Genomic DNA, 72,089 nt, shown 5'->3' on the forward strand with positions numbered 1-72,089 from the left:
AACAGTGGTGTTAGATAGAGGTGGAAGTTGGGAAGTAGTACTGCCGTTGATTGAATTTGCCTATAATAACAGTTACCAGGCGACTATCGATATGGCACCATATGAGGCATTGTATGGAAGAAAATGTAGATCACCACTTTATTGGGATGAAGTGGGTGAGAGAAAAGTTTTAGGACCAGACATGGTAAATGAGATGGTTGAGATAGTCCGCCAAATCAGAGGGCGAATAAAGGAGGCGCAAGATAGACAGAAATCTTACGCTGATGCACGCCGAACCGAATTACAGTTTGAAATAGGAGACAAGGTCTTCCTAAAGGTATCTCCTACCAAGGGGATAACTAGGTTTGGTGTCAAGGGAAAACTTAGGCCCCGATTCGTAGGACCTTATGAGATTTTGGAAAGAATAGGCCCAGTAGCCTATAGGTTGGCATTACCGCCAAGTTTTGGAAACGTTCACAATGTTTTCCACGTATCACAACTCAGAAAATACGTTTTCGATCCAAAGCACATAATCCACCAAGAAGAGATGATCCTTTGCCCAGACTTAAGTTATGAAGAGAGACCAGAGGCCATTCTAGATCGAAAAGTACAACAACTCAGGAATAAGGCAATTACATCAGTGAAAGTCTTATGGAGACACCACGGACAAGAGGAAGCCACATGGGAGCTTGAAGACAAAATGAAGGATAAATACCCCGAACTGTTTTAGAAGAATTATGCAAATTTCGGGACGAAATTTTTGTTAAGAGGGGTAGTATGTAGTGACCCGCTCTTTTATAAATATTAAATCCAGTAATGAGTGTTTATTTATGTTCATCAGTGAATGAAAACGGTTATTATTCTGATATGAATTCAGCTTATGATCCTGAATTTATATTGTTTAAGCAGTCAATGATATTATTTCAGAGTTATAACTGACTTAGCAAAGTCACGTTATTTATTTAAGCGAGATGGAATTAGAATTTATTTTTACTCAAGTCGTGGATTATTTCCGACTCGTGAGTTAATTAAATCTGCGGATTTAATTTATATATCAAGACAACGAACAAATTAAATCTACGGATTTAATTTAGATTCATTTTACAACTTATCGATTTTAGCGAGTTATCACATGTCGAAATCGAGATTTATGTAAATATACAATATTCCAATCACATTGATACATTGATGTCCACAACTCATAATAACATACAAAGTCATCAGTATCATTACACAAACTTTCTTTTTGCTCCACCATGCTTTTCTCCCCATTCATACAACACCACCACTCAACACTCAAGTGCACTCCATCGCCCCTTTGCCTTCCTAGCCTAAAAGTTCAGCCAAAACACTTCCTTAATCACTAGCAAACCAAGGGAAGTAATTAGTCTAAGATGCTGCCAGAAACTCCAAGGTGAGATTTGGCTTTCATTCATCCGGTGCTCTGCCACTTCAAGGTAAGCTTGGCTTTACTCCTTTCATCTCCTTCCATTAACCAACTGCAATTACTAAAACAACAACATTCGATCTATTCAGTTCAGTCATTCCAGCTCATTTAACTCAGCAACAACAGCCAACCAACATTTATACATCAAGGTATTTACACTATCTCAGTCACCCTCTCAACATACGCATCTAGCATCCTCAAGCATGATTAGTTAAGCCTAGAACATCAATATGCTTCACACACAAATGGAAAAGAGAAAAACCTCAGCTCATAAATCGAATATAGACTTGCTAGCATGCTCACACACATAGAGTGCTAAGTACTAGATTCTTACTCGAGTAAATCTATACTCATATCGAAACTCAATCACGCAACGAAAAGAAAAGAGACGGAGAATTGAAACTTAGCTTTAATGTGAGGAGTGGGCGACTGCCTGCTCTGAATCGGAAGCGACGCACCTCCGCTCGGTCGGAACGGCGACGAGGCAGAACTTTGCTGCTTGTCGGAACTCGAAGGACCGAAAAGGAAGGGCCGGAGAGGCAGCGGCGCCTCAAGACAGTCCAGCGACGCGGCGAATCTCGCCGATTCCAGAGTAACAGCAGCGGCGGCATACCCATCGCCCGAATCCAGCAGCAACGGCTCGGTGCACGACGGCGGTGGCGATTTTCAGGCGGAGCAACGCCGGTTTGAGGCGACAACCTCGCCGAAAATTTCAGGAGCAGCGGCGGCGATTTCTGATTTGAGAGAATTAGGGCTCCTCACTTGGGGATTCCCCATTAAATCGAGGAAGGAGAGAGGACGAGCGAAGGCTCGGCCTCCACCGCGACTCCAGCCAGACGGACGACGGAGAAGGCGAACAGACGGCGGCCGTGCGCACCCTATGGCGGAGAGGGCAGACGCCTGTTCCAGACGAGGGGATGGAGAGGAAGCTACCCCACGCCCTTTTTCGAGCGGAGGCCGAAGGCGGAAGACCAGATAGACGGCGGCCGAGCTCCTTTACGGCGAGACGGCGGCTGCGGATTTCGGAGCGGCGACGGCAGCGCCTCGGCTGGAACGAGAGGAAGAAATAGAGAGAGAGAGCTCGACTGTTATGTTGAGAGAGAGAGAACCGAGATGTTTGGGGGAAGAAGGATTTGGGCTTCTTTCCTTATTTATGAAAATTGGGCTTAGTTTAAATGGGCTCCTATTTTAATTGAGTTGGGCCAAATTTTTGGGCTTTAATTATTTATTCATTGGGCCTTGTTGTATTTATTTTCATGTGGGCCTTTATTATTTCTCTTTGGGCCGAATTTACTAATGAAAGCCCAACTGCATTCTATTTTAATTGGGCTTTCTTGATTTTATTGTAATTGGGCCTCTGAAATTATTTATATGGGCCGATTTTAATTACTGATTGGGCCTCTGATATGGGCCGATTTTAATTACTGATTGGGCCTCTGAATTTATTTATATGGGCCTTTGATTATTCACTTATTTGGACTGCTGTATCATTTCAGTTGGGCCTTGGTTATTTTATTTCATTGGGCCGAATTTATTTAAATTGAAGCCCATTTATTTTATTTTAATTGGGCTGTTATATTATCTTTGTTGGGCCTCGTTTGAATTATTTAATTGAGCCCAGCTAATCAAATTATTTATTTATTGAGACAAGATTTATTTAATTACTTGAGCCGATGAATTATTTCAATTGGGCCTCTCATGTTAATTATTCAAGCCAATTCTATTTAATTAATTATTAGGCTGCCTTATGTTGAGCCTTTTAATTATTTAATTTTATAACATTACTTGTTCCTATTTTTTTTTTAGCCCGATTAATTATGAGGTTATAAAGCGAATAAGTTGAAGTACTTATTTATTTTCTATTGACTACGAGGAATGGGGTTTATTTAATTGACGGATTAGAACACCCCGAAGAGAACGGATTAATTTTAGTTAATTATCCGGCTTCATGAGACGAGACGTAGCTTTTGTTTAAATTCGATAGCCTGGATTAACAATAGAAATTCCCTGATTATTATCTTAGAATAATAGTTCATGCATACGAGGTTCATGCATAGTTAAATTATGCATTCTCATTTAATTGAGAATTTTCCCTCGATTTAAAGTCTTACATTATATTCTCGTAATAAAGGTCAAGCACGAGATTAATAATCGGTCAAGGAGCTACTGTATCACAAAAAGTTTCTATCAGGTGGGCATTACTTTCATATATATCAAATGAGTTTAAATGTTACGTTCAAGCAAGTTATTTCATGACTAAATTAATTGAAGTTATTTCAAATATTGTCTTGCCATAAAATATTTAAATTTCAGTATGATATCTATCTGATGTGACTTTTATTATGCAATCGAATTCGGGTCCTGAGCAGTTGATAGCTATCCTGCCAGGGCTAGTGTACACCAGTGACCGTGAGTCATCTAGCGGGTTGGCCGGTCAAGTGACCGTGAGAGGTGGCCACCTTTCCGGCACAAAGTTCCAGATATGATAGATTACAAGAGAACTTAGACTGCAGTCGAACTTTAAGAATCACAAATGAATTTAGTAAGCTTGGGCCTTTTAGCGAAAAACTCCCTTGCTGTACTGTTTAATTATGGCATGACAATTTACAGTTTTGAAGCATGTATTTTATACTTAGGCATACGTGCCCACTGAGTACTTTTGTACTCAAGCCCTGCATATATTTCTAAATGTGCAGGTTGAGCAGCTACCGATGTTGATGAAGTGACGAGCGGGATTCTTTTGTCTTATTATGTATTAATGAACTCTAGGGTTACATGTCTTCATACATGTAATCAGAACCTTATTCCGCTGCGTACTCAGAAGTTTTATGTTTATTTGGCTAAGTCAGAGATATCTGAACTTATTAGTTATTTGAGTCTATACGACTAAACTTCTGTTATATTATAAATATCCCTTTTGTGAAATGATGAAATGTGATCCTTTCTTGTTTGATTATTCCCCTTTCTACCCCGCTTCTAATCTCCCTCCATTAGTCACGGTTTCCCCGGCTTAATTATCCTTAATTAGGACCGGTCGTGACAAGGGGTGATGTAAAGTGGACATTTTTTTAATTTTTAATGTGAAGGGTATTTTGGTAACAGTGGACATTTTTTAAGTTTTTTATTTTAGTGGACATTTTTTTATCTTTACAATATGAAAGTGGCCATTTTAAAAATCCACTCTTTTTTTTATGTATTTTAATTATTTTCTAAACATTGTTACATTTGATTCATGAAAAAATAATTCAATATGCATTTTAAATTTAATATAGTATCAAAATCATGAAAAATGAATAAAAATAAATAAGATATGAAAAAGATAAAATGTAAAATATTTTATTTTCTCTCTTTATTAAAATTTTACAACTTTTTATTTATGTTTGTGTATGAAAATATTTATTTATTTATTATAACGTGTAATATTCTATAATGATAATAATGCGTAATGCTAATTTTTATTATCGAATTTTTTTAAAATTTATTTAATAACTTTAATTATAATTACGCTTTATACAAAGTTAAAAAATTATATATTCAAATTCAGGATTTCATTGAGTAATTGACATGGATTATTTTATTTTATTTTTAAAATGTAATTTATATTTATTTATATTATAATTTTATTTAATATTTAAAATTTATTTATTTAAATTATTATTTAATTTCGATGTTCGTCGTGCATCGCACGAATGGCCGTACTAGTTGTATTATTCACATTGTAGTTATGTTTTTGCAATTTTTTTAATAATTTTATACTATTTTTTTGAAAAAATAAAATAAAAACTAAAGTATAAGAAAAAAATAAGTACAATACAAATAATACAATAAAATAATTAAACTTTATTTTTATTTTAAAAATAAATTATTTTTTTTCTTATTTAATTAATCCGTGAATGGTTACAATATGATTGTATAGATTTTTTTGGATGATCTAAACTCGCAACTCATCTATATCTATATAATATATAAAAGATGAGTTTTTCCCTCCATCTTTTCCCTCTCTTTTTCTCTCTCTTCTTCCATGAATTTTTTCATTCTTTTTTCTTTTAGTTTTTCATAATTTAATTCTTTTGCAAATATTGTCAAATTTAATTCGTGATTTTTTTTTCAATATGCATCTTAAATTTAATACTATTGTATAAAAACATAAAAAGTGAATAAGTTAAGAAAATTTTAAAATATTTTATTTTCTCTCTTTTCATTAAATATTTTATTTTCTCTCTTCTCATTAAAATTTTATCACTTTTATTTAGGTTTGTATATGAAAATATTTATTATGACGTGTAACTCTATAGTAATAATGTGTAAATGCTAATTTTTGTTATTGAATAATTTTTATTACACTTTATACAAAGTTGTTAATATAATTTTTAAATTTAAGATTTTATTGAATAATTGACGTGAATTATTTTATTTTTAAAATATATTTTATATTTATTTAAATATATTGTCAATTTCGATGTTCGTCGTACATCGCACGAATGGACGTTCTAGTTAGTCATTAAATGCCACTTGAATGAAAATTACATCAACCCATGACATTCTTGTAGTTTCATCATTGTTAATCCTTCTCTAAAAAAAAAAATCATTGTTAATCCAATCATCTGCATTTATAGAATTTCGTGAAGAAAGAAAAAAAAATGGAAGGATAATGAAATCAAATGGGAGAAGAAAGGATTGGGCTAGTTGGGCCGTTATAACTATTCACTGCCTAAAGATGCGGTTGAGGATACTCTGCTACAGCACCGTGTAGTTTTTTTAACATTTTTGTCTTTCTTACATTACTCAAAATGAAAATTTATTTTTTAGGATTGATATATTTATATATATACGATTTATTATTTTTATTTTATTTTAGCATGATTTATTTTATCTTAATATAATTTGCATAATATTATATTTCGCTCGTCTAATTTTTAACTTTTTTCAATTAATCTTTTTGTTTAAGAATATACTCTCAAATTTCCACTTATAATGAGACACCTTCTTTATTAATTTGTCCTATTTATAATAATAATTTTTAAAAATAATATGTGATCCCTATTCATTCTATACATATTTAATAAGTGGATAGAGACTACCAATTTTACACTCTTAACACATTATTCTTAATCTTTATGTTCATTTCTATTGTGCCATTATAAGTGGGACGGAGTGTGCATATCATAATTACTTTTACGTATAATTTATAAATTGATTTATACTCCTCCCGTCTCATAAGAATGTACTTCCTTTATTTCTCATTTTAGTATTCATCTTTCTATTTTAGTCTGTCCCACAATATAGTATCTATTTCTATTTTTAAGTAAAAGTATTTCACACAATCATATGAAATCACTTTAATCACTTTAACACTCTCATAAAAGTGAGACCATCATTCCACTCACAACACACTAAACCATTTTATTAAAACTTGTGTCATTCTCAAATGAATACTAAAATGTAGGACGAAGCTCGCTTAGGGGATGACACAAATTTTAAGAAATATTTGGTAGATAATGTACTGAGTTGAGAAAGGACCCACTTTTTTTCATGTATGGTGTTTTCAAAGGATAAAAATGTAAAAAATCGTGTAAGGCCATGTCTCAAAATAAAAGTGATATATTTTGATGGGACAAATGAAAATGAAAAAATGATACTCCCTATGTCCCTCAAAACTTGAGCAGTATTTCTTTTTGGGTTGTCTCGCGAAGCTTGAACATTTTTCTTACATGGTAGTTTTTTTTTCTTTTTCACCTATCATAGTTAACACACAAAATGCTAACTCTTTAAAAACCTGTGCCAAAAGAAAATTGCTCAAATTTCGTAGGACGGAGGTAGTACATTTTTATGCAACGGAGGAAGTATTATTTTTATAATCAAATCTTATTTTATTTTATAATATATCCTCCAACCCTGAAAAATGTATCACTTTTTCGATTTTCGTTCATTCTTAGGTATATTTTGAGACGCGATCCATATAATTCTTTATATTTTTATTTCTGAAAAATACTACAACTAAAAAGTAGTGGCTTTTTATTTCTTAAAGATCGTAACGTTGATGGAGTGATACATTTATAATTAAAAGAAAAGGTAAAAATATAAAAAAAGGGCAAATTAGTCCAAACGGCCGAGTTTTGATTCAAAAAACTACAGAGCACAAGTTGTGGGCAGAGAATCCTCACCCCAAAAATGCATTGCCAGCGACAGCTAGGCTCGAACTGTATTCTTCTTTTCCTCTTCAGCAGTTTAGAGCTTTTACTATATTTAATGAGCTCAAGCACAACTATTTGGCAATTTATTTACGAGTTGTGATTGTATGGTGCATTGTTCAATAATACTGCAGATCCCTTTTCAGCAGCTATCCTTTTGACCCGCCTCTCTCTCTCTCGCACACACACAGTCGTCACTTGTTTCTTCTCTAACTAGTACTTGTATATTTCAGAAGAAACAAGCTCTATATATTTGGGATCTTCCTCTCTCTCTGTTATTCGCGCGCTCACACTGTGTTTTGTGAATCTTGATTGCGCTTTTGAATGCTCTGGGCTTTCAAGATTCTTGAATGTAAACTCTTCTTTCATTCTTGTTCTTTTCTTATTCTCGAATATTGGTTATAAAAGAAGAAAAAAAGTGTCCAAAGTTGACATTTTTATCGATCAAGATTCAAGAATCTTGATTGGTATTGGAAGTGCTGCCATTTGTTGATACTTGAAGGGGCACTTTTACAACCTTTATGTAAATTCTTGGGCAGAAAAAAAACTGCTTAATCTTGTTTGATCAAATCCTATGGCAATGCAGTTTCTTCCATAGCCATTTCTGAGTTTGGTTTTTCTCTGAAATTCCACTGAGCCATTCTCGAGGAAGACAATAAAATCTGGGGGTTTTCGGAAATGGAAGAATCATTTGTGCCCTTTCGTGGGATTAAGAATGATATTCATAACCGGCTGCATTGCTACAAGCAAGATTGGAGTGGTGGATTCAAGGCTGGTTTCAGGTATGCACACTCATTTTTCTTGGATTCTTACCAATATTTGTTTTGAATTTGCAGTTCTTTTGTTGTAATACTGTCCCTCCCATTGATTTCAGAATATTGGCTCCTACAACCTACATATTCTTTGCTTCTGCTATTCCAGTTATTTCATTTGGTGAACAACTGGAGAGAAGCACAGGTTAGTAGATTCATGTTCCTTAATCATCACGTACAAATTCATAATTTTGATGTTTGAGATACTTGTAGATAGGTTAGAGGTGATAAAATTTGTTGGTGATGGTTCTTGTTGATAATTGTATATGACATAGATAATTCTACTCAAAGAAATTGCTGCATCCATGATATATCATTAAGAGATCTTGCAAGACTTTTATTGTTGTTGGAGTGTGATGTATTGACAGTTGTACCTAAAAACTGCAGAGGGAGTTTTAACTGCTGTTCAGACTTTAGCATCCACTGCTGTTTGTGGAATCATACACTCAATAATTGGAGGACAGCCATTGCTGATTCTGGGAGTTGCTGAGCCTACTGTTATAATGTACACATTCATGTTCAACTTTGCTAAGCAGAGATCGGATTTGGGCCGTGAGTTGTTTCTTGCATGGACTGGATGGTAAGCTTCATTCATCTTTACATTCTTGATGGTTTTGTGGTGATTCTTGTTATTGTTGTTTGCCTAATGCCTCAACGTATTCTTTGATATGAAAAACCAAAAAACACAGGGTATGTGTTTGGACTGCGGCTTTGTTGTTCTTGTTGGCTATTCTGGGAGCTTGCTCCATCATCAACAGATTTACCCGTCTGGCCGGGGAATTGTTTGGAATGCTTATTGCGATGCTCTTCATGCAGCAAGCAATTAAAGTAAGGATAATGCACTTAGTACTATCAAGTAAGGAATTTCTTAAGGAATTTCAGCTTCTAAACTATAACATGAATTCCTCAATGGTGTGTGTTAGGGACTCGTGGATGAGTTTCGCATACCAAAAAGGGAAGATACTAGCCTGCCAGCTTTCATGTCTTCATGGCGGTTTGCGAATGGCATGTTTGCTTTGGTGCTGTCATTTGGTCTATTGCTAACTGCATTGAAAAGCCGAAAAGCTAGATCATGGCGTTATGGGTCTGGTTAGTATTATCATACAAACGAGATAATCTAGGAAGAGTAGCTTCCATCTCTGAGGTGAATTGGTAACACGGTTGCTTACTACTGTCTCCTTACAGGTTCGCTTAGGAGCCTTATAGCTGATTATGGTGTGCCATTGATGGTGTTGGTGTGGACAGCAGTTTCATACATTCCTTCTAAGAATGTTCCAGAAGGGATTCCAAGGCGTCTCTTCAGCCCAAATCCATGGTCCCCGGGTGCCTACGAGAATTGGACAGTGATAAAGGCAAGCCTTGTTGCTTAAATTAGTTAAAATTCATTCCTCAGTTCTCCAATAAAACATGAAAAAAATGGTTGATGGTGAATATTTCAGGATATGCTAAATGTGCCGATTCTTTACATCCTCGGAGCTTTTATTCCTGCAACGATGATCGCAGTCCTTTACTATTTTGACCATAGCGTTGCATCTCAGTTGGCTCAGCAAAGTGAATTCAATCTGAGAAAGCCACCTTCCTTCCATTATGATTTGCTGCTTCTTGGTTTTTTGGTTCGTAGACTGATCGACTCATAGTTGCTTCATCTTTCGCGATTAGTCTTTTTAGCTCTGATCCAATTCGTTGTGTTTCTTTTTGTCAGACATTAATGTGTGGTCTATTAGGCATCCCTCCATCAAACGGCGTAATTCCACAGTCGCCCATGCATACAAAAAGCCTAGCTACTCTGAAACACCAGGTGATTGTCTTTTGTAATATTTCCCCATCTCAATGGCTCTCTTGCAGATTTTGTAGCGTTTCGTTGCTCTCTAAAGCTTATTCTATGAATAATTCAGCTACTCAGGAATCGACTCGTTGCCACAGCACGTGAAAGTATTCAAAAGAATTCAAATCTGGCGCAACTATATGGAAACATGCAAGAAGCTTATCAGCAAATGCAGACCCCTCTTATCTACCAGGAGCCATCAAATAGAGTATGCTATTGCCCTCCCACTTTCTCTCTTGTATTTAATTGTCTTTGCTGTGTTGCTCTGCATTCAAGAATTTCTAGATTCTCGTAGAAATGCGCCAACAGGAAAGATCTATTTACTACTCATCAGGGTTTAAAGGAGCTGAAAGAGTCCACAGTTCAGTTGGCCTCTAGCATGGGAAGCTTTGATGCTCCTGTGGATGAGACAGTCTTCGACGTTGAAAAGGAGATTGATGATTTGCTCCCCATTGAGGTCAAAGAACAACGCCTCAGCAACTTGCTGCAGTCCACTATGGTTGGAGGGTGCGTTGCTGCAATGCCCGCGTTGAGAATGATTCCCACCTCCGTGCTGTGGGGATATTTTGCTTTCATGGCCATTGAGAGCTTACCCGGCAACCAGTTTTGGGAGAGGATACTACTTCTCTTCACTGCACAGGGCAGACGATACAAGTCCGTTCGTCAAATACCTCAACTTGTGCTTTCAAGAATCAGCTACTACTAAAGACTTTAAACTAACTACTGTCTTGCGTGAACTTTCTCTGATAGGGTTTTGGAGAAGTACCACGCCACTTTTGTCGAAACCGTGCCTTTCAAGACCATCGCAATGTTCACCCTATTCCAAACGACCTACTTGCTTCTCTGCTTCGGTATCACATGGGTTCCGATTGCAGGAGTCCTTTTCCCTCTCCTTATCATGCTCCTAGTCCCGGTGAGACAGTACGTGCTGCCAAAGTTCTTCAAAGGCGCTCATCTTCAAGATTTAGATGCTGCAGACTATGAAGAGGCACCGGCCGTGCCATTCAACATTCCACCGGTAGATCATCTTTCTCTCACCCCCTTCACATTCCCATCAAATTATTGCATTTTCAATGGTCTTCAATTCTTATGCAGGAGGGAGAACTTGGGTCGAGACTCTCCTTTGCAGATGGAGGAGAGATCTTAGATGGAATGATTACAAGAAGTCGTGGTGAGATCAAGCATACCTGCAGCCCAAGGGTCAGAAGCTCGTCATCAACCCCTGCAAAGGACTTGAAACTGCAGAGCCCCCGTCTCTCAGAGAAGGCATACAGCCCACGTGTGAGTGAGCTGAGAGGCGTGAGAACACCTCAGCTCCACCACGGAAGAGGACCTTACAGCCCCAAGACTGGAGAAGTTGGGGCATCTCATCTGGGGGTGAGTCCGCATAGCTCAACTTCAAACCAGTGAGAAAAACGCGAGACGCCTTTTGTCTGTACGTACGTGGGGGGAGTATGATATAGTCGCGTCCATAAGTCTTTTTAGAGCTTTGATTTGGTTATGTTGTTGTAAAATCTTGTCTGTGTTTTCCTCTTGAGGGGAGCCTCTTGTATAATTAACCTTACATCGATTCCTTAAATGGTGAAAATAGTAAGTCTTGTTGAATAGCAGATGGATTTTTTTTTTCTGTTTCTGTCTTTAAATGTACATTTCACTAAAATCTATCAGATAAAAAATTTCTGCTTAATGTGCTATTTCTCAAGTGCACTTCACTAAAAGCATGCATAAGAGCTCTCTCTCTCAACACAATATGGATCAGAAAGTTTGTAATAGAACTCCGTGGTTAGTGTCTGAGGCCAAATGTCTCAAGTTGGAGTCTACTATCACACGATCTTTAAAATTATCTATTCATTAATAAAAAATAAAAATAAAAAAGAAGTCCCTTTTGGCGTTTTCATCTTGTCAAACTATATCTTCATATACACAGAAACAGAGCAATGATTCCCAAGAGAGGCCTATAATTTTCCGAAAATCAAGAAGGATTATAACTTCAAATTTTGGAAACAGATGTAAAAATAGTAATTAAACAAGACATATACGAATTGTGTGGGCTTCATCACTGTGGATACAGACACAGACAAATGTGGGGAAAGAAAATAGGAAATTCGGATTTCACGAGAAACAATATGAGCTGTAATAAGAATGGATTAAGAGCTTAATTTGGAAATGCTGATGTTAAGCAGCAATGATGGATACAGTTGAATCCACAAAGAAAAGAAAAGCAGGGGTGAGAAATGCATGAAGAAAAGAGAATGTTGTGGTTTGGCAAGCATTGACTTAATGTTGTAATCATCATACAATCTTTGTTCTTGTTTTTAAAAACAAAAGCAGGTGCCGATTTTCCAGGATAAAAGTAGCATGGAAATGAGGTCTCAACCACTCACTAAAAGCACATATCCCTCTCAATTCATCACATTACACTAGCTCTATCTCTATGGACTTATGATTTGATTCAACATAGCTTATAATCATCAAAATCTGGAATTTTGCTCATCTCAAATACTATACCACTACACGTGTCTTTTTGTTTTTGGTCAAAATTCGAATAAATTTAGGGCGTGTTTGCTTTTTATCCCTCTAAATGGAGGAATAACAAAAATTTATGCATTTGAATGTTTGCTTTCTTATTCCACATTTTACACAAACACCATTTTTCCTTCCTTCAAGAAGATATAATATTATCCCTCCATTTTAGTGTGATAATATTATCCCTCCTTGAAGTGAAAATAAGGAAGGAAAAATGATGTTTGTGTTATTTGGTAGTGTAGAAAATAGAATGACGATAAATGTAAGGATGCAGAACCGAGGCGAGAATAAATTCTCTCTCCGTAAGGCAAAATTACTTCCGCTCTGTGCTCGCGGATCTACAGTAATTGCCCCCCAAGATACAACGGTTTCGGGATGATAGACGAGTCCTTAGCACTAGGAGTTCGCTATCCGGTCGAACGGCTTGATACTCGGGACTGAGTATGTAAACTAAACTAATATGACAAATTAATTAGCTGAATTCGTTGGTGTGTTTAATCTCATTCTGGAGGGCCCTATTTATAGTAGTCCAGGGGTTTCCTTGAACTGACGTGACTGTTTGGCCAAACAGGAGGTCCGAACAGGCGTGTCTCTTCGGTCTTGAACCGTCGCCACGTGCCCTGTTTGGACAAACAGATCCGAACCAACGTGTCTCTTCGGTCCTCAACCGCTGCCACGTCGGTTTGGGCAAACAGGTGGTCCGAACCGTCGTGTCTCTTCAGTCCTTAACCGTCACCACGTGTACTGTTTGGGCAAACAGGTGGTCCGAACCATGGATATCTTTGGGCATTAATTACTCATTCAATTCTTTACAGATTTGAACAAGTAAATATACCAAATTAATCTACTCAACATGTAGATTCCAAAAATATCATTTAATATCATTAATTACAATGTAATCATGACATTAAATAAGCTATTTATTCCAACAATCCCCCACATGAATGATGATTAATGCAAATGCAAAAAACTAAGTCCCGACGACCCATTATTGCATCAGGATAGGTAGTTGTTAGCTTTGAACCTTCCTTAGTGTAATGCCATCGGATTTACTCGTTGCTCGGTGAACGCGATGTCTTGAACCGGTCAACTTTTGTGTAAACCAAGTCAACAACATACACACAATAATAGATCTAATATCTTTCGTTCTTACGTTGTGTCCATTTTTGGCATTGGACCATTTCTTGGATTCATAAGTGTTATCGATAATTGAAGCGGCCCCACTTCTTCACTTATATAGGTGATCTCCTAAAAAGAGTATCCTGCCATACTCCACCTATTGAGGCTATAGGAATCATTAAAAGCTTTTAAAAAGGCTTACCCTTTACCACAAGCTGCAGGTTTTGCACTTGAGCAGCTATGAGAATGGATTTTGAAAGTTTCAAGTGCTCAACTTGAACTTTCATAATTTAGTTGTCTCATTGAACCATGTTCTTGGGATCTCCAGTCATCATGGTTGAGTTACCACTATGAAAGTTCTTAACGTGTGGATTTTAATCCCATTCCCCTTACTGCGTTATACAATTGATCACGATTAATACCTTTAGTAAACGGATCCACAATATTGTCTTTTGACTTTACATAGTCAATGCACATTATTCCTGTAGTGATCAATTGTCTAATGGTATTATGTCGAGATTTACCGTTATACAAACTATTCTTTGCTCTCTCTCTATGGCAGCCATGCTATCGCAATGTATCATAACCGGAGGCAAAGGTTTTTCCCAACAGGGAATATCTTCTAAGAAGTTTCTTAACCATTCGGCTTCTTCGCCGGCTTTGTCTAAAGCAATAAATTTCGATTCCATTGTAGATCGGGCTATACATGTTTGCTTAGAAGATTTTCATGATATTGCTCCTCCACCAATGGTAAATTCAAACCCACTTGTGGATTTAGAGTCTTTTGTTGTCGGAGAGTCTATTGTCCTCTTCGATTCGCAAACGAACAATCAAGTCTTCAAGTCCCATCTCCTTGCGCTTGTGCTTGAGATAGTTCTTGAAGTCCTTCCAGAGTGGTGGTAATTTCTCTATCATTGCAGCCACCTGAAAGGATTCAGACAAAACCATACCTTCGGCAAGAATGTCGTGCATGATTAGTTGAATCTCTTGCACTTGTTCAATAACAGTCTTGCTATCCACCATTTTATAGTCCAGAAAACGACCGACTATGAATTTCTTCAAGCCGGCATCTTCTGCTTTGTATTTCGTCTCCAATGAGTCCCATAACTCCTTGGACGTCTTGATGCTAGAATAAACACTATAGAGAGTGTTATCTAGCCCATTCAGAATGTAGTTGCGACACAGAAAGTCGCTGTGATGCCATGCATCATATGCGATACGCACTTCCGGATCAGTTTCGTCTTCCCCCACAGTTGGAGGAGACTCATTCAAAAAACGAGCCATATTCAAAGTAGTAAGATAGAAAAACATCTTTGATTGCCAACATTTAAATTCAGAACCTGAGAATTTTTCCGGCTTTTCGGCAGGTGCTGGAGCATTTGGAACGTTGACCGGAACAGTTGGAACGTTGTTGTTGTTGCTTCCTGTCGCCATCTTTCCACACTAATTTTGCCTTACGATTGTTATTTGGTAGTGTAGAAAATAGAATGACGATAAATGTAAGGATGCAGAACCGAGGCGAAAACAAATTCTCTCTCCGTAAGGCAAAATTACTTCCGCTCTGTGCTCGCGGATCTACAGTAATTGCCCCCCAAGATACAACGGTTTCGGGATGATAGACGAGTCCTTAGCACTAGGAGTTCGCTATCCGGTCGAACGGCTTGATACTCGGGACTGAGTATGTAAACTAAACTAATATGACAAATTAATTATCTGAATTCGTTGGTGTGTTTAATCTCATTCTGGAGGGCCCTATTTATAGTAGTCCAGGGGTTTCCTTGAACTGACGTGACTGTTTGGCCAAACAGGAGGTCCGAACAGGCGTGTCTCTTCGGTCTTGAACCGTCGCCACGTGCCCTGTTTGGACAAACAGATCCGAACCAACGTGTCTCTTCGGTCCTCAACCGCTGCCACGTCGGTTTGGGCAAACAGGTGGTCCGAACCGTCGTGTCTCTTCGGTCCTTAACCGTCACCACGTGTACTGTTTGGGCAAACAGGTGGTCCGAACCATGGATATCTTTGGGCATTAATTACTCATTCAATTCCTTACATATTTGAACAAGTAAATATACCAAATTAATCTACTCAACATGTAGATTCCAAAAATATCATTTAATATCATTAATTACAATGTAATCATGACATTAAATAAGCTATTTATTCCAATAGTTTGTGCAAAATGTGGGATAAGAAATCAAACATTCAAATGCATAAATTTTTGTTATCCCTCCATTTAGAGGGATAAAAAACAAACACAGAGCAAATGCTGGAGTAGCATTTCAACGGTAAATCACAAATATGTCCTTCATGCAACCCTGTTTAAATATGACACATTGACAACATAATTCTTCATTTTGTTAATTAGATGTAATCACACCAATTACTAATAATAGCACTTGGTGGCTGTCACTCGTGAATTATTTGCTCAACTTCAATTCCTACCACCCAAAATTCTCCTCCAAATTAACCTTTGAATTCCCACGCCACCTACACAGACATATAGTTAGGTTAATCCATGAATTTGTTGTCTCATAACGTTGACGTTATACTGTATCTTTTAGAGGGTGTTTGACTCAGCTTATAACCTGTTTAGGAGCTTATAAGTTCCTTCAAGTGTTTGGCAAAATAAACTCTTAAAAAGCTTATAAGCTCCCAAAAAAATAAGTTCCTCTACCTCAACTTATTTTCTCATTATCTTATAAGCAACACTCATTTTATAAAAATAATTTAACTATAATTTTTTATTTTCATTATATATAATTTTAATTTCATTTTTCTTCGATTTTCTCTCTCTAACAAAAAATTCTCTCTTTAGCTTATAAGCTAAATTACCCAAACACTTTAACAACTTATAAGTTACTAATAAATTACATCTTATAAGTTCTTGAAACATCTTATAAGCTCCAAGAGCTTATAAGCTCTTTAAAATAAACTTAGCCAAACACCCTCTTATTCCATTGAAACAAACGCAATCTATAAAATTTATTAATTCTGAAAATCGTGCGTTTGAATACATTTTTGAAAATAAAAGAATAGAGTTCGTTGGATAAAATCAATCTTATACTTTGTTTCATTTCTTGACCAAATTTTCAAATGAGCATAAATTGACATATTTTAAAGTATTTATAGAATTAATCGTGTCCGTGATAATCAAAAGAGAGCATCAAGAATGAATTAAAATTTATGTATTAATCTAATAGTATATTCATTAATATATGAAATAAGGAAATTTCTAGATTCGAGTTCATCGTCATACAATTTGTATTTATTTTTTGCATCAATTAAAAGAACTAAAAAAAAAGTAGAACAAGAAGGGGCAACATTTAAAAATACCCAATTTTATATAGCAAAAACAAATTATGTCCACTATAAAAACTACCCAATTTTTGTATGAAAAGACATTTTTACCCTTAATTAATGAATAAAATAAGCAAAATAAAACTATTCGTCATCTTCACTACTCATGCCGAAAAAAGATAAATGCCATCTTCCACACAAACTCAGAGAATGATCCAATGACGAACCTTCGCCTTAACCGATTTCTTATTAATCAAATCCAAACTCAGCTTCCACCCTTTCCTCGACATCTGCCTGCTTAGGAACTCCGATCTTTCATCCAAACTCTCCACAAAGCAATCGGATCTCGCATCATCCGCCTCCGCCATCGCCTTTTTTTTTTTTTTTTCTCATCTGAACCATCACGACACTTTCTCTTCTCCGACGTGCCGCCCTTACGCCCTCTAGTCGCATGGCAAATTCACACAAGCAGCAGCAGGAAACCGACGTACGATAACAATGAGTTTGATTTCAACGTGGTGTTCACTAGGATTAATCTCTGAGCTTTTTCCGACTACAACGGGATTGGCTTTCCCTCCGTCGATAATGTCAGTGCAGATTGTGTTTATCTTTATACGCTTGATCGTGCGAATGTGTAAGCGTACATTAACTTACACAAAACACGATCAATACATCCTTACACACTAGGTTATACGAGTATGTATTAATAAAACTGACCTAATACACGTTTATACGTCAAATCGTGCGTCGTGTGAGTGTGTGAGCGTGCATTAGCTAAAATTAGTCTAATGTGCACCACATGCTAAAGGGTAATATGATAAGAGTAGGTACTTTTTATATATTTTTATAAGTATGATTTTTTTTTCCTATCTTACAAAAAGAAAAAAAAGGAGAGATGAGAAAAAAAGGTGGAATGATGTAGAGCCTATACAAAACCGTTAATAATAAATGATCGGGTGTATCTGGATGGGATCATGGGCTATTATTTTGAGGCAGTAGCAACATGGAGGCCCAATAATCATGTTATTGGGCCTACCAAATCATCTTGACCCGTTCAACTAGTAAACCATATTAGCACCGGCCCATGCCAAACACATTCATGCATGAAACACATGGACGGGGCCCACACTCTAAATAAGCTTGTTTTCCTTGTTTTTATATAATTAGTATAGATCACACCCTTTTCTCCTAAAATATAAGATTCTTAATTTCCACACCCAAAAAAGATGAACCTATTAATATTTATTTTAAATGAGAACTAAACATTACTGGGATCCTTCTATTTTTCGTAATTTAATGGTCAAGATTAATTATCAATAATTTATTATCCTCTAATTTTAATGGTAATCATTTTCAACTTTATAATCAAGAGATTCTATATACTCTATCTGTCCTACTATAAGTGACTCAAAACTTTTTGACACGAAAATTAAGGAGAATGTATAAATGAGTTGAAAGTGGTATGACCTACAACTTTTTAAGGGTTAAAATTTTTTATTTATGAAAATGTGTCACTTATAATGGGATAATCCAAAATGGAATATAGGCCATTTTTAATGGGATGGGTAGAGTAAATATTTATGGTCATTATAGTTTTATTCCAAAAATAAGAGCTCTCAATCTTCTCGCATATTATCTTAAACTAGTATGTGCCCCCGTGCGATGCACGGGCAAAATCAAGTTGAACGATATTTTAAACAAAAATAATAATTATTAAATATAATCAAAATAAAACTAAAAATAATTTTTTTTAAAGTAGTATTTATAATCCACACCATTACACAATAACAAAATATAAATATGAAAACATATGAATTTTTATTTTATATTTTCCCAATTAATTAATTTTAATTGATAATGAGTACACATATTTAAATTTATCAAAAGTCGAAAAGATATACAAAATCATCTATTCATATATAGTTTAATAGTATATTTTTTGAATGCATATTTATATGGTATTTATCTTATCATTTTGTTTAAATACCCAAAAATCTGATTTTGCAAAAAGAGATAGAGTTTATTTTCATAAATAATAGTTGCCCAATTAATTAAGTTTAATTTTATAATATTGAATAATAATGTTTCGTTATTTTAGTTGAGTTTCGACTTAAAAAAAAAATTATTTGAAAAATGGTGCTATTGATGAGTTGTAAGTATATACTCCCTCCCTCCGTCCACCAATTCGTATATATTCTAGGAAAGGTGACACGAGTTTTAAGAAAAAAATGTAGTATTAATATTTTATTAGTTGATTGGAAAAAGGACAGAACTTTTAAGAAAAAATAATTTATTTGTTAAGAAAATAATTACTAAAAATAAGTAGGACACGAATTGGTGGACGAATCAAAATAGCAAATTACGACACGAATTGATGGACGGAAAGTATATGTCAAGTAACTTGAATAAACATGATAATAATTATTTTTATATGCATTTAAATTTTAATTTGTGTTGTTTTACATATAAATATTATTTTATCAATTGATTAGTGGAAAGAAAGTGTTGTTGTCGTTCATTTTATAACTATATTGAATTGATAGCAGTCAAAACTCTAAAAATATATAAACAAAAAAGTGCTCTTTCCTACTGCCTTCTCGGAAGTAAAAAAAGAGAAGAAAAAACGAATGCAACAATAAAGTAGAACAATACTAAAAATGTAAACTTCTAATTTCATGGCATGCCAGTATGAGAAACAGATAAACACACAAACATGTATTTTAGAAGAATTAAAAATGCAACAGAATAAGAAAGCTAGACATTCAACTTTGAATCTAACACTCAAAAATTCTCATAGCGCAGAAGGTGAAAATAGACTTCCAAGATTTTGGTCTCAACAAATTCTACACGGAGAGTATGAGTGGCCAATGAACTAAAGTAATAAAGCAAGTTAAAAGAAAGAAAAGGTGAGAAACATGTAACAATACTAATTTATAAATATTTTATTTTTTTATTTTAAAACTTCAAAGAGAAAAATAAATGCATAATATTTTCTATAAGTCAAGCACCCACTCATCAACCACTTAATAATTCATACGAAACAGCAATACCAACTTCCCCATATAATCGTGGTTTTATATTGTGTGAAAATATAGTATGTAGAAAAAGAAGTAGCCTAACTTTAAAGTTGAAATCTTTGAACATTAAATAACAGTTACCATCAAGATACAAATTTATTCTAAGTTTCCTCGGTTACTCAGCCTTTATTTCCATGCAATTAGAGATCCTCTACAAAACATGCTTCATTCCCAAAACATAAGCTAAATTTGGGAGTTGCCTCATATTTTTATCATCTTCTAACATTTTCAATCTAATAAATGAAAATCAAGGTTCAAAACTCAAATGAATTTACCAAGGAAAATGACTTTGTATGCTCCACCATCACTCAACACTTTTCTTGTCAAAACTTCTTTCATCATTAATCGTCATTTTCGATGGACAGAGCATGAGAGATAGAGAGAGGATGGAAGATTTCAAGTTCAATCACCCATGTTTCCGCTCCTGTAAAAATATGAAAATCATCATCTAAAAACAAATTGACCATAAATTAACAACAATCAAAATTCTCCAAATTCTCACCGGTAAAATCGACTCACCTCCCCATGTGGTTGCAGGTGATGAATTCTCAAAAAAGATGATGCAGATTTATGTACACACATGTATTTGTTGTCGATGAGTTTGAGATCGACATCGATCCACTATAATTTCAAGGCTGAGCCTTTCGTCTCTCTCCATCTCTCTCTCTTTGCCAATGAAAGTTTTTCTGGGCGCTCGCCATTCCCTTTGCTTGGAAGGAGAGAAAGCAAAATCGAATTCTCTCACCCTTATCTCTTTCCCTTCATTTCTATCTCCTTCAAGATTTTGCCATTATCTCTCTCACCATTCTTAACCAACAATCGCAGCCATTGATCTCCTCATAGCCGCCTCCCATGGGATCTTAGCTTCCTCCACCTGCAAGCCCCCATTCGGCCCTCTCCCATTCCCAATCCACTGCCCTGTATTTTCAAGATTTCGACGATTTTGCTGCAACCTTCCTCTACTTTGTACCCTTGCCCAACATCCTCTTCGACCTCGCGACGTTCATCTTCATGTACGATGATTTCAGAGGAAGAATCGAGAAAAGGGTTCCCCATAATTTCCTTGGAACGGGTAATGTCACTATAAGAAAATGACGAATCGGTGATGAAAAACATATATTGAGAACTTGAAAGGTTTTTGACATAATCACTTAGGAGTTATGAAGAAATTGTTGCAGAAATTAATTGGAAAAATATAATGCAGAATTTGAAAGAGATCGGTGTTATTGAGAGAACAAATAACTTGTTAGAGAAGAAGTATCAGATAATGGGGTTGAATTAATAACTGCTCCACGCTTATAGTTGTTGAAATGAACTGCTTAACTTCATTGCATGAATTATCGGCAGAACGTGGGTTTGTTTTAGAACCGGCAGAACGTGGGTCTGAGATAAGACTTTGAATGAATTTTAAGAGAAACTGTTGATTTTGCCGGGAAAGTAACGGTTTGAAAACTGTGTTTTAATATAATATATAGATTGTTTGAACAATAAGATTAAACAAAAAATTCCAAAAATTACATGTACACAGTAATAACAATTTTATGAACAACATAAATTACATGAACAACAAAGAATGAAATGTGAAAGATTTTCGGGATGAGATATCTAAATATCAAAAATCAAATATGCCTATTTTTTTTTTAAAACTAATAAATGTGTAATCTTATTCAGTTTGAGATGCATGATAGTTGGTTCGTATTTCATATACCTAGGGATGAAAAATGAGAGAAAAAATTTATTTTCAGCCATTTTTTTTAAAAATCATTTTCACATGTTTACTATGATAGAAAATAATAACATTTTCTCATTTTTTCTTATTTATCATTTTTCAATAAAAAATTTATAATTAAAGTAAACGCTCGCACTGCAACTCAACCCTCATTCTCAATATTAACTATTTATTTAAGCCAATACAACAATTTATATTCTTCGCCGGATTATTTTGATCATTTACATATATAAGTAATAGAAAAAAAAACAAGTACGGGAAAAGATAAATATTCAATTATCCATTGAGCTATATATGGTAATTAATTAAATGTAAGCAAAACAACAGTATGGCACATCGCATAATTATTGTAAGCAAAACTCAAAGTCGGAGTTTAAGGTTGGGAGAAGACGGTGAATTTGAAGTTCCGTTTATATCAAAATTAGGCGGCGGCGGCGGCGGCGCGGGCTTTTTGAAGTTTATGTCGGTGGTAAAATCCTCGAGCTGGAAAGCCGGCGTCCAGCCGCTGGGCGATGTTGATGTTGATGTTGACCATCTCTTTCTCTTGTTAGTCTGCAGTTGCTGCACTTTATTCCTCAACAGCGCCACCAATATCTCTATGTCTTCTTCCCTACGCTCACTCACTCTGCTGTTTTCGCTCATTTCCATTTACCAAACCAAACTCATTCTCACTACAATTTATAGCTTTCAAAGACGACTAATTCTAACATTCACGTAAGAGATGTGATGTCAGTGGCTGACAGATTTAGATTGCGTCACCTCATGCATTATTTATTCTTTTCAAACCAAAAATGAGAGAGACACGACGAGGTTTTAGTTGTTGTGATTTGTGGGTGGGACCCATTAATTGTAAAATTAATAACCTCTACGCAATTCCAATTTCATTTCCTATACTTTTGAGGGACGTCTGTTTCCAAGGAATTAGGGATGGCAATGGATTTTGGACCCGGTTCAGATCCGTGGATTCAGATTCGTTTTTTAGGGTCTAGATTTTAATTTTTGGGATCTAACGGATCTGGATCCGGATCTAAATCTTAGGGGGGTGTATTCGTTGTGGATTTCCACAGCCTTTAAAAAGTCCATGGAATTTAAATTCCATGGAATTCACATAGATTTCAGATGACTTTCAAAGAATTCGTGGTTGGATTTCACCCCGATTTTCACTGATTTTCGAAGACTTTACGGAATAATTTTGGAATTGAATTCCATAAAACCAGCGCCCGCGGAGTCCCAGCGACCGCTGAGTTCCAGCGAGCGCTGGAAGTGTGGTACTTGTTGAAAATAACCATCTGCATAAGTCAAAGATTATTATTCAAAGATCATGAATAATAATTCAACGATAAAATCTTTAGCTTTTGATTTTAAGAGATTGTATTTGATTTTAAGAGATTGTAGTTTGACATTTGATTCACCCTTACACTATAAAAGGGTGCATTATATTGTAATCTAAAGAAAGATATCAGAGACATTACCAATTCTCTCTACATTCTCTATCATGTTGTTCTTTCTCAACCTAGCTTCTCTCTCTCTCTAGATTGCAGAAAATTTTTTTCTGCTTTGGTTTGGTGTGTAGTAAATTTGTAGGGTTCTTTTTGGTGGTTAACCTGCTCTGATACCATCTTCAATATGGTAATCGAGAGAAGCTAGGTTGAGAAAGAACAAAAATGAGATTGTCGACTCCCTAAGTTGGCTCCATACGCCATCCACTGTCCAAACAACCCTTCCTTCCCTACCTCCTCATCCGTCTCAAACTAGCTCAGTGTCATTGCCAGGTTCTGTGCCAGACGTTGGTCCAACAGAGAAGGTTAGCACACCCGCCGAGACATCTACAACACAGGTTCAGTTCGAGATGTCCAGCGAGTCGATCCCACTATCAACCCCATCTTCAAATCCTGAGGTAAGTAATCTCAATAGTTCTCAAGTTAATACTAACATTGAGGAGCAGGTGAAGGGTTGGGAGAGAAGGTGAATAGTAAAGTTACTGTTCAAGGTGATGTGGCATTTACTGTTCAAGGTGACGCGGCAGTTACTGTTCAAGGTGACGTGGCAGTTAATGTTCAAGGTGACGTGGCAGTTACTGTTCAAGGTGACGTGACAGTTACTGTTCAAATTACTGTTCAAGTTACTGTGACGTGGCAGTTACTGTTCAAGTTACTGTTCAGCACTGTATATTTTTTCCTCCCCTACAAATTTGGTCAACATCAAATCAAACCATGTCAGAACAAGAAACTTCAGACACAGAAAAAACTAGCCACACCCCACCAAATTTCCCGATGGAATTTGCTGCACAATTTGCAGAATTCCTCAAACAAATCCTCAAATCCTCTGAATCGCCGACCGTAGGAATCGGGTCCGGACTCGCCGCGGTCAACCACAGCCGACCACCACCGCTCTCCAATCGACCACAGCAAGGAAATCAAACCTGGAACAACAGGAAAGGGGAAATCGACAAGAGCAAACTCGTTTGCACACACTGTGGAGGTAAAAAACATACCAAGGAGGGATGTTTCTTACTCATCGGATTTCCCGAATGGTGGGACGAAATGAAGAAATCAAGAGCTGCGTCCAAAAATCGGAATCAACCGTGGAGCCCGAATGGACAAGCGACGGTGGCGGTCAGCGGCACAAGACCGACGTCAATCGTGTCTGCTGCAACGACTGGCGGGGCGTGGTCAGGCGGTGATACACGAGCCGCCAACGCCGGAACTCCGGCAGGCAACGTCAGACCACCACCGCCACAGACGCGCATTAACGAGGAGAGAGGAGGTGCCCTGGCGGCTAGGGTTCACGAAGGGGAAGGTAATGAGGGGTTATACCTTTTAAACCCCTCACTCATTCACAGCTCTTATTTTGTTCAGACCTTAGCAGTATCCTCCTCTAATTCTGGAACACCATATAAAGACTACCATTGGATTTTTGATTGTGGAGCCACATATACTATGTCCTTTGATGCCTCGGATTTTATGGAAATTTTTCCTACCCAGAAAAAATATGTTAAAACTGCTAGTGGAAATTTAGCATATGTAGAAGGAGCTGGAACTATTAAATTATCCTCTGAATTATGTCTTCCAAACTGCTTATATATCCCGTCTTTATCCCACAAATTGGTGTCTGTTAGCCAAGTAACGAGAGAATTACACTGTAACTTACTAATGCAGCCTGGCTTCTGCATTTTACAGGATACGAGGACGGGGAAGATAGTTGGGCGTGGCACTGAATATCGAGGACTCTACTATGTGGATAGGATGGCTCAACAGGGTGCTGCGATGCTAACTTAAGGACTGGCAGAGGAACAGACTTGGCTTTGGCATAGGCGGTTAGGACACCCATCCATAGGATATTTAAGGTTAATTTATCCAAACCTTATTACTTCACACCCTTTGAACTGTGAGACATGTTTTCTGGCTAAGAGCCATCGTCACAGTTTTAAACTTAATAATACTCGTGTGAAGTCAGTTTTCTCTTTACTTCACTCTGATGTTTGGGGTCCAGCTCCGGTTACTAGTGATAATGGGTTTAGATATTTTTTGTTATTTGTTGACAATTGTTCTAGAATGACGTGGGTATATTTCTTAAAATCCAAAAGTGAAGTTTTTGAAAAGTTCACCCACTTCTATAATCTAGTACAAACACAATACAAGAAAAATATTCAAATCCTTAGATCTGATAATGGGGGGGAGTATGTAAATTCCAAGATGCAAAACTTCTTCACTGAAAAAGGCCTTGTCCACCAAACAACATGTCCTTACACACCTGAACAGAATGGGGTAGCTGAACGGAAAAATAGGATCATTTTAGAGATGACTAGAGCCCTTATCATCGACTCCCAAGTCCCTAAATCTTACTGGCCCGAAGCCGTAGCTACCTCTGTTTACCTCTTGAATCGACTGCCAACTTATATCCTAAACTTTAAACCACCCCTTGAGTTCCTAGCTACTCACTCTGAAATACCCTCATCCCTCACACTGGAACCCAAAATTTTTGGATGCACCGTTTATGTTCATATCCCTAAACAAAATCGTACAAAGTTCTCACCAAATGCTGTTAAGTGTGTTTTCCTGGGGTATGGCAAAAATCAGAAGGGGTATAGATGTTATGATCCTGTAGCTAATCACCTATACACTACCTTAAACTGTGACTTCGTTGAAACAGAATATTTTTTCCACCAACATGGGAGTCAGGGGGAGAAAAATGAGATTGTCGACTCCCTAAGTTGGCTCCATACGCCATCCACTGTCCAAACAACCCTTCCTTCCCTATCTTCTCATCCGTCTCAAACTAGCTCAGTGTCATTGCCAGGTTCTGTGCCAGACGTTGGTCCAACAGAGAAGGTTAGCACACCCGCCGAGACATCTACAACACAAGTTCAGTTCGAGATGTCCAGCGAGTCGATCCCACTATCAACCCCATCTTCAAATCCTGAGGTAAGTAATCTCAATAGTTCTCAAGTTAATACTAACATTGAGGAACAGAGGGATGAAGACACTGACACAGAAACTGGAAGGGATACGGATGAAGATGATGAACGTACTGAGTTGGCAGGTGCCACAGATCAGTACACATTGCCTCCCCGAAGTACAAGGGGAAAACCACCAAAGCGATACTCTCCAGACTGGCAGGGACGGAAGACTAGGTACTCGATTGCCAACCTTGCCCAAGGACAACTCACAGAGATGGCACGGGCCTTTGAAGCAGCTCTTTATGAAGAGGAGGATGTACCCCAGACAGTAGAAGAGGCAAGGAGACATAAACATTGGAGGGATGCCATGAAGAAGGAAATGGATGCACTAATTAAGAATGGGACATGGGAAAGATGTGTGCTGCCAGAAGAAAAGAGGCCAGTGGGATGCAGATGGGTTTTTTCAATCAAAAGGCGAGCAGATGGTTCAATCGAGAGGTACAAAGCTAGGTTGGTTGCAAAAGGATACACTCAGACCTACGGGATAGACTATGAAGAAACATTCTCACCAGTGGCCAAGATGAACACAGTAAGAACACTTCTCTCAGTAGCAGCATGCAAGGATTGGCCTTTGCATCAGTTGGATGTAACTAATGCCTTCCTACATGGAGAATTGGATGACAATGCAGAGATATATATGGAAGTTCCTCCAGGTTATTCCGAAGAGTTCGAGGCAGGTCAAGTGTGCAGGCTAAAGAAGACACTCTATGGATTGAAGCAATCGCCCAGAGTATGGTTCGGGAGATTCTGTTTAGCTATGGCAAAAAATGGCTATAAACAGAGTATCTCTGATCATACATTATTCGTGAAACGAAGAGAAGGAAAGGTAACTTGTTTAATCATTTATGTTGATGACATGATTATCACAGGAGACGATGTTGAAGAGATAGTAAACCTGAAGAAAAACTTGTTCCTGGAATTTGAAATGAAAGACCTTGGATCTCTGAAGTACTTCCTTGGAATTGAGATTTTAAGGTCGAAAAAGGGAATCTTCCTGAGACAAAGAAAGTATGTCCTTGACTTACTTGCAGAAACTGGGCTACTCGAGTGTAAACCTGCAGAAACACCGATTGTGATAAATCATGGATTAACAATTGTTGAGGGAGCTGACTTAACAGATCAAGGAAAATACCAGCGCCTTGTTGGGAAACTCATCTATCTCTCCCATACACGGCCCGACATCACATATGCAGTTGGAATAGTAAGTCAGTCTATGCACAAACCCCAGAAGGAGCATATGGAGGCAGCTTTGAGAATTGTCCGGTATCTGAAAGGAACCACTTATTATGGGATTTTGCTTGAAAAAAAGGAAGATTTGGAAGTTGACGGGTTTACAGACGCAGATTGGGCCAGTAACCCAAATGATAGGAAATCTACCGCCGGATATTTTACCTTCGTTGGAGGAAACTTGGTCACATGGAGAAACAAAAAACAGAAAGTAGTGGCCCTATCAAGTGCAGAGGCAGAATTCAGAGGAGTAAAAAGTGGGATAACTGAAATCCTGTGGCTTCGGAGATTGCTCACAGAGATTGGCTTTCCTCCAAGAAGGGGAAGTCGGCTCTTCTGTGACAATAAAGCTGCGATTAGTATATCTGAAAATCCCGTACAACACGACAGAACCAAACACGTGGAGATCGATCGGCATTTCATCAAAGAGAAGCTCGATAGTGGGATCATTGAACTTCCTTTCATACGATCGAATGAACAGTTGGCTGACATATTGACTAAGGCTGTAAACACAAAAGTCTTCAGAGAAGTTCTGGACAAGTTAAGTATCGGAAATGCCATTACTCAACTTGAGGGGGAGTGTTGAAAATAACCATCTGCATAAGTCAAAGATTATTATTCAAAGATCATGAATAATAATTCAACGATAAAATCTTTAGCTTTTGATTTTAAGAGATTGTATTTGATTTTAAGAGATTGTAGTTTGACATTTGATTCACCCTTACACTATAAAAGGGTGCATTGTAATCTAAAGAAAGATATCAGAGACATTACCAATTCTCTCTACATTCTCTATCATGTTGTTCTTTCTCAACCTAGCTTCTCTCGATTACCATATTGAAGAGTACTGGCTGACCATAATAAGCTTTGCCTTAATTGTTTGTCTCCACAATTCCGTTTTCTAATCACCATTGCTGCTCTGCTTTAATTTATTTTATAGGTCACCTTCTCAATTGCCAAAGGCTTGGGAGTAGTACTCCTTGCCGACTCATTCACCGTGAATCTCTCCACTGTTTTCCTCTCTCTGGTCGGCCTGTCACTCACGGGCGTCCTAGGTGACGACAATTGTGCTGTCTCACTCATTCTTTTTTTTCTCGAATTCGTTGCTACATTCTTCTTCTCAGTTCCCGACTCTTCTATATCCTCAGCATCTTCTTCCCTGCCACTTTTCGCCTCTTCTGCTACTTCATCCTCTATTTTTTCCTCTACTTCTTGCTTTTTCGCTCCCTCACCATCATCCCCTGCATTTCCACCTACTTCTTTCATCTCTTCATCCTCCACCTCCTTTTCATTCTCCTGTTTCGTTTCCCCAATTACCTCTTTCTCCTCCAGTTTCCTGGCTTCTACGCAGCCGGAAGCGTCCTTGATTACCCCTTTTTCTTCATCTTCTGTCAAGCCCTTCTCCCCTTGAATAACCCAGTGCACACTAATATCAGGTTTGAGTAGGCTCGATTATTTTAGGCTTTTCCATCAGACTGTTCGCTTATTTAGAGATGAGGTTGTAGTCTGTAGAGCGGAGCCTGATAAGTCTGAAACCAAGACAAGCTTACAATTTCATTAAACTAGCTTTGTCAATCACTTTGTTAGTTATGATATTTAATTTATCACATAGGAAAAGAATTGAGTGCCAATGTGTTCGAAGCTTTGCGTCTCTGTCTCTGGTCACAAGAGACCTTCATCAAACTATATGCTAGACTAGCTTTTACTTTGTGTGAATTGGTCATACGAGAAACTCATTGAAAAAGACCCATTTTCTCGCTGGACACTCTCAGCGATTGCTGTGTTCCAGCGCTCGCTGGCTTCTTGGCCGCGGGCGCTGAAACTCAGCGCTCGCTTAAAACTTCATGGATTTCAATTCTCGTGGTTCTTGGCCGAATTTCGTCGTGTGTATTTTTTGGATGAAATCCATTAAAGTCATTCCGGATTTTAAATCAATGGAATAACGAATACACCTAGATTTGTATGGATTTTAAAAAGTTTTGAACGAATACACCCAGATTTATATGGACTTTTAAAAGTCTTGAACAAATACACTCAGATTTCTGCAGACTTTTAAAAGTCTTGAACGAATACACCCAGACTTTTAAAATCCATAGAAATCCATCAAATTCCACAACGAATACACCCCCCTTAATTTTAAAAACGGATTTGGATTTGGATCTGAAAATTTCAAATCCGGATCCGACCCGTGGATCCGTTTTATTTAATATATATTTTTTATATTTTATATTTATTTTATTAACAATATTAAATATATTAAAAATTATAAACAATACACTATCAATTAGAATTAGAATTAAAAATTAAAAATTTATTTTATCTTTATATTGCATGAATGTATTTTGTGCAATATTTTTCATGATTAAAATTAGATGTTCATTTTGTGACTTTTTTTTAAATTTAATTTAAAAATAATAGATCCATGGATCTGGACCCGCGGACCCGTGGATCTGACGGATCTGGATCCAAAATTTTCAGATCCGCGGATCTGGATCTGATAGATTAAAACGGATCTGGATCTGGTATTGATGAGATCCGGTCCAGATCCGGCCCGTTGCCATCCCTACGAAGGATTGATCTTAATTAATAGACAAAGTAATAAGATTAATTTATTATTTATTTTAATAAATTAGAATTTTAAAATATTTTAAGACCTTTTATTAACCTAATTTTATTTGATACTTATTTCATTAAAATTATGGGATTGAAAAAATTCTACTGTTAAAGATAAAAATAATCAATAATGCTTCTTATCGATCACGCAAAGTAAACATCATCTGAATGTTTTGATCCATTTTTTCAATTGCAGTACCCTAATATTGTAATGCCCCGTTTCCCTGAGTTAAATTTAGAATTTATTTTGAACTTAAGATTTAAGATGATTCACGCCGGATAAAAGAAAATGAATTTATTTTTAATTCCAACAAAAATGATTTACAAAAATATTTGTAAATTTAGTAATTAAATTTATATGTATTGAATATTTATTTAATTTAGCATTCAAGCATTTTCATGAGCTATTTATTTAAGCAAACATTGAAAGATTATTACAGTTTTCATAGTACAACCCGAAAGACTTTTTATTTTATTTTATTTTATTTTATTTTATTTCAACCTATTACTCTCCCACCTACTTCCTTCCACCTACTCCCTCTCACACCCACCTACTCCCTTCTTATTGCAAACTTAATATAGCTGGTTGATCCGAGCTTCCATTTTCTATCCTCCACAATCATCCCACATATTTCATCTCCCTCATCAATTTTCAGCACATCAGCTACTGAACAAATTCAGAAGATTTGCAGAATGATAACCCAACAGATTTCTTTTGAAGGTTAAACCTCTAACTCTCTTACTCGAGCACTTCTTTTGAAACAGAAACTCAAGTTAGAACCCATACATAACACGTACACTGATTCCATCATATATAAATTTGCATATGACAACAAGACCCAAACTCAATGATGTTTATTTATCGTCTGTGCATATACATACATACATGAAGCATGTTTTTTTTAAAATAGAAAAGAAGTAGATATTGAAGCGCTGTTTTCTTTTATCCTTGTTTTCGAACTGCTGTGTCGAGTCGGGTAGACGAGTGTGGTGGCTGTGTGAATTGAGTCGGGAGGTGGACGGAGGCACGGCACGGCAGCGGCGCTGCTGTCGCCCGGCCACGGTGAGAGAGAGGGAGCTAGGGCTCGGGCGCCGCTCTTCGCGGTGGGATGTCGGGCCTGTTTCAGCCGAGAGTGGAAGAGGGAGGCCAGAGCTCGGCGGCCTTGGCTGCTGTTGCTCGGCCACGGTCGGAGAAGTAGAGGAGAGTCGGAGTCAGCGGCGGTCGGTGGCGGTTCTCGCTGCTATCGCCGGAGTTCCAGAGGAAGGAGGGAGGAGGAGAGGGCGGTCTAGTCGGGAACCTGTGTTGAACTTGGCCCCGTCAGAGGTTCTAGCTCGATTGTGTCGAGTCGAGAGGATTGGAATGGAGGCTCTCATAGAGAGGATGCACGGCTCGTTTGACGAGTGAGTTGCAGGACGGCGGCGACCTTGGCCTTGCTGCCGTCGACCTGAGGAGGGAGAACCGAGCGTCGTCAGCGGCTGTCGTTGTTGCTCCGGCAAGCTTCGGCGGTGGCGAAATTCTGAGGGAGAAGGGTGCTGCTGCGTGCGTGAGTTTGTGCAGGTAGAGGAAAAACTAGGGAGAAGAAGATGGGGTAGAGGGAAAGGGACGGTCGTCGGCTTCTCGCCGGAAGGAGCCGCGGCAGCGGGACTGATGGCTGAGAGATAGAGGTCGAGAGAGAGAGGGGGCTGAGCGGGTTACTGGCGACGCTGGGTGCGTGCGTCTGTGTGTGAGGCGGCGGTACGGCTGGTGTCGTGTCGTCGCCGGAGTCAGAGGGTGGCCGGCGCCGTGTCCGGTTAATGCCGTGCGGCCGTGAGTCCGAGAGGGAGAGATAGAGCAGTCGAGAGGGAGAGAGAGCAGTCGTGAGATGAGAGATAAGAGAGGGTGTGCGGCTGATAGGGAGAAGATAGAGAAGGGTTGGGGGTGTTGGGCTTTGGAGTGGGCTTGAGCATATGGGCCGAAAATTTTAAAGGTTGGGCTTTGTTATTTCCTTATTTGGGCCGAGTATTTGGGCCGATTTTTATGAGTGATGGGCTTCGATTTTTAAATAGATTTGGGCTGCGATTTTTTAAAGCTTGGGCTGATTTTTAATTTTATTTAGCTGGGCCCGATTTATTTTATTCAGTCTGGGCCATTCATATTTTATTGAGTTGGGCCTCATCTTTTAAATTTATATGGGCTATTATTTATTTAAGCATGAGCTCTATTTCATCTATTTAAATGGCTTCCCTATTTTATTTAATTAGACTATTAATTAGTTTGATTAATTATTTTTAAAGACTTTGGATTGCCTTCAATTAATTAAATTGGGCTTTCTTATTTTTAATTAATTGAACTATTATTAGTTTGATTAATTTATTTAAAGGATAATTTTTATAATAATATTAAATTATTATTAAGTGCATATTTTAAGTAATTACTTATTATATGCTAAGCATGACATGAAATTGCATTATATTTTGCAATAAAAGTATTTATGATTTAATTGGTTTTAATTATAATTCCAATTATTAAAGAAAATCGAGTAAGGATATTGTTGGTGTCCTTAACTCAAGAAGTTTAGTTTTCAATTATTTATTCATTAAATTTTTGAAAACCCGGCGTGAGGAATCATAGTAGTTAAGTGCACCCACTAAGACTTTAAGTTAGCTTCACGAGACCTATTAAGAATAAAATTTTTGTAGGCTTTGTGGACCAAGGGGATTAGCGCTGCTTTCCCAAGACGAGTTTATGTAATTATGATCTTCAGGCTTTGCCTATCCAGGTGGGCATTACTTTTACTATACGTATATAGAGATCCCCTGCGTGTCGTAGGCCTCTTATACGAATATATGCATGAGATGATTTTAACTGTTAATTTCAGTTTATTATTATGCCCAAATGATAAATGACTCTTATGAAATGAAAATGAAATGTTCATGAAATGAAATGAAATGTTTATGAAATGATTGACTGCCAAAAATGTTTATGTTTTTATATGTATCCTATCTGTGTTGGCTCGCCAACTTTAAAGGAAATCCAATTGGGATCCTATGCTAGACAAAGGTCGCTAGCTAGGATTAACGTGTACACTCATGGAGACCGCGAGTCGCTTGCGACCGGTCTTGGCGTCCGTGGTAAGGAGGCCTCCTTCCCGGCGCGTGACAGAAAGGAACAGATATGGATCATATGAAGGAAAATGATCGGCCGATCGACTTTATGAAAATGAAAGAAATATTTTAGTAAGCGCAGGTCATTTAAGAAAACCCCTGTGTGTTACTGTTATGGCAGTTCAATTTATATATGTATGCATGTTGTATTTTCGGCTATGCCCACTGAGTATTTTTATACTCAGCCCTGCATGTATTTCTAAATGTGCAGGTTGAGCAGTTGATGGAATGGAATGATGTTGAGCGGGTGTTCCTTTGACATTTCAAGAAATGTAACCTTGAGTATACATCTTCATATGTATATCTCACACGTTTTCCGCTGCAAAACACTTTGATTAGGATAACTTTATGTTATGAAGTTGTGACACGTGTTATTGGGTAACCCACCTTAATCAGTTCTCCTTTATGTGTATGTGTTATAAGTATCCAAATGATCATATATGATCCTAGCTTTTTATCTATGAGTGACATTTCCATATACTTTAATGTTAAGTAATTGTCCATTTCCATTTCTTATTGTTCACCCCAAGTCATAACCCCGGTTAACCCGTCATTGGGATAGTGGGCTGTGACAGAGTGGTATCAGAGCGGTTCGTTCGCTCTGGCCCTAGAAACCTTATTCTAAAGAGTCGAGTTTAGTTTGATTCTTTATACTTACATGGCTTCATATGGCACCGCTCAACACTCCATTGCATCGTGCTCAATCAAGGAAAGAAGGTAACTGCAGTTTCAACGTTTTAAAGATGTTAATGTTCTAAAATGCTTCATGAATATGTTTATGTGAAGAGCAGGTTATGATGAAATGTTGAATGTTTTGCCTTTCATGGCATATTTTCGCAATCTATGATGTTATGATCAGACGAATGATAGAAAAATTGACATATGTTTTCCCGGAGAACATAGATTGCTATAAGTTGCATGATCACAATTCTAAAAGAACATAGACTACTAGATTAGTAGGATATCTCTACAATCTAGATTCTTAAGGTGATGATGTAGAAGAATGAAAGAGAACTTAGAGCATTTCAGCTCCCTCAAGAAAACAATGATTCTTTTGAACTACAAAGAGGAATGAAAAGATATGTACGAGGTAAAGGAAAAGCACAGAATGAAAATACGAGACGAATTCAAGGTAAACGTTGCATCAAAGGTTGAACCATAGTCTCTACGTTCGAATGTTCAAGTGCGACGGAACATCGAATCGACTTTTGCTACAGGACAGATTTTAAGAATAGTGTGTTTTGCCTGTGTACGTATGTCTGTGTGTATATGTCTTAAGAGAGGTTTGGGGTTTGAGATCAATAGGATAGAGAACTTTAAGATAAGTTTAGTTGTCATAATGAGCTTATGTTTTGTTATGTATAATATGTTCATGGCTCTTCAAGTTCGGGACGATGTTTCCCGTGTGACTGGGAGGTGATGATGTTGGACCTGGCCAGTCCACATGATCCAAATCTCAGTAGACGTCTTTTGGGTTGAAAACCCATGTGTTTCAACTTTCGATTGAAAAGTCAGATGGGATCTTACTCGAGGTCATTTTGTTCGACCTTGTAGTTAATCATTTCATACCCTCTGGTCAATCTTTTGATTCTCTTGAACAATTTCTACAACACCTTGTCTTGATGTTGTGTTGAGTTTGAGCCTTGCAACTCGTGAGTTGTCATAATAGATCCCCTTGTTTGATAAGACCAAGAAGTGTTAGTCTACCGATGTAGTATACTACCCAAACTATGACTTCATATAATTGTGTCTCATTGTGATTGGTTGAGATTAGTTTTTGTCCTATAAATGATATCGACCACTCATTATGATAGAAATTCAGAGTTCAAGCTAAGACCGTAATATAGTGTTCGAGTACGAGGACTTAAGTTAATTGGTCTATGATAGTTTTAAGATAGATTCATAGGAAAGTGTTGTACATGTGTAGGTAACAAGAAATGGGTTGATGACCATTTTGGTCTTTGGAAAATAGGATACTCCGTAAATGAGCCCTAGGAATGAGGTAGGAGTAATGAACCGCCGCAAAAGGACGAGGGAACTTATTCTCAAGTAAATCTCATGTATATAAATTGGAATTAGGAATCCAATTGATATGAGGAGAGACCCGAATCTATTCTAGATCGGAAAGTTAAAGTACTAAGGAATAAGTCGATACCTTTAGTAATAGTTCTTTGAAAGCACCATGACCAAGAAGAGGCGACGTGAGAACTCGAGTTTAGCATGAATGAGAAGTACCCAGAATTATTTTCTGTGGTACAAATTTCGTGACGAAATTTCTTTTAAAGTGGATAGTATGTCATACCCCAACTTTTAATCCCTGATTAAGGGCTTAATTATTAATAATTAGGATTCGGCATCCATTTATAATAAAAAAAAACTGGTTTGATTTATCTGATGTGATTTAATCATTATATATGTGTTTTAATGTGCTTAGTTAAAGGAAAATTTTTATAAATGTGGTGCATAAGTTTTAATTGGTGAGTTAAATGTATTTATATGAGCCACATGAATTTTAAATTATGCATGAAGTCATGAATTTTATCTAAATTTGATAAAGTACATGTAACACCCCGTACTTTTCCCTATGTTGTGAGATAGTGTCTTAACACTATTGAGAGTACTGAGATGTCAGAGAGATTGACTGTCCTATTAAGAAAATAGGAATAATGAGTTGGAAGTAGAGTCGAGAAAGAAAGAGTGAAAAACCTTGATAAAAAAAAAAAAAAAAAAACGGTCGGAGAGACGTCTAGTTTGTCTGTGTTTGCCGACTGCTTTGACGTGATATTATGTGAAATTACGTGACTGATTGATTATGTGAGTTTTGTTACGTATGTCATTGTGAGCAAGTTATTATGATTTTTATTTGAGGATATTAGCACTTGGAATTTTAATTAAGTTTCTAAAGCAAGTGCAGTTTATTTTTACCGAGAAATCAAAGAATGCCGGTTAATGAAAATATTTCCAAGCATATATTTTGTTTTAAAATTATTTTTTCTATGAGAGGAATATTATAATTGAGTGAGTGCACTAATATTAGTGCTATAATTATTTTATGTGGTCACATGAATAATTATGTATTGGTATTTTATTAATTAGTACATTTCCATAGTTTTTGTGATTTATTTTTAATCACCCTTCTCACACTATTACTTTAATTTCCCTACCATGTGACTAAATACCACAATTTGCCAAGTGTAGAGATTATTGAGAGAGTGTAGAGATTAGAGAGAGAGTGTAGAGATTAGAGAGATCAAGGCATTAATTGCCAATATTTCCTTAAGATTACAAAATCCTCTTTAAAGATCACAAGATCATTTACAATCTTGCAAAATCCTCTCTCACTCCTCACTCATCATTTTCGACCAACACCTCTCTCCCTCTTTCTCTCACTTTCCTCCATTTTCCTCCACTGAAGAGACCTTCGAAGCTTCCAAAAAAAAAAAAAAAAAAAAAAAAAAAAAAAAAAAAAAAAAAAATTACAAAACACCTCAATCCACTCTAAAATCTTCCATAAACACATCCTAGCTACTTATATTCAAGAGAATCATTGAAGGAAGGCTTCCAAGCTAGAGTGAGAAAATATGAGTTTTGGTGAGAAACTTGGGTAAGTGATTCTTATTTTATAGATCTAGATTGTATGATGTTATATGTGAGTATATGATCATGATTGAGCAAGAAAATCACCCAACTTATTTCTATGAAATTTTCGAAAATTAGGGACTTGAAACCCTACGAAATTTGTTGTTTGTTTTCTTGAATTGGCTTGAGTTATATGATGATTGATGATTATTGAGTTAATATATATGAATATCTTGATGATTAGCCATGAGATATAGATTTTTCTATTAGGTTAGTTTACCTAAAATTGGGATGTTGAGATCCTATGAATCAATTGATGTATTGATGATGGATTTGAGTTTATGAGATGATCTAGATGATTAATGATGGATGAGATTGAAGTTTGAGGTTGAGAAATGAAAAATGAAAAGTGTTAGTTTGAGGAAGAAGATGACATACATATGTATCTATATGTGATCTTGTTTTATGATGTTGATTTGTGCTAATTGGTAACCTAGGATGTTAGATCTATGATTTGATCAATAGGTTATATATGATTAGTGATATTTTCAAAAGAGTTTAGTTTAATAAAAATTAGGACTTTTTGCCTATGTGTTATTAAAGTGATTTTGGCTTAAGATATATGTATTTGAGCATGATATTAGTGTATAATTATGTTTGAGTAAGTCTTTTGTTGGCTAAGAAAATTTTTGATTTAGTTTAGTTTATATGAGTTTTTGAGTTTTCATATTTTGAGAAGTCGATGATTGATAAAATGAGGTTTAATTGCTTTATGACCATTATGTGAAAGTTTGTCATGTTTTTTTTTAAGAGTTTTATAATGATACATGAAGTTTCATTAGAGTTTAGTACATGATAAAAAGGGAATCTATATGTGTATAATGATTTATATGATGAATGAGATCGTGTTGAATAATTGAGTAATTTTGTGCATGAAAATGAAAAGAGAATTTTAATGATGCGTTCATTGAAACGTTTTACTAGAGATTTGAGGTTATGATGTAAGAAGAGAGTCAAGATTTGAGTATGATGAGCATTATAATGTGCCTGAATGTTTGTGAGTGTTATATGTGTTTAAAATGAGCTTTGATGAGTTTCCTTGAAGGAATGTTGAGTTGAGTATTTTAAGAGTTTGAGATGAGATTTTGGTGAATTTCGTAGGCCTACTGACCTACTGTGATCGACAGTTTTTAAATGTCAAAAAGCTTTGAAAATTTTATACCAAGTCTCTACATGAGTATTGAGAACATCGGTAAAATTTCAAATGATTTGGACTTCGTCTATTATTTTTATAAAATACAAAACCGAAACTGCACATTACTACCGAGAGTTTCAGAGAGCAAGGGAAAGAGTCATTCATTTCAGTAGCTTCCTGTGTGATCTAGCTTTCCAAAATTTTATGGTATTAACCTTATTGAGTTAGCTAGATATCCACAAAATTTGAGATCAGTTTGACAACATTTACTATTTTTCAAAAATCCAAGTTTTCGATTGCTCAAAACTGCCGAATATGGTAAACTGTAGTAAAACAGTCATATCTCCTACAATACTTGGAGTTTTTGACTCTATTTTTTTTTATATGAAAATAGACTCGAAGACCTTTCTTTTGGTATGAGTCTCGAGTCCAGGAGGTGTCGAAGTAAGAACAGGATAGATTTTGAAGTTGAGTCAGTGTAAAAACAGAGCATGTTTTGATAATGTTTGATTGTGTTTTCTTATGTGCCTTATGTGATTGTGTTGTCTATGTGTTGAATGAGATTAGACGAGCCTTATATGAGAGATAAATCGAGACTTAGTACCATGATTTTCTTGAAACCTATCCTTGAACTTAAGGATTTGAGATGAGTGGAGAGTTATATAGAGATGAGTAAAGAGATAGAATATGAGATAGAGCATGAGTTAAGGCTTTATGAGTATGGATTTTAAAAGGATTAAAATGTTTTAAATCAATTCCATTTTAATGGAGTTTAAAATACTTATTTAAGTCATTTATAAATGAATAATGAGAAATGAGTAAAGGAGTTCGTAAATAAATCGCGGCATGAGATTTTCAATTCCCCTAGTAAACTAGGGAGATATTATGAAGGAACAAGCAATGAACGAGACTCTCACCACCGAGTCACTACAACAATTGGAAAAGGAAAAAGTTCACGCACAAACAAGATATGTATACCACCTCAAGATGGAGGTAAAGAAAAAGAAAATGGAAGGAAAGCAATAGAACTAAACTTAAGGTATAACTCAACCCCAAAGCTAGTAGGCTCAAGCTAAGAGAGTGAATGCTTTGGCTAAAGTGCCAGAAGCTACAGCAAGAATAAAGTTGGAACGCCACCACAATGGAAACTTAGAAACTCCATTAAATAATCATTTGAAAATGAGTTTACATGGCAGAAGGAGTGCCATTAATCTTTAAGTGAAAGTTACCAAGATAATGAGAAAAGTTTGATGTTAGAATTCCCTAGTCAAATCTGAAAAGGTGACTTAGGACGAAGGAAACAATTAAGGTAGTTCACCACTTTACTAAGATGAAGTGGGTGAAAGAATGTTGTTAGGTCCTGAACTGGTCCAACAGATGATTGAGAAAGTCGACCACATCAAGCAAAGAATAAAAGAAACTCAAGATAGACAAAAGTCTTACGCCGATAAACGCCGATCGGAATTAGAATTTAATGTTGGGGATCGAGTTTTCCTCAAAGTCTCTCCCTCAAAGGGAGTTATACGTTTCGAAAAGAGGGGCAAGTTACGACCCCGTTATATAGGACCTTTTGAGATCCTAGACAAGTTAGGCCTTTGTAGTCTATAAGTTGGCTCTGCCACCAAGCATTGTGGATGTATACAATACGTATAACACCTCGCAATTAAGAAAGCATGTGATTAAGTAAGATAAAGTAGTCCTAGCCAGGACCTAAGTTGTGATGAGAAATCAGTCCAGATACTTGATCGCAAGATTCAAGTTTTACGAGGCAATAATATTGTTCTCGTCATGTAGTGGAACCATCACAGGATGGAAAATGCCACAAAAGAGATGAATGAAACGAATGACTAGTATCACAAGATAGAATATCAGATATGCAATTCCGAGGACGAAATTTTTATAAGGAGGGAGGAATGTAATGCCCCGTTTCCCTGAGTTAAATTTAGAATTTATTTTGAACTTAAGATTTAAGATGATTCACGCCGGATAAAAGAAAATGAATTTATTTTTAATTCCAACAAAAATGATTTACAAAAATATTTGTAAATTTAGTAATTAAATTTATATGTATTGAATATTTATTTAATTTAGCATTCAAGCATTTTCATGAGCTATTTATTTAAGCAAACATTGAAAGATTATTACAGTTTTCATAGTACAACCCGAAAGACTTTTTATTTTATTTTATTTTATTTTATTTTATTTCAACCTATTACTCTCCCACCTACTTCCTTCCACCTACTCCCTCTCACACCCACCTACTCCCTTCTTATTGCAAACTTAATATAGCTGGTTGATCCGAGCTTCCATTTTCTATCCTCCACAATCATCCCACATATTTCATCTCCCTCATCAATTTTCAGCACATCAGCTACTGAACAAATTCAGAAGATTTGCAGAATGATAACCCAACAGATTTCTTTTGAAGGTTAAACCTCTAACTCTCTTACTCGAGCACTTCTTTTGAAACAGAAACTCAAGTTAGAACCCATACATAACACGTACACTGATTCCATCATATATAAATTTGCATATGACAACAAGACCCAAACTCAATGATGTTTATTTATCGTCTGTGCATATACATACATACATGAAGCATGTTTTTTTTAAAATAGAAAAGAAGTAGATATTGAAGCGCTGTTTTCTTTTATCCTTGTTTTCGAACTGCTGTGTCGAGTCGGGTAGACGAGTGTGGTGGCTGTGTGAATTGAGTCGGGAGGTGGACGGAGGCACGGCACGGCAGCGGCGCTGCTGTCGCCCGGCCACGGTGAGAGAGAGGGAGCTAGGGCTCGGGCGCCGCTCTTCGCGGTGGGATGTCGGGCCTGTTTCAGCCGAGAGTGGAAGAGGGAGGCCAGAGCTCGGCGGCCTTGGCTGCTGTTGCTCGGCCACGGTCGGAGAAGTAGAGGAGAGTCGGAGTCAGCGGCGGTCGGTGGCGGTTCTCGCTGCTATCGCCGGAGTTCCAGAGGAAGGAGGGAGGAGGAGAGGGCGGTCTAGTCGGGAACCTGTGTTGAACTTGGCCCCGTCAGAGGTTCTAGCTCGATTGTGTCGAGTCGAGAGGATTGGAATGGAGGCTCTCATAGAGAGGATGCACGGCTCGTTTGACGAGTGAGTTGCAGGACGGCGGCGACCTTGGCCTTGCTGCCGTCGACCTGAGGAGGGAGAACCGAGCGTCGTCAGCGGCTGTCGTTGTTGCTCCGGCAAGCTTCGGCGGTGGCGAAATTCTGAGGGAGAAGGGTGCTGCTGCGTGCGTGAGTTTGTGCAGGTAGAGGAAAAACTAGGGAGAAGAAGATGGGGTAGAGGGAAAGGGACGGTCGTCGGCTTCTCGCCGGAAGGAGCCGCGGCAGCGGGACTGATGGCTGAGAGATAGAGGTCGAGAGAGAGAGGGGGCTGAGCGGGTTACTGGCGACGCTGGGTGCGTGCGTCTGTGTGTGAGGCGGCGGTACGGCTGGTGTCGTGTCGTCGCCGGAGTCAGAGGGTGGCCGGCGCCGTGTCCGGTTAATGCCGTGCGGCCGTGAGTCCGAGAGGGAGAGATAGAGCAGTCGAGAGGGAGAGAGAGCAGTCGTGAGATGAGAGATAAGAGAGGGTGTGCGGCTGATAGGGAGAAGATAGAGAAGGGTTGGGGGTGTTGGGCTTTGGAGTGGGCTTGAGCATATGGGCCGAAAATTTTAAAGGTTGGGCTTTGTTATTTCCTTATTTGGGCCGAGTATTTGGGCCGATTTTTATGAGTGATGGGCTTCGATTTTTAAATAGATTTGGGCTGCGATTTTTTAAAGCTTGGGCTGATTTTTAATTTTATTTAGCTGGGCCCGATTTATTTTATTCAGTCTGGGCCATTCATATTTTATTGAGTTGGGCCTCATCTTTTAAATTTATATGGGCTATTATTTATTTAAGCATGAGCTCTATTTCATCTATTTAAATGGCTTCCCTATTTTATTTAATTAGACTATTAATTAGTTTGATTAATTATTTTTAAAGACTTTGGATTGCCTTCAATTAATTAAATTGGGCTTTCTTATTTTTAATTAATTGAACTATTATTAGTTTGATTAATTTATTTAAAGGATAATTTTTATAATAATATTAAATTATTATTAAGTGCATATTTTAAGTAATTACTTATTATATGCTAAGCATGACATGAAATTGCATTATATTTTGCAATAAAAGTATTTATGATTTAATTGGTTTTAATTATAATTCCAATTATTAAAGAAAATCGAGTAAGGATATTGTTGGTGTCCTTAACTCAAGAAGTTTAGTTTTCAATTATTTATTCATTAAATTTTTGAAAACCCGGCGTGAGGAATCATAGTAGTTAAGTGCACCCACTAAGACTTTAAGTTAGCTTCACGAGACCTATTAAGAATAAAATTTTTGTAGGCTTTGTGGACCAAGGGGATTAGCGCTGCTTTCCCAAGACGAGTTTATGTAATTATGATCTTCAGGCTTTGCCTATCCAGGTGGGCATTACTTTTACTATACGTATATAGAGATCCCCTGCGTGTCGTAGGCCTCTTATACGAATATATGCATGAGATGATTTTAACTGTTAATTTCAGTTTATTATTATGCCCAAATGATAAATGACTCTTATGAAATGAAAATGAAATGTTCATGAAATGAAATGAAATGTTTATGAAATGATTGACTGCCAAAAATGTTTATGTTTTTATATGTATCCTATCTGTGTTGGCTCGCCAACTTTAAAGGAAATCCAATTGGGATCCTATGCTAGACAAAGGTCGCTAGCTAGGATTAACGTGTACACTCATGGAGACCGCGAGTCGCTTGCGACCGGTCTTGGCGTCCGTGGTAAGTAGGCCTCCTTCCCGGCGCGTGACAGAAAGGAACAGATATGGATCATATGAAGGAAAATGATCGGCCGATCGACTTTATGAAAATGAAAGAAATATTTTAGTAAGCGCAGGTCATTTAAGAAAACCCATGTGTGTTACTGTTATGGCAGTTCAATTTATATATGTATGCATGTTGTATTTTCGGCTATGCCCACTGAGTATTTTTATACTCAGCCCTGCATGTATTTCTAAATGTGCAGGTTGAGCAGTTGATGGAATGGAATGATGTTGAGCGGGTGTTCCTTTGACATTTCAAGAAATGTAACCTTGAGTATACATCTTCATATGTATATCTCACACGTTTTCCGCTGCAAAACACTTTGATTAGGATAACTTTATGTTATGAAGTTGTGACACGTGTTATTGGGTAACCCACCTTAATCAGTTCTCCTTTATGTGTATGTGTTATAAGTATCCAAATGATCATATATGATCCTAGCTTTTTATCTATGAGTGACATTTCCATATACTTTAATGTTAAGTAATTGTCCATTTCCATTTCTTATTGTTCACCCCAAGTCATAACCCCGGTTAACCCGTCATTGGGATAGTGGGCTGTGACAAATATCCAAATTTTATAAATAAATAAATAAAAGGTTAATTTTCATTTAAATTATGTAATCATATATCTTTTGGGTTTTTTTTTTCAATTAATTATATTGTAATTTCAAATTAATTTAAATTAAATAATTAGATACAAGTATCACTACAAAAAAACCGGAGATTACCGACGGCAAAATGCCGTCGGTAATAAGGCACGGCCGCCGGTGATAAAGGTTACCGGCGGCGTTACGCCGTCACTAACCGGCTCGTCGGTAACGCCATTACCGACGGCGATCGGCCGCCGCCGGCAATTAACGGCGGCGAAGCCGCCGGCATTTCCGCCGTTAAATACCGCCGTTGAACGGCGGATAGTTGCCGGAAAATGCCGTCGGTAATTAGCGGCGGCGAGATCACCGTCGGTAATTTCCACCGGACGGTGGTGGCGCACACGCCGGAGTTGTTCAAGGTATTACCGAGGGCAAAATGTCGTCGGTAATTACCGACGGCATTTGCCCTCGGTAATATTTTTTAATTTATTTTTTTTATTTATTTATTTATTTTATTTTATTTATTTTATTTATTTATTTATTTTATTGTATATCCACAATTTATTTCGGTATTTATACAGTATTGCATAATTTAGACGAACTTCCCAGTCGGTCACCCATCTTAGTTGTGCTCTAAGTCAAGCACGCTTAACCTTGAAGTTCTTTTCGAATGGTCACCAGTACAGAACACTCGTATTATTGATATATATAGTATCTATTAATTCATTTAAAGTCTACTTCAATATACAATATCATATATATTCATAACCTTAGAATATGTCGAGATGATATACAAAAAATATTGTTAATTACGGATTGGGCTCGTTTCCGTTCTTATTTTTATGTCGTAAAAATATTTATTAATTAATTTATTATTAATTTTCGATTTTTTTTTATTTATCAATCTAGTTTATACACCATTCATAACCTTAATATTGATTGATGAGTGAATCACTAATCAAATTAACATTCTTAAGTTATAATTATAAGTTACTATTTACTAAGAATCTTGAATTCTTAGTAATAATATTAGATTAGTGTTGATTGATGAGTGAATCACTAATCAAATTAACATTATTAAGTTATAATTATAAGATTTTTACCAAGAATCTTGAATTCTTAGTAATAATATTAGATTAGTGTTGATTGATGAGTAAATCACTAATGAAATTAACATTATTAAGTTATAATTATAAGTTTATTAGATTCTTAGTAATAATCTTAGATTGCTGATGAGTGATGAGTAAATCACTAATCAAATTAACATTATTAAGAAATAATTATAAGTTTCTCACTAACAATTTTGAATGCTTAGCAATAATATTAGAATAGTGATGATTGATGAGTGAATCACTAATCAAATTAACATTCTTCAGTTATAATTACAAGATTTTTACTAAGAATCTTCAATTCTTAGTAATAATATGAGATTAGTGATGATTGATGAGTGAATCACTAATCAAATTAACATTCTTAAGTTATAATTATAAGATTTTTAACAAGAATCTTGAATTCTTAGTAATAATATTAGATTAGTGATGATTGATGAGTGAATCACTAATCAAATTAACATTCTTAAGTTATAATTACAAGATTTTTACTAAGAATCTTCAATTCTTAGTAATAATATGAGATTAGTGATGATTGATGAGTGAATCACTAATCAAATTAACATTCTTAAGTTATAATTACAAGATTTTTACTAAGAATCTTCAATTCTTAGTAATAATATGAGATTAGTGATGATTGATGAGTGAATCACTAATCAAATTAACATTCTTAAGTTATAATTATAAGATTTTTACCAAGAATCTTGAATTCTTAGTAATAATATTAGATTAGTGATGATTGATGAGTGAATCACTAATCAAATTAACATTCTTAAGTTATAATTATAAGATTCTTCCTAACAATCTTGAATTCTTAGTAATAATATTAGATTAGTGATGAGTGATGAGTAAATCACTAATGAAATTAACATTATTAAGTTATAATTATAAGATTCTTCCTAACAATCTTGAATTCTTAGTAATAATATTAGATTAGTGATTATTGATGAGTGGATCACTAATCAAATTAACATTCTTACGTTATAATTATAAGTTTCTTACTAGGAATCTTGAATTCTTAGTAATAATCTTTGATTAGTAATAATCAATGTTTAAATTTTCACTTGTATTTCAATATATATTTAATTTTAATGTTTTTGTATTATTATCTTTGACCAATTTATTAGATGATAAATGAAAAAAAAAAATAATAAAAAATAAAAAATAAAAAAAATTACCGACGGCGTTTGCCGTCGGTAATTAGAGGCGGAAAAATGCCGTCGGTAATTTTGACCGGACAGCGGTTGTGCTATCGCCGGATGTCACCGGCGGTGGTGATTAGCGGCGGCCTCTTGCCGCCGGTAAATAGCGACGGCAACGCCGTCGGTAATAAATAATTTGTATTTAAATTAACATATATTTAAATTAGCGACGGCACAACCGCCGCTAATTAGCGGCGGTTGTTTTGCCGTCGGTAATGCGCCGGTAATAGGCAAAAGACGGGTCGCCGTTTTTGCCGCCGCCGTGCCGTCGGTAATTGCCGGCGGCGGCGCTATTTTCGCGTTTTTTTGTAGTGTATATCGGATATCTGGAAATATTGCATTTTTAGTGACCCAATTATCATTTTCATCAATAAACAAGCACTCAATACCCGATCAAGTAATGCCTAAAAACTTGAAGCGGTTTAAACACCCTATCCGCGACATACTTTTATGTACCAAAATTTAGGAAGGAATAGCTGAAGAAATCTTTAGGATTTATAAGGTTTGCGGCGTCAATTTGGCGTACATATAAATAGATATTTCATTCTCGCAATTATAAGGGATTAATTGCATGAAACAAACTTTTATATTTAGTTTGGATATTGTTTTGTGTTTCATATATGTTTCAGTTGAATCAGTTCCATTATTATAAGGCCCTCAAAAAAAAAAGTTCCATTATTATAATACATATCATGCATATTCGGTTCTATGTGATATACATAAATGTCAAGTGACCCGATCCAGATAATACTCTACTATCCCTTAAACTCGTTAAATTATAGCTTATAAACTGTTTAGAAATTTATAAACTCTTCTTTCTTTCTTTCTTTTTTAGAGATAGGAGGGAAAATCGTCCAATTCGAGGCGTATAGGTTTTTCATTTTTTTAAGGTAAACTAGATGAGTTTATAAACTCTTTAAATTATACCTTATAAACTATTTAGAAATTTATAAACTCTTTTAAAATATTTGGCAAAATTGCTTCAGTAGTTTTCAAAAAATAAATTACATGCAACAATCATTTTATAAAAATTATTCAATTATAATTTATTATTTTCATCATATACCATTTTAAGTTAATCTCTTCTAACTAAAAATTCTCTCTTTAACTTCAATTATCCAAATACTATGACAACTTATACATTATTAAGCTCTTAATTAAGCTCCAAGAACTTATAAGCTCTTTAAAATAAGTTTAGCCAAACACCCTCTTAAAGATATTTGAAATTATTTTTTGAGAAGATGATCATTGAAATTACTAATCCTTCAAATTCAATGAGATAATGCAAAATTTATGTGCCTTACTATACACTTATTCAATAATTACTCATAAATACTTGAACTTTCATTATTTTATGAAATTGTATATAATTTTATTTTGAGTAAATATCAGTTTTTTGGCTCATCGTTGGGGCGTTTTTTCAAAAATATCCCACCCTAAACATAATTACAAAATAATATCAATCGTTTCATTTTTTTTTCTTATTCATGGCCCGCAAAAATTTTTCGATGACCGGTATTTGACGTGTTCCGGCCAAGTGCCATGTCATTAGTATACGTCAGTATTAAAACGATGGGTATTGTTTTGTAAATATGTTTAGGGTGTGATATATTTGAGAAAACGCCCAAACGTTGGGCCAAAAACTAATATTAGCCCTTTTTCTTTTATTTTTTAATGCTGACGTGTACTAATGACATGACACTTTGGCCGGAACACGTCAAATACCGATTGCCAGAAAATTTTTACGGGCCATAACTCATAAGTAAAAAAAAATGAGACGATAGGTATTATTTTGTAATTATGCTTAGGATAGGATATTTTTAAGAAAACACCTAAACAATAGGCCAAAAACTGATATTCACCTTTTTATTTTTCAACATAATAATATATGAATTTAAGAGTTTGTACATAAAATTGAATTTGACGTGGCAAAATCGAAATCGATACGAGAATCTAAGAGTTACAGAAGGGTGTTGCAAACTAGATGAATTAAATTGGTGGTCCTTAGCTTGATCTAAATTAGATTAACCAAAAGTTGAAGCTTGAAGCGGACTAGAACCGTTGAGCGCAGCAACTTAAGAGAACATTGAATGGTCAAGATCAAGAAGGGGAAAGATAAGAGTTTAATTCCTAATTATTTCAAATTTTATGTAATCAAAATTACATCATTTTGGTGAACCAAGTTAAAGTGACGAAGTTAAGACACTCAAAAACTCTCATTTGTGAGAGGTCTTGGCTTCAATCCCGCATGTGTAGTTTTTTCACCTTTAATTTGTGTGGTTCTCCTGCGTGCGATTATTTTCCCATCTTGTATAATGTAAAGGTTTCGCCAGCATGCGAATTGCTTATTTATTATATCATATATATATTTTTTGTAATTAAAAACAAAAAAAACCTACGTCATTTTGACACACTAATTTCGATTTCACCATGTCAAATTCGATGGAATTGAATTTTGTGCGTAAATTAAAAAAAGTCTGATCTAATCAACTCGCTGACCTCATGAGCTCATACATATAACTTGATGTTCCTAACTCAGCCAACTTGATAGCTCATGTTTGGTCTATACTGCTGCACTTCACTTAAATTACGATATCTCCTTTCAAAAATAAATAAATTTCGCAGAATCTACAATTATTGTGGGAATTGTCTTAGCTAGGTCATGCGCAATGCGTTTCCCCGTCAGGATTGTTCCACGTGTTCTGACATTAAAAGTTTTAATATTTATTTGGTTCTGGACCAGACCGGTCTACATGATACTAATACCGCCGGTTTTCGTGAAAACCATTGTGGCATGTTTGGTTGTGAGTATTTTCGAACAGTGTTGTGAATTGTGCAGTTATGTTGGGTAATATTTATATTAGTTTCGGAAATGTTGAATCTTTAGCGCCAAAGATGAAAAATAAAATTAACTTGGGTCTCGTGTACAGTTTCAGAAGATATTTACATTTGTATATTAACTTTTTTGTAATGTGGACATTTTACGGCCAAGAATCTCGGAAATTTTATTTTAATAAAATCCACAACAACAAATAAAAGATTTCTTAACTATAATAATTTTAATTTAATGTGGAAAATAAATTTAGTCGTACTTGGTGACCCTTTATAAACTTGAAAAAACAAATCCTTCGTACTTAAAGTTAATATGTTATATTGGGATATACTTTAATATGATTAGGAAGTTAGCACGCGTTATTAAGAAATTGATAATGATTAGTGGTGATTTTACTTAGGTTATGTTGATGTTGTTAGTGGTGATTGAACTTAGGAATCTTGAAGTTTAAAGTTGACTAGCATTTGCATCCCATGCAATGCACGGAAAAATATTTTTAATTTTTATATTTATATAAAATTAATACTAATTCAATTATTATACTTATAAATATAATACAAAATTAATTTTAATTTAATATATTTGAATTGAATATTGAAAAAAAAAAAATCACAATTATAAAATTTGATATTATGAAAAAAAATAAGTTAAAAGAATGAAAAATAAAATACTAATTAAAGTGAATTAAAAATATATTTATTATTCAAAAAAGATGAGAGATGAGTGAGAGATTTATAAAACTTTAATATATATCTAAAAAAATAATTTTTACATTTTAAATCAAATATTTTCATAAAACATATTATTATGCATATTAAATACTTTATAATTAATCGAATTTCACAATTTTAAAAAGAAATGTAGCAACAAATAAGAAGTTAAAGAAAATGAAAATAAGAAGAAAAATATATAGTTTAAACATAAGTCTTCGATTTTATTATAACTACAAAATTGTCATTCAATTTTAAAATTGATTTCAAATTAGAAACTCCACTTTTAATATAGTATAGATTAGTGGTGATTTGGTGAATCTATTTAAGAATCTCAATTTTACACTTGACTAGTGATTATTCAACTTAAGAATCCTCTCTAATTGAACTTGATTAATGATGATTCCACTTTAGAATCTCAAAATTGATGATTCTACTCGAGAATCATCACTAATAGATGTTGAATAGTGATGATTCCACTAGGAGTGGGCAAAATCCGATTACATTCAAAAAGTCAAATCGAACCTAACCGAAATACTAATTTGGTTCGGTTAATTTGATTTTCGGTTCGATTTTGGTTTTAAATTTTGAAATTTTTGATTTTTCGGTTCGGTTATAGTTTTTAAGAAAAAATATTTGGTTAACCGAAAATCGAACCGCAATAATAATTAATTTAATATTTTAATAATTTATATATAGTATTTAAAAATTAAAATGATTAATATTTTAACCGCTTGGGGTTAGGCATGTTTGGTTCAGATTTGGATATTAATTATATAATTCGGTTTTAATTTGATTTTTCTTATTCGGTTTGGTTCAATGACCGAATAACCGAATGCTCGCCCCTAGATTCCACTTTAAATTTTAGAAATTAAACTTGATTATTGTAATACCCCATTTCCTCGAGCTAAGTTTAGAATAATTTTAAACTTAGATTTAAGATGATTCACGCCGGATTGAGAAAAAGAATTTATTTTAATTCCAACAAAAATAATTTACAAAAAAAAAAAAACATTTGTAAATTTAGTTATTAAATTTATATGCATTGCATATTTATTTAATTTAGCATTCAAGTATTTTCACGAGCTTTTATTTAAGCAAACCCTGAACGATTATTACAGTTTTCATAGTACAACCTGGAAGACTTTTTATTTTATTTTATCTTATTTTATTTTTATTCCTACACCTACTCCCACCACTAACTCCTCTACTGCAGCACATCACCAACTTCCCTACTGCAATACACCCACTACACCTACTCCTTTACAGGCAATCAAGCCATGCCTTTACAGTCAGACTCCTCATCTGCAATACAACTATACATCAACCAAGTTTCTGCCTTTTCCATTAGGCACAAATTATTTGATCACTCACCACATATCACTTCGCAAGAAAAAAAAACTCAGATTCATAAGCCTATACAAAATATATTCCAAGCTCATCTCCTTCAACAATTCAACAGCAAACGATCAGCCCTCTCATTCAAGGTTTACCAACTTAAATTATGTTTTACTTTAGCTTTATAAATCACACTAGAAAACCAACAAATACAAGTTTGAACTGCATAAGCTTCAATGTTTCAATAAAAGATGAGTCTTGAAGCATGATTTTCCCTTTATGTTAAATCTGCATACAATCTGTGTACATATATACATACATGAAGCATGTTTGAGAAGAGAAGTAGAACCCCAAAGCTTGAATTTTTATTCTTTATTTCTGAACTTGCTACGTTGAGTCGGGAAAACTGATGGTGGTGGCGTGGAGCCACTGACCGCGGCTGCCGGACCTAGAACAGGGGCGGCGTTGTTGTTGTCTGCCGGAGACAGAGATGTGAGGCGTCGGGTCGGGCAGTCTAGTGAGCCGAGAGAGAGAGTTCCGAGGGAGGCCACGGCACGGCAGTGGAGCTGCTGTCGCCCGGCCACGGTGAGAGAGCTTGAGGGCTGGGAATCGGCGGCACCTGGTGGCTGGTCGCGGTAGCCGAAGGAGAAGAGGGGAGGGGTGAATTTTCGATCTGGACTTTGGGGTCTGGGTTCTGAAACGGCACGGCGGCTTACCGCTGTCGGTTCGCCGGAGGGAGATGGCGGCCGGGGCCTGTGTGCACCGCCGTTTGTGCTTGTGTGTGTTGCGTGTCTGACCACGCGAGAAAAATGGGGTGAAGGGAGAGCCGAGGGTGGCGCGGCCTATCGCCGCTGCTCCTCCGGCGAATTCCGTGGCGGCGCAGCTCGTGAGAAAGAGATCATCGTGGTGTGTGTGGCGGATTTGGTGAGGAACCGTGAGAGAGAGAGGGACTTGCAGTCGAATATTGAGAGAGAAAAAGAACTGATATGTGTGTGTGCGCGTGAATGAGGAAGGAGAAGAAGGGTGGAGTGTAGGGTTGGGCTTGAGAATATGGGCCGAAAATTTTAAAGGTTGGGCTTTGCTTTTCTTTGGGTTGGGCCGATTTTTGCATTGTTTTAATTTTCAGTTGGGCTCTTTAATTGGGCCGAGTTTTGTTTATTAAATCAGTTGGGCCCTTAGTTTTAATAATTGTGCTGGGCCTTAATTCATTCATTTAAAAGATGGGCCCTATTATTGTTTTATTAAATTGGGCTTTCTTATTTTTAATTAATTGAACTATTATTAGTTTGATTAATTTATTTAAAGGATAATTTTCATAATAATATTAAATTATTATTATGTGCATATTTTAAGTAAATTACTTATTATATGCTAAGCATGACATGAAATTGCATTATATTTTGCAATAAAAGTATTTATGATTTAATTGGTTTTATTTATAATTCCAATTATTTAAGAAAATCGAGTAAGGATATTGTTGGCGTCCTTAACTCAAGAATTTAGTTTTCAATTATTTATTTATTAAATTTTGAAAACCCGGCTAAGTGAATCATAGAATATAAAACACTACACCATGACTTAAGATTAGTTTCATGAGACCTATTAAGAATAGAATTTATTGTAGGCTTTGTGACCAGGGGGATTAGCGCTGCTTTCCCAAGACAAGTTTATATGTGATTATGATCTTCAGGCTTTGCCTAACCAGGTGGGCTTACTTTCCAAATGTACAAAGTATGATTGAGTTATTAAGCTCTAAATGTTTCAATAAAATGCAAATTATTTATTTAATGTAATGAAAACTGTTTATCCAATAAAATGTTTATGTGCACTCTGCTCTGTTTAAGGCTCGCGCAGTTAATCAATTGAGGTTCTCTTATGACCTAATACGTTGTTTGAGAATTGTGTACACTTGTTAGTTGACTCGGTGGGTTGATCTCCATCGGGCTCTAACCAGAGGCGTTATAAGGGTGCTCGGCTGGATGTGTTCCGGAGCATGAGAAATATCAGGCCTGCCTGGGTAGCGTCCCGAGGTCAATTCAACTTGTCTGAGTTACGTCCTCAGGGCAAGTGTCAGCGGGAGACAGAGATCCGTCGGTGGCTAGAGGTCCGGGATCACAGCGAGTAACAGAAAGGGAGTGTGACATGTGCGCACAAATGAAAAATGTTTTAACATGCTTAGAAGTTCTTTCAATTTAAAACCTTCTAAGTCATGTCAAGTATGATTGGATAAACTGTCTTTATTAAAATATAAAATGTTTCAGAAAATGCATGCCCACTAAGTACATTAGTACTTAGCCCAAAAATACTTTAAAATGTTTTCAGGTTGGCTGGCCGGTGCTGACGGGACGGAGCTGAGGCTAGCGATAAATTCCTATGTTAGACTTCCGCTGTAGCAATTACTCATATCAATCTTTTGTTTTTCCAACTTAAGATCTTCATGTTAAATTTCAAATGATATACCTGACCGAGCTTAGACTCTTCACTACTAAATTTATGCCAATGAATGTCGGTTGTCAGAAGCATGAAACAAAACTTGTGATCCAAAGGGGCATAGCCCGACTTTCTATCCTATTTCGGGTTTTTACAAGGTTGTTCCTTGTTTATTTCTATGAATTAGTTGCACCTCGATTATATTTATTCATTCAAGAATTGAGGTGTGACAATTATTGATGAATCTACTTAAGATTCTCAAAATTGAACTTAATTAGTGATGAATCTACTTAAGAATGTCAAAGTTGATGTTGGTTAGTGATGATTCCACTTTAGATTCTCAAAATTGAACTTGATTAGTGATGAATCTACTTAAGAATCTCAAAATTGATGTTGACTAGTGATGAGTCCACTTAAGAACTATACGAGACATACACGATAGGTAGAGCTGTCAAAATGGGCCGAAATTGGCCCGGCCCGCTGGGCCCGCCCGGCCTGCCCGTAGGTTTGGGCGGGCTGGGCTAGGATTTCCAAGGCCCAAAAAAAGACGGGCCTCCCAGGCCCGATCCACGCGGCCCGTGGGCCAGAAAGCCCGTTGGGCTTTCGGGCGGGCTTTCGGGCCTAAATTGGCCCGTCAGTTATAGGCTGTTTTAAATTCATTAATCATTATTCCTCCAAGAGTCCAAGTCTAAAAAAAGTTTGTCCAAGTCGTCTGATTGCAAATTGAAATTAGGATTTAAATCCTCACTTAGTCATTTAATATTATAGTACTTAATATTAAAATACTCCATCCGTCCCACAAAGCATGACACAGTTTCCTTTTTGGTCTGTTCCACGAAGCATGACACGTTTCTTAAAATGACAAAAAATTTACCCTTTATTCACATTTTCACTTTTTCACCTACCACACTTAACACATAAGATACCAATTTCTTAATTCTCGTGCCGAAAAGAAGTGTGTCATGCTTCATGGGACGGAGGGAGTAATTTCTAATTTAGTTATCAACCTAAAGAATAAAGATGAATAAGAAAAGCAAAACTTACTGATTTAAACGTGAATAGGTGATGAATGATGATTCACCTTTTGCTTTTCAAAAGCATTTTGTTTTAATTATGAATGCTTTTTAAACTTGCTTATCATTTATCAATATTCAAGATGGAAACGTGAATACGCGATTATTGAAAATATAATAAGTTAAAATTTTACTTATAAGAATTTGGCCCATTTTGGCTCGGCCCGCCCGGAGGCCCGTGATGGGCTGGGCCGGGCTTCAATATTAGCGGCCCGCTAAAATTTTGGGCCGGCCCAACCCGACCCAAAAAATTGCCTAGGCCCGTCGGGTTGGGCCGGGCCAGCCCGGCCCGCTAGGTTTGACAGCCCTAACGATATGGGACACAATAACTTACACAGTTAACTACATAGTACCATACACGATTGCACACGCAATTATATATATTTGCACTAATAGTACTTCGATTATCCCACTAATTTTACCTGATTTCAAAATCCCCAATTTATTTCCAACTAATTTTACTATATTTTAGTAATCTTCAATTGATTTTTCAATAATCGAACTTCGATTTCATAAACCCTAATTGAATTTGCACTAATCTTACATAAGTTTCAAAATCTCACTTGCATTCCCACTAATCTTATTTTAATTTTAAAATCTCAATTGATTTTTCACTTTACTTACTTTGATTTTGAAACCCCCAATTAAGAGAATCATATTTTATACACTAATCTTAGGGTATTCATGCACGTCAATTGTCCAGATGAAGCAAATAGCTATACGAGACATACACGATGAGAGACACAATATCTTACACATTACTACATAGTAGAATGACATAACCGTGTAATTAACTGTGTAGATATCACCTGACCGTGGAGTCAACTGTGTAACTAAGAACACCAACCTTTAATCTTTTTTATTAAAAATAACTTTATATTACGAATGATCATCGCCATTAGTGAATCATTAACTAATTGAACTAGATCATCTCAATTCTAAGTTTATAACTTAGAATTATAATACGAGAATCATACTTTAACATAAAAATGACTCTTCCTATTAGTGATGATCATTATTACATTAAAGTATGATTCTCATATTATATAACTTAGAATTAAGATGAATTAAATCAATTAGTTCATGATTCACTAATAATGGTGATCGTTCTTATGTTAAATCAATTTGAGAATCCCCAACTGAATTTCAACTAATCACACTTGAATTTGAGAATCCCCAATTGAAATTCTTCTAATCATACTTGAATTTGAGAATCCCCAATTGAATTTCAACTAACCATACTTGAATTTGAGAATCCCCAATTGAATTTCCACTAATCATACTTGAATTTTAGAATTCCCAATTAATTTTTCACTAATCATTCTCGAATTTGAGAATCCCCAATTGAATTTCCACTAATTATAATTGATTTTGAGATTCCCAATTGAATTTCCACTAATCATACTTGAATTTGAGAATCCTCAATTGAATTTCAACTAATCATACTTGAATTTGAGAATCTCCAATTGAATTTCCACTAATCATACTTGAATTTGAGAATCCCCAATTGAAATTCTTCTAATCATACTTGAATTTGAGAATCCCCAATTGAATTTTCACTAACCATACTTGAATTTGGAGAATCCCCAATTGAATTTCAACTAATCATACTTGAATATGAGAATCCTCAATTGAATTTCAACTAATCATACTTGAATTTGAGAATCTGCAATTGAATTTCAACTAATCACACTGGAATTTGAGAATCCCTAATTGAAATTCTACCAATCATACTCGAATTTGAGAATCCCCAATTGAATTTCGACTAACCATACTTGAATTTGAGAATTCCCAATTAAATTTTCATTAATCATTCTCGAATTTGAGAATCCTCAATTGAATTTTCACTAATCATATTTGAATTAGAGAATCCCCAATTGAATTTCCACTAATCAAACTTGAATTTGATAATTTTCAATTGAATTTCAACTAATCATACTTGAATTTGAGATTCCTCAATTGACTTTCCACTAATCATACTTGAATTTTAGAATTCTCAATTAAAGTTTCACTAATCATTCTCGAATTTGAGAATCCTCAATTGAATTTTAACTAATCATACTTGAATTTGAGAATCCCCAATTGAATTTTCACTAATCACACTTAAATTTGAGAATCCCCAATTGAATTTCCACTAGTCAAACTTGAATTTGAGAATCCCCAATTGAAATTCTTATAATCACACTTGAATTTGGGAATCCCCAATTGAATTTCCACTAATCATTCTTCAATTTGAGAATCCCCAATTGAACTTCCACTGATTCTACTTGAATTTGAGAATCCCCAATTGAATTTCAATTAATCATACTTGAATTTGAGAATCCTCAATTGAATTTTCACTAATCATACTTGAATTAGAGAATCCCCAATTGAATTTCCACTAATCATTCTTGAATTTGATAATTTTCAATTGAATTTCAACTAACCATACTTGAATTTGAGAATCATCAATTGAATTTTAACTAATCGTACATGAATTTGAGAATCCCCAATTGAATTCCAACTAATCATACGTGAATTTGAGAATCCCAATTGAATTTTCACTAATCATACTTGAATTTCAGAATCTGCAATTGAATTTCAACTAATCACACTGGAATTTGAGAATCTCTAATTGAAATTCTACTAATCATATTCGAATTTGAGAAACCCCAATTGAATTTCAACTAATCATACTTGAATTTTGAGAATCCCCAATTGAATTTCCACTAATCATACTTGAATTTTAGAATTCACAATTAAATTTTCACTAATCATTCTCGAATTTGAGAATCCCCAATTGAATTTCCACTAATTATACTTGATTTTGAGAATCTCCAATTGAATTTCCACTAATCATACTTGAATGTGAGAATCCTCAATTGAATTTCAACTAATCATACTTGAATTTGAGAATCTCCAATTGAATTTTCACTAATCATACTTGAATTTGAGAATCCCCAATTGAAATTCTTCTAATCATACTTGAATTTGATAATCTCTAATTGAATTTCCACTAACCATACTTGAATTTGGAGAATCCCCAATTGAATTTCAACTAATCATACTTGAATATAAGAATCATCAATTGAATTTCAACTAATCATACTTGAATTTGAGAATCTGCAATTGAATTTCAACTAATCACACTGGAATTTGAGAATCCCTAATTGAAATTCTACTAATCATACTCGAATTTGAGAATCCCCAATTGAATTTCCACTAACCATACTTGAATTTGAGAATCCTCAATTGAATTTTCACTAATCATACTTGAATTTGAGAATCCCCAATTGAATTTCAACTAATCAAACTTGAATTTGAGAATCTGCAATTGAATTTCAACTAATCATACTTGAATTTGAGAATCCCCAATTGAATTTCAACTAATCATACTAGAATTTGAGAATCTCCAATTGAATTTCAACTAATCACACTTGAATTGGAGAATCTGCAATTGAATTTCAACTAATCACACTTGAATTTGAGAATCCCCAATTGAAATTCTTCTAATCATACTCGAATTTGAGAATCCCCGATTGAATTTCAACTAATCATACTCGAATTTGAGAATCCCCAATTGAATTTCAACTAATCATACTTGAATTTGAGAATCCCCAATTTAAAACTTATATTTATAATTTGATATTTTTGAAATAACAAGTGAATCATTTACTAACATTATGAATATAAGTTTTCAATTTATACTTATAATTTGATATTCATGAAATAACAAGTGAAGCTTTTACTTACATCTCAAATATAAGTTTAAAACTTATACTTATAAGTTTAGAGTTTAGAATTATAATATGAAAATCATAATTTAACATAAGAACGATCAACACTATTAGTGATACCATTATTATTTTTCACCATTTTTTTATTAGGATATTATCTGAAAATATTTTCCATGCACTATCATTCTTTATTAATACGTTTTCTTAATATATAATACCATTAATTTTTTTCACTATTTTTTATTAAAATATTATTTGAAAAAATATTTTGTATTAATATATTGTCTTAATATTTTCTACCATTAATATTTTCCACTAATATTTTTTATTAATATATTATGCAAAAATATTTTTCGTCAATATTTTCAATTGATATATTATCTTAATATATCATACCATTAATATTCTTCACTTATATTTTTTATTAATAAATTATCCAAAAATATTTTTCACTATTATTATTAGTATTTTATCTCAATAATGAGTATTTTCGGTGATTTTTTTTGCAAAGAGTTTAGGAACACAAACTCATTATATATGTATGTTTGAGGAATAGATCCATAATAAAGTATTAATATGACATAAAAAAAATCACTTCCCCCCTAAAAATATTAAAAAATTTAATTAGTAGTAATTTTTAACTGACCCACCCACACGAAAAAAGTCCTCCAAAAAAATTGAGTGACAATCATTTTACATGTGCTTAATTATGCATAGTTTAAAAAATTACAACATTTCCTAATAAATAAAAATTGTTTCTAACAGAAACTCAAAATGGTATAAATATATAATTTCAAAATATATTGTCAAAGTAAATTTAAAAATTACAAATTAAATTATTAGTAAAATCTGAAAAAAAAGCAATAAAATGGAAAGAAGGCAATTCTTGAAAACCGTGTCCTACCATAGTTGTTAAGTTGACTGTGGTAAATAAATTTAGAGCATTAAAATAAAAATAAAAATACATTCAAAATAACTTTGTACATGGCAGCATCACAACGGTCCTCATGTATTACATTACATGGAGGAAGATGGACTCTCCCAAATATTAATCATCATGAAGCGAAGCCTGGCACGATTTTTTTTAAAATACAGCTATGGGAGCAGAATTTTGGAAAAAGTGAAACAACCTTACAAAGAACCGATGGTTTTGATAAAAAGTAGCCGCCCGGTCTGGTCAATTAATAAAGCGGGTGGATGGTTTGCAAGGGAGATCTACGTGTTCAAATCTTAAGGGTGAAGCGTTCTACGCAGAGTGTAGCTAAGACATGAATTGTGGTTGTGAGTCGTGTACAACTCTTACCTGACATCTGTCGCATTCAGATCTCTAATTATTAAAATCTGAACATACAAATGGGCACTCTACCTGGACTTGGGCTTGGGCTTGTTTGCGGTATTGGGTTGGGCTGAAATCCATTAGTTTCCGCACATTTTATTTGAATATTTCTTCCTAATTTTTGCCACATTTAAATTACACAGAAAACACAATTAAATGATTCCCAACAACATGACGACCAATGCTAATAGACATACAAAGATTGTTAGAGGTGCTAATTCCTTCTACATATTTTTATACATAGGCCTCCTCAAATAATGGATAAGATGTGATTTTGGTGTGCTTATTTCTTCCAAGACCTTGTACGTGGTGCTTAGACCAAAAAATATTCATATTTTAACTCATAAACACCATGAAAGTTTATTTTCAGTGCGAGAATTTGAAGAAATGCGTACCATTATGGTTGACAGGAAATGTGACATATATATAATGGCGTAAAAATAAGATTTTACCTTATTAGGACAAGGTCATAAGTTCAAGTCTGTGCTTGTTTTGATATCAATTTAAGGGGGTGTATTGGTTGTAGAGTCTGTAGAATTTTTTAGGATTTTAAAAGTTTGGAGGTATTCAATCCAGACTTTTGAAAGTCTTTAAAAATCTAGATGTATTCAATATGGATTTTAAAAAGTCTTAAAAAATCATTAAGTATCCAAAAGTATGTGGATTTTAAAATTCTATAGGTTTTAATGGATTGTCCTTAAAAAATACAAAGAGAGAAATCTCACCTCATCACACGAGATTTCTGTGGATTCTTTCACATCTCTTCTGTCCAGCGTTCGCTCGAGACTAACGAGCGCTGGTGCTTTGAGGATAAGGTGCCTCCAACAATGAAGCTAGTTTCCAGCTTCCAAATTACCACATCAGCGTGTCTGAGTCTGCTCTTAATGGACAATATTCTTCTGATATTTGATAACACTCGCTTTTATATTATTTTTTGTTCTCATGATGTTAATTTTATATAGAGAATTGAGTGTTTGATGATTATTATGTGCTTAAATTGCTTTATCTTGTGAAATGTGATACTTGCTCGTGCTTTGATAAAATTTATAGAAATATTAAAGCTGAACTTGGAAACAGGGTTTGTAACAAAATTTTAGATCATCTCGATGTGAGTTTGTGAGCATAAACGGATCGCAAATTGAAGTTCGGACGAGAAAAATATGGCCGAAACAAGAAAATTGGAGTTTAATAACTATATATAATTATCAATACACTTTATACAAAGTTTAAAATTTACGTTTTAAAATTCAAATATTGGGTAATTGATTTGAATTATTTTATTTTATTTTATTTTTAAAGTATATTTTATATTTACTTATATTTTAATTCTATTTAATATTTATATTTATTTATTTAAATATATCGTTTAATTTCGATGCTCGCCGTGTATCGCACGGACGAATATATTAGTACTTGAATGAAGGTGAAGAAATAATAAAACCTTCCATAGTAAATCACAAAAAATCCTATAAAATATGGGATGCAATCGGTTACAATAATTTCAAAAGGGGCAAAATGATATATAATGTTGGGAACTTATTGAAATATCCTAATCCTTATTTTGATGATATCAAAATCCATAGGCCTTAATTGTAATAGACTAGAAATGTTCGAACTCAAGTGTTAGAGTTCTTTTCTAGTTTAGTTTGCTGTTCTGATGACTGAAGACTGAAGGACGAAGGACTGAAGACTGAGGACTGGAGTTACCAACTGAAGTATCAGTTGAAGAATCAGTCCGGAACTGATTGCTTAGTGCGTGCCACGTGGATTCAGCGGACTGATACTAAAGTCAAGTATCAGTTAAACATTCTTCCTCGGACTGAACCTCCAACGTTCAAAGGAAGCCACGTACTCCAAAAGTACAGCCGCATTAAATGCAGAGATCTCAGGATCATCCCTCTCTGCAGAGGTCATTCCTATTTGGTGGCTACTTTATCAGAGATGTCAAATCTCCTGCTCTTCAATATAGCCGTTCTCACCAAACAAGGAACCTCGAAGATTGAAGCCTCAACCCAAATTCAAAAAGCTCTCCAACGGAAGAAATCTTGAAGACGTTCTCCGCCAACGAATTTATTCAAGACCTCTCCTATAAATAGCGCTCGAGGATCACTTCAATCTTCACCAATTCAACAACTCAAGCTGAAGCTCTGCCAAAATTGCGACTCAGCCCAAAGCTTAACCTCTCCAAAGCTTGAATCGAAGAAGAGAATACCAAAGCCAAAAATCAGTCACTGCTGATTATATACATTCTCTTAGACCTTAGGCAAACCTCTGTTTACCCAGAGCCTAGGTCAAAACTAACTCCAAAGAACTTGTTCTTTTAAGTTTAGTTGGCAAGATTTCAAACCTCCCTTCGAGATACAGAATCGAGTGTTTGAGTTGAATAGGAGTTCAGGAAGGTACTCTGACTCCGTGAGATCCTAGTGCAGGTTCGTGCTAGGAGTGGAAAATCTAGCGCGAGTGAAGTGTTGGTGCTGAAGATTGAATCTTCAGTTGTTTCGGTTGTGTGCACCCGGCTAAGCACACAGATAGGTTTGCAGTGCACCACTAAAAGCACTTGCGGAGTAAAGTTGTTGGTTTGATCAACCGACCGTGGATGTAGGAAGTGTTTTTCGAACCACGTAAAAATCTCTGTGTCATTTACAGCTTTCAGTTTTACATTCTTACTTGTGCTCTTTCAATTGATAAACTGAATACTGATTAAATGCATAGAGAAACCTAAGACTAACAACGTTCTCAACAAAGGCGATTTCAAAACAAAGTTATTTCCGCTGCGTATGTTATCAGTCTGACTGATCTATCCTCTGATAGTCAGGAAGACTTCTAACATCTCTGTTTTAGCAAACTCGACTGGAGCCTTAACTTGCATCAGTTAAGTTCCAGTGACTTAACTGATAACTCTTTACTGAAGAGTATTTCAGTATCAGTCGTCAACCCTGTTTGGTCAAAACTCTTTTCAGTTAACAGGCGTCTAAGTTTGCGTGTAAAGTTTCGTTTTGATCTCTATCTTGAGATCCCTTTGGTTTTTTAGAGAAAAATAGCCTATAGGTGTATTCCCCCCCATACACCTATTCGAGACCCTCCGGACCTAACATATAATACACCCCACCCATTCTGAAAGATAAAATATAAAAAATTACCCACTTTTTATAAAATATATAAATATTCTCATTTAGAACATTTTTATCCTTATGTCGAGTATTAATGTATTTTGCACTAATACTCGACAACTGATGTTCGACTTATAATCGATAAATGTCGAGCATTAGTGTATCTTCTAAGAGTGCCCGACTACAAATGCTCGATTGCTTGACTTGCAATGGTTGAGCATGTCGAGCATTGGAGTATTTATCATGCTCGACTCGCAGAAGTCGAGCATGTCGAGCATTAATATATTTAACACAAATACGCAATGCTCGACTAATACATATCGAGCATTAGTGTATTTACCATTGATGCTCGACATTCTCGAGGTGCATTAGTCGAGCATGTCGAGCAAAGTTCGCGATTTCAACATTTTTTATGAATTAAGTAATGGTATCTTTGTCCTTTTAATTTCAAAATGTAGTTTTTATAATTTTCTTTTATAGTGGGTATTTTTTATTTTTTATCTATGAGAATGGGTAAAGAGAACTATTAATCCATTTCAAAATTACTAGAGTCACATTCTGTATATAAATTTTCTTAATTATAAAAAGGGCAAATTGCATGAAAATACATCACTTTATACCAAAATTTGGTTTTTTGACAATCTTTTTAATTGTGGCAAAAATTTCAACGAGCTTGCAATTTGTTGCAATGTCCGTCCGGAGAAATTTTTCGGCCAAATCAAATCTGAGTTGACAGCCGGAATGCCAACGTGGCATTAAAAATGCCAAATCACACCCATACACCCCCTCCCACGTCACTCTTCCCCCTTCCCCTCCCCCTCTCCCTTTCTCCAGATCTGCCCAGACCCACCCTCCCCCTTTCTCCAGATCCGCCCAGACCCACCCCCTCTCCCCCTCTTCCCATCAAAAGCTTCAGAAAGATTGCAAGAACACAAAAGAAAACTAAGAACTAAGAACACCATATTAGATATACACAGAGAACTAAGAACAAATATTATAACTTGTGCTCTGCTTTCATACAAAAGAAAACTCATGAACAAATAAAATCCTATTACATACAGAAACTGATTTTTGAACTACGATCTTGCTATGAACTTGTGGGTCCTTACTTTTGTGAGTATCGAAGTATAGGTTACGTCGCCGGAATTTAAGAGCAGAGGGAGGAGATAGGCGGTTTCAGAGAGGCTGTGGCTGCCGAAGCTCCTGTTGTTGACGGCGGCGGTGCTCCTTCAGTGGGGAGGCCGACCCGTCGATATGAAGCGGCAGCAGCGGATTCAGACGGCGGCGGCTGCGGCTGACAAAGCTACTGCTGTCGACGGCGGCGTTCCTTCAGTGGGTGATGTGTGTGTGTGCTGTCAACAAGAGAGAGAGAGACCAGCGGCGTTCCTTCAGTGGGCGGACAGCCGGAGGGGGAGGGTGGGTCTGGGCGGATCTGGAGAAAGGGGGTAAGGCGACGAGAAGAGGGGTAGGGAGGGGGGGGGGGTCTGGACGGATCTGGAGAAAGGGGGTAAGGCGACGAGAAGAGGGGGAGGGGGGGTGGGTCTGGGCGGATCTGGAGAAAGGGGGTAAGGCGACGAGAAGAGGGAGATGAAGAGGGTGGGTCTGGGCGGATCTGGAGAAAAGGGGTAAGGCGACGAGAAGAGGGGGAGGGGGAGGGTGGCTCTGGGCGGATCTGGAGAAAGGGGGAGAGGCGACGGGAAGAGGGAGAAGGGGATGGTGGGTCTGGGCAGAGCAGATCTGGAGAAAGGGGAAGAGAGAAGAGTGACGTGGAAGGGGGAGGGTGACGTGGGAGGGGGTGTATGGGTGTGATTTGGCATTTTTAATGCCACATTGGTATTCCGGCTGCCAACTCAGATTTGATTTGGCTGGAAAATTTCTCCAGACGGACATTGCAACAAATTGCAAGCTCGTTGAAATTTTTGCCATAATTAAAAAGATTGTCAAAAAATCAGATTTTGGTATAAACTGAGGTATTTTCATGCAATTTACCCTTATAAAAATAATTAAGTATGATATATTCACATTTTTTCGCATATACTCCCTCCGTCCCCGAAATAAGTTCATCTTTTTCCTTTTTGGGACGTCCCCCAAATAAGTTCCTCTTTCTTTCTTTCCATTTTTGGACAACTACCCCACCACTAATAATACTTTATTTATTCTTACTTTTCACTTTTTCACCACTCCCAATACTAATTATAACACTTTTTCACCTTTTCACCACTCCCAATACTAATTATAACATATTTTTCTCCACTATCAATACATTTTACCATTTTTCCTTAAAACCCGTGCTGTCCCCAAAGAGGAACTTATTTTGGGGACGGAGGGAGTATTTATTTTTCATTTGATCCATTTCCTCTCTATATAAAGTTATCATGGTGACGCTGCGAAATATTTTACTTCAAGTCGTATTTTATCTTTTAAAATAAATACTCCCTCCGTCCCACTGTATCTGATAATCTTTCTATTTAAGGCGTCCCGTTGTAAGTGAGACTCTTTCCTTTTTTGGTAAAGATTTTACCCTTTAAATACATTTTCACTTTTTCACCTACAAACAAAATACACTTTTCTTAATTTTCGTGTCCAAAAAAAAGGTCTCACATACAGTGGGACGGAGGGAGTAAAAAAAAGCACCAATTATTTTAATCACTCGTATATAAAACTATACTTTAGGCATATATTTTTTTAGATTAAAGTTTTAATTAAAACGTACACATGTATTTTGATTGTTTTACATAATTAATTTATTTTCCTTTTGGAAGAGCAGTGGGGAGAAAATGATTATAGTATATTAGTAGGCGATGAAACTACTGAACGAGAAACAATCCACACTTAATTTGTGGTTTAAACATTACATTACAATAGATTAGTTGAGATAAAAAGAAAAAGCATGTATAAGTGTAATTTGAAAAAGGCATGGAGTTTATTGAGATGTAAATGGTGCAGCAACACCGAGTTACCGCATCTGGGCCAGCCACATACCGGCGCGCATGCAGGAGGAGGACTCGCCCCGACCTATCTACCCTATACATATCCTCCACGCTTATTCAACATCATACACTATATTATTTTTTTGATCTAGGAAAATTGGAGAGGGGGAGCAGTGAGATTTGAATTCGGGACCTCACTATTCACACACATGAGGTCGCACCGCTGGTGTCTCTTTGGGGACTCATACACTATATTATTCAATATATTAATCAAACTCTTCTTTCTTCGGCATGCTTCGTATCCGTTGGATCATGCTTTCTCCCAGCTCAGATTTTATGATCGACTACGACCTACTATATTTTACAAAATATTTTTTCTAAGAATCGATTGAACGATAGGTCGGGAGTTTTGCACACAAAAAAAACTATATAGGTATGTCCATGTTGGCAGACGTGATTCAGTGTCTTACAATTTTTTGAGCGTTATTTTTATTTATGTCCAACTATCTATCTATTAGTGAAATATTTGTAGACATATATAAAGTGAAAAAAATGATCCCACTAAAATTGATTTCTTAGGTAATTAATAATTGGTTTGTGAGATAGAGTTTTTTTTGTAAATATTGTGTATACATAAATGTAATAAAAGTATAAGGGTATACATCATAAAATGGAAAGGTACCACATTTATTGTGAACGAACGAAAATGACAAAAATACCACACTTATCATAAACGGAGAGTGTATTAAATAATTATATATCCTAAATTCCTAATTGGGTGGAATAACCTCTAATTAATAAGTATAAATTAAATTAAAGTAAAACATACTAATTGAAATTAATAATAATACAAAAGAAAATTAAATTAAAATAAAGGGTTAATTGGGTATAAATTCATATATTATAGTCAAATTTTGATTTTTCTCATACATTATAAAATTGGTGTCAAAATACATATACTTTGAGATTGTTTGGAATTTCCCATAAATTTCAATTTTTCCCAAATCAAAGCTTTAAGTGGAAAAATTAAAATTGATGTGACACACTTATCGATCAAAACGACATTGTTTTGATTATTACTCCCTCCGTCCCATTGGGCTTGTCCCATTTGGTTTCGGCACGGTTATTAAGGAGAGTATTAATAGTGTTAAGTGTGTAGATAAAGTAGGAGAGAGAAGGAGATAAAGTAGGAGAGAGAAAATGATAAAGTGATAAAGTATGAGGGTTATTTATAGAAATGAGACAAGATGGTGGGACAAAAAAAAAGGAACACGGGACAAGATCAATGGGACGGAAGGAGTATTTTTTTTAAATTGAAAAATAAAAAAAATCATACTTGCCGCATTATTGTTGATCCTTCATGTCGCTGCGCGGCTTCCGGGTTGTGGCCCATTAAATTTCTTTTTATTTTTTTATTTAAATTAAAGAAAATTAAAATAACGTCATTTGGATCGATAAGCTTGTCACATCGATTTTAATTTTGCCACGTAAGCTTTGATTTGAGAGAAATTGAAATTTATAGAAAATTCCAAAAAGTATCAAAGTGTGTATTTTGGCACCAATTTCATAGTGTATGGGAAAAACCAGAATTTGAGTATAATGTATAAATTTGCAGCCAATTAACCCTAAAATAAAATAAAAATAAGCTAGACGCATACACTAAACCGCAAGTGTTAATCCGGTCGAGCAATATATAACGTTATCTTTCATGACTTAGGCCTTAAACCCAAATCTGGAAGTGATATTGTTTTGCGTCATGTACATGTGTGCGTTAATATTAAGTGTGTTTATATATTACCCAAATTAAAAAGGGAAAACACAACATTTTTAGATTTAGTTGAGATGTGTATTTCCTAGTAGAGTTGAAATCTTGATTCGATATTTCATTATCACGAAATGCCTCCCATCATGAGTATCTTGGACAGATTCTTGCTTCCTTTATGAAAAGTAAATTATATGAAAAATTTTACCTTAAAAGAAACTAGTCCTTTTTCTCTATCTTTGATGAATAATGATTATTACATACATAAGAGTGCACTATTTTCGGCAATATGCTACTCAAACTACTGTAAATTGGAAAATTTATTTGCCGGAATGGATTTCGATCGGTGGGAGACCAAGAGCCCCAACTCCTTTGTGGTGGAACTTTATTACATTTTACTTAATTTATTTTAGATAGGAAAACTAGTTGAGTTCTTTTTTAATTAAAATATAAACTTATGCTTTCCACATTCTCTAAAATTATGCATTTATTTTCCTTTTGGTACGTTCTCAAATATATGTAATTTTTATTTTTGGATACTATTTTATACATAATTTAAACAATTTTATCCTTATAACTTACATTTATTTACACATAATCAACTTAACAATATCTTTAGTGTGAGATCATTTTTTCACTATCAATACACTTATGATTAATTTTCTATTAAAATTCGTGTCAAAAGATTTCATGTATATAATCAAGGGACAAAGAAAGTATTTTTTAAAAAGAATATAAACTTATTTTCCCTATTTAAAATATATGAATACAACACAAAGATTTTTATTTAACTAGGAGAGAATTTCCTAATTCCTAAGGTGAGTTTTAATGTAAGAAGTCAAATTCATGCTTGGAAAAACATTAATGGATTCGCAAGGGGCAAACACCTTAAATCTGGACCTTCTCTTTACTTGTTTTTGTTTTTTAAACGAAAAGGAAGCAACTTTATTAATTACGAAGAATCGGACATCGCAATATCTAGAAGCCAATCATCTTCTCTTTTTGTTTGTTCATTTGTATACTCTATCATTTTGAATGCTTCTCCCTTACAAACACTTCTCATAAATCATCACGGGCTCTTTACTTGTTAATTGTTATTACTGGTAACAATAGCATCCATAATCGAATTTCTCCTCCAAGAAAAGACCTTCATTAGTTGAATTAATGGACTCGCAAATGTAGCTTCTTTTTTTCTGATGAAAAAATACGATAACAAATAATGAAAAAAAGGAGAATACAAAATACTTGGGCGTACCCAAGGGAGAACAGGGCCAAAAAAGCAAGCAAACTTAAGTAAGTTTGATGCTGGCTGGGGGTGGGGTGGCCTCCCGAGGAGGGGGAGTCCAAATTGCAAACTAAGAGTGAGAACCCATGCAGGGGTGAAAGGAACTATCATTCTTGAATACAAGTTGTATGAAAATCTCAATATGGAGTCCGTGTATCAAGGTGTACCAATTTAATTTAGAACGACATCTTTGTTATTATTATTTTTTTTGATGAAAATACTAAAATATATAAATAACGAAAAAAGTACAAAAGAACTTGGGCATACCCAAGGGAGTACAAGTCTCCATGTCTCAAGTGAGAAAAGGAGACGAAAAGAGTAAGTGCTAAACCTAAAAAGGATAGCAAAGAAACAAACTTGGCACATCCTTTGCAATTGGACGGTGCCATAAGAGAGTACAAATCTGGGACTACACCTCTGGAATCACAGTTTTGAAGCTTTGGAGCTTCAGCTCTGAAGCTTTAGCTCAGGAGCATCAGCTCTGGAGATTCAGCTCTGGAAGTACAACTCTGAAGCTTCGGCTCAGGAACTTCAGCTCTGGGCCATAGCTCTGGAGAGTTAGCTCTGGAGTTCCCGCTCTGGAACTTTAGCTCAAGAGCTTCAGCTCTGGGGTATCAGCTCTGGATCTTCAGCTCTGGAATGTCAGCTCTGAAGTGTTGACTCTGGAAATTTAGCTCTGGAGCGTTGACTCTGCGATTTCAGCTCTGAAGTTTTACTCTGGAAACTCGGCTCTGGAAAGTCAGCTCTGGAGTGTTGACTCTGGATTTCAGCTCTGGAGCGTTGACTCTGGACCTTTGACTCTGATCCTTTGACTCTGGAATGTCAGCTCTGGAAAATCAGCTCTGGTATGTTGACTCTGGATTTCAGCTCTGGAGCGTTGACTCTGGGATTTCTGCTCTGAAGTTTTGACTCTGGAATCTCGTCTTTGGAAAGTCAGCTCTGGAGTGTTGACCCTGAATTTCAGCTCAGGAGAGTTGACTCTGGAAAAGTAAAATCAGCAATCGTCCCATTGTTGCAAGTATCCGGTTGTGGGTCTAGTTGCGTTTCAAAGCTGCCGCTCAGGAGCTTCAGCACAAGAGCATCAGCCATCGAGCTTCAGCATAAGAAACACACTATAATTCAGCACAAAAGTGCTGTTGTTTGAGTAATGGCTTAGTAGCTGCCGTTCTGGTGCTTCAGCTCAAGAGCATCGGCGGTCGAACTTCAGTACAGGAACCATCACTCCATCAACACAGCACTTGAACTCTTCGGCTTTGCAGTACAACCACAGTCTTGTTGTCTTTTGGAATAGAAACTCGTGGTCTTCAAGATAGCTTGAGAGCTACATCTTGAACGGCAAGATTTTAGCTCTTCCTCTTGTTCATTCAGTATAGGGGTTGTCCTTGAAAAGTAAGCTCAGCACCACTAGCTCAAAGGGACTCCAAACCTGAAAAAACAAAGAGAGAGGATGAAGAGACTATTTCCAACGAGTGGAGATGCCGTTCCACTCAAGGTGGGAACGTACCTCTTCTGGTGCAAACAAATCGAAAAGAGAAGTAAAGAGATCGGATTTAATATTATGGATTACCTTGTCTTTGGCAATTGGTTCTTCTTCAAACACCAATTTTTTTCTTGCAAACCATAGGTGATTCACGGTTAAAGCAAGGGCAAGAAGTTTCGCTTTAGATACGATATTCGAGCCCTTCTTTTTTGCTGTAAGTTGCTTAATTGCACTTGGGATAGAAGACATAAGTGTTCTAATCCTAAGCCAATCTTTAATGGGATCCCAAACAAATTTTGTAATTGAACATTGAAAGAAAAGGTGAGTTTGAGATTCATCATTTACCTTGCATAAGGGGCATTCCTTCGAAATACCTTGTATGGCTTGCAACCGGTCCGTTGTCTTGAGTCGGTTTTGGAGAGCCAGCCATAACGTGATAGAGCATCGAGGGGGGATAAAGCTCTTCCAAATAATCTTGTGCCAAAAAGCCTTCGTCCCTCTCAGTCGAAAACAATCATAAGCCGAGGCCGTGAGACCGATTTCATTCCAATCCGTGAGCACCTCCATGGCCTTAGGAATGGACTGTTGTTGCTTGAGAAGTAGAGAATCCCTTATCGTGCATATGTTCTTGATAAGGGGGGAGTCCGTCGAGAGTGGAACTAAGGTCCATATATCTTTAGTCTTGATATACTCCGTGTGGATCCATCGAACCCAAAGGGACTCCACTTTGTTGTGGATGTTCCAAAGGTTCTTGAGGAGTAAGGCTTTGTTCCATACACCAAGGTCCCTAAGGCCGAGTCCATCTTCCTCTTTAGGGAGGCATACTTTTTTCCACGAGACCTGTCCTGAAGCTTTTCCCCAAACAAAGGTTCTAACAATTTTATCAATCCGATGAATAACTTCACCGGGTAATGGGAAAATCTGTAGCCAATAACATTCAGTGCCTTGGAGGACCGCTCTTGCAAGTTCAAGTCTTCCGGCCATTGAAAGGTTGATGTCGGTCCATTTATAGATGGCTTCGGTGATTTTATGTATCAAGGGCTCGTATTGTGCAGCCAAGAGCGTCTTTGATGCCAAGGGAATGCCAAGGTACTTGATGGGGAGAGTACCTTCTTCAAAGCCGAAGAGATCAATGATTTCACGCTTTTCTTCACCCTTAACGCCGGCAATGAAGATTTGGGACTTTCTTTTATTGATTTTGAGCCCCGAAGCTCCAGCAAATTCCTTGAGAGTGTCGTCAATAACCTCCATAGATCCAAGATCACCCCGACCAAACATAAGGAGGTCATCGGCAAAAGCGAGGTGGGTGATCTTGAGTTTCTCGCACTTTGGATGGAAGTTAAATTCTTTCTCTCTAGTGCGCATCTGGAGGAGTCGAGTAAGGTACTCCATGCAAAAAAAGAAGAGTGTGGGGGACATCGGATCGCCTTGACGGAGTCCTCTCTTGCCTTCAATGAAGTGATGGTGTCCACCGTTGATGGAAATGGTGAACGTGACCGAGGTAACGCACGTTATGATCCACTGGATAAACGTCGTGTGGAAGCCAAGGCCGACTAGAACCCTTCCAAGGAAGGTCCAAGAGATGGAGTCATATGCCTTTTGAAGGTCAATTTTCAGCATGCATCTTGGTGATATCCTTTTCCGCTCATATTTCCTGATCAATTCATGTGCCAAGAAAATGTTATCAGTAATAGACCGACCCTTAACAAAAGCAGATTGGGAAGAATGAATAATATTGTTAAGGCAAGATTGCATTCGATTTGAAAGAATTTTTGTAATGATCTTGTAGAGCACATTCGTGCATGCAATCGGTCGGAAATCCCCAACGGTTGGATTGTGGCTGGTTTTGGGGATGAGTGAAACCACCGTATGATTGAGCTCCTTTTGGATCAGTCCATAGTTGAAAAACTCATGGACAGCTTCAAGGAGTTCAACCTTGACCGTTGGCCACTCGGTCTTGAAGAATGCAGCCGAAAAACCATCGGGTCCCGACGCTTTTTCATTGCCTATGTCCCACAGTACGTCCTTGATTTCTTGGTCCGAGATTGGTGTGATCATGGCATCTCTCTCGCCTAATTGTAGTCTCGGTCCTTCTTCAAAAGCA

The 72,089-nt window shown here is 36.1% G+C and overlaps 1 protein-coding gene and 3 long non-coding RNA genes across 5 annotated transcripts; all 4 read left to right on the top strand.

The window, feature by feature from the left end:
• Positions 1-7,546: 7,546 nt before the first annotated feature.
• Positions 7,547-11,861, top strand: LOC131007243 (probable boron transporter 2). Of its 2 annotated transcripts, XM_057934400.1 has the most exons (13): positions 7,578-7,969; positions 8,204-8,399; positions 8,492-8,574; positions 8,817-9,009; positions 9,119-9,257; positions 9,353-9,518; positions 9,615-9,781; positions 9,869-10,042; positions 10,132-10,227; positions 10,325-10,462; positions 10,589-10,908; positions 11,005-11,272; positions 11,350-11,861. In XM_057934400.1, exons 2-13 carry the CDS (start codon positions 8,296-8,298, stop codon positions 11,662-11,664), a joined length of 2,163 nt encoding a protein of 720 aa, XP_057790383.1. In that variant the 5' UTR covers positions 7,578-7,969; positions 8,204-8,295; the 3' UTR covers positions 11,665-11,861. The 2 variants fall into 2 exon arrangements, with proteins under 2 accessions (XP_057790382.1, XP_057790383.1); XM_057934399.1 differs by having other exon boundaries at positions 7,547-8,399.
• Positions 11,862-30,873: 19,012 nt separating this feature from the next.
• Positions 30,874-33,954, top strand: LOC131007244 (uncharacterized). The gene is made up of 3 exons (XR_009095997.1): positions 30,874-31,022; positions 32,981-33,060; positions 33,657-33,954. It is a non-coding gene; the product is annotated as an uncharacterized LOC131007244 (long non-coding RNA).
• A 6,544-nt stretch (positions 33,955-40,498) lies between these two features.
• LOC131007245 (uncharacterized) lies at positions 40,499-43,579 on the top strand. Its single transcript, XR_009095998.1, has 3 exons — positions 40,499-40,647; positions 42,606-42,685; positions 43,282-43,579. It is a non-coding gene; the product is annotated as an uncharacterized LOC131007245 (long non-coding RNA).
• Positions 43,580-52,043: 8,464 nt separating this feature from the next.
• Positions 52,044-53,472, top strand: LOC131007246 (uncharacterized). The gene is made up of 2 exons (XR_009095999.1): positions 52,044-53,007; positions 53,186-53,472. It is a non-coding gene; the product is annotated as an uncharacterized LOC131007246 (long non-coding RNA).
• Positions 53,473-72,089: the final 18,617 nt, after the last annotated feature.

The sequence above is a fragment of the Salvia miltiorrhiza genome, chromosome 1 (assembly GCF_028751815.1).
Source record: "Salvia miltiorrhiza cultivar Shanhuang (shh) chromosome 1, IMPLAD_Smil_shh, whole genome shotgun sequence".
Classification (NCBI taxonomy): domain Eukaryota; kingdom Viridiplantae; phylum Streptophyta; class Magnoliopsida; order Lamiales; family Lamiaceae; genus Salvia; species Salvia miltiorrhiza.

Excerpts from the sequence above, each read along its gene's own strand:
- LOC131007243 (XM_057934399.1), top strand. The coding sequence starts at position 8,296 with ATGGAAGAATCATTTGTGCCCTTTCGTGGGATTAAGAATGATATTCAT. Across the intron at positions 9,010-9,118 it reads TTTCTTGCATGGACTGGATG|GGTATGTGTTTGGACTGCGG; the intron begins GTAAGCTTCATT and ends CAAAAAACACAG. Across the intron at positions 10,463-10,588 it reads ACCAGGAGCCATCAAATAGA|GGTTTAAAGGAGCTGAAAGA; the intron begins GTATGCTATTGC and ends ACTACTCATCAG.